Source organism: Nannobrachium achirus (assembly GCF_963921795.1).
Source record: "Nannobrachium achirus genome assembly, chromosome: 5".
In the NCBI taxonomy this organism is placed as follows: domain Eukaryota; kingdom Metazoa; phylum Chordata; class Actinopteri; order Myctophiformes; family Myctophidae; genus Nannobrachium; species Nannobrachium achirus.
Genome location: NC_137814.1, coordinates 19711284 through 19783372, shown reverse-complemented (window position 1 = coordinate 19783372; position 72089 = coordinate 19711284). Strand labels below are relative to the sequence as shown.

The 72089-nt window shown below is 42.7% G+C and overlaps 3 protein-coding genes across 4 annotated transcripts in view; 2 read left to right on the top strand and 1 right to left on the bottom strand.

Moving 5' to 3' along the window:
- Nucleotides 1–14300: 14300 nt before the first annotated feature.
- LOC308284665 (glutamate decarboxylase 1-like) lies at nucleotides 14301–47362 on the top strand (the record flags this gene model as incomplete). Its single annotated transcript, XM_080725364.1, has 16 exons — nucleotides 14301–14379; nucleotides 17133–17189; nucleotides 19447–19584; nucleotides 21136–21378; nucleotides 24318–24408; nucleotides 31195–31307; nucleotides 32019–32134; nucleotides 33545–33624; nucleotides 38664–38718; nucleotides 39219–39335; nucleotides 39810–39874; nucleotides 41473–41551; nucleotides 42211–42360; nucleotides 43301–43408; nucleotides 44085–44174; nucleotides 47189–47362. 16 exons carry the CDS (start codon nucleotides 14301–14303, stop codon nucleotides 47360–47362), a joined length of 1755 nt encoding a protein of 584 aa, XP_080581490.1.
- A 4505-nt stretch (nucleotides 47363–51867) lies between these two features.
- Nucleotides 51868–66470, top strand: LOC308285819 (Golgi reassembly-stacking protein 2-like). Of its 2 annotated transcripts, none has more exons than XM_080726703.1 (10): nucleotides 51868–52060; nucleotides 52751–52831; nucleotides 52940–53143; nucleotides 54444–54530; nucleotides 57316–57446; nucleotides 58429–58561; nucleotides 60515–60641; nucleotides 62218–62304; nucleotides 62998–63120; nucleotides 65014–66470. In XM_080726703.1, the coding sequence occupies exons 1-10, from the start codon at nucleotides 51998–52000 to the stop codon at nucleotides 65313–65315; spliced, it is 1338 nt and encodes a 445-aa protein (XP_080582829.1). In that variant the 5' UTR covers nucleotides 51868–51997; the 3' UTR covers nucleotides 65316–66470. The 2 variants fall into 2 exon arrangements, with proteins under 2 accessions (XP_080582829.1, XP_080582830.1); XM_080726704.1 differs by having other exon boundaries at nucleotides 62998–63127; nucleotides 65014–65306.
- A 3994-nt stretch (nucleotides 66471–70464) lies between these two features.
- LOC308285755 (serine/threonine-protein kinase tousled-like 1-B) overlaps nucleotides 70465–72089 on the bottom strand; it is a 26538-nt gene continuing 24913 nt past the window's right edge. The window contains exon 22 of the mRNA XM_080726612.1: nucleotides 70465–72089. This exon is cut by the window's right edge and continues 845 nt beyond it. The gene's annotated coding sequence lies outside the window, so the exon portion shown is untranslated.

Here is a 72089-nt window from a genome sequence, read left to right as displayed (position 1 = left end):
ACTGCAGGGCAAAAACCCATCACCAATAAACGGCGGTAAGGAGTCAAGCAAATATAAATAATATTACACAAAGAGTGATTGCATAATAGATCAGGGTTCCCACGGTCATGAAATTCCTGGAAATATTTTGAAATTAGAAAAGTATTTTTCCAGTACTGGAAAAGTTTTGGAATTGATCAAGGGTCCTGGAAGGTCCTGGAAAAAATAGCTATGCATTGTCTTTGGTTATTGATTTTGTTAATACCTCTGAAATGACAAATTAAACATTGGCGAAATTGTCAAATATTAGAGGCAGAATTTGTGAAAATAGCCGATCTACATGCTCACAACGCCTTGCGTTGCGAGGCGTTGTGAGCATGTAGATCTGCTATTTTCACAATAGAACTGTGTTATACAAAATTCCTTAACTCTTAGTAGCTCGTCAGGGTGCCGGGTCCCCAGTTAAAACATGATTATTTTGGGGGTCACAGCCTGAAAAGGTTGAGAACCACTGGCATACACTACCTGTCTTTGGGCATTGTGCATAGGAGTAAGCGACCTGTTATTGAGCTGAATTATTGTTATATAGTCCTGGAAATTGGGTTAAATATTCTGGAAAAGTTTTGGAAATTAATTGGTAAAAATGTGTGGGAACCCTGATAATAGAATTATCATAACGATCCTCTTCGTTCCCACAGGAGTCTTCCTGTCCGTGCACCGTTGCATTCTGTTCAGGTTGGTGATTTAGATCCGATTAAAGTTATTTTATTGAATAAAACTTTATTTTGACAAATATGTATAGTATTTAATAGTATGTAATACAATATAACTAGTAGATCTGCAGTGGTTGGAGGTAGTCTTCCTTCTCTTCCATTGAAATGTAGGCCCTGGTGTTGGGTAGGACACCTGCTCTACACTTACTATTATTAGACCCTCCAGAAAAATGCACATAAAATCACATAAAACCCTGCATATTTCATCGCATAATCAAAGATTTTTGCCCGCGTTTTTCTGGAGGGTCTATATTATGTTGACAACTAGTTTGGATATCTTCCCTATTCAAATGAGGATGCCTTGTTGGCAGAGTGCTAGAAATTTGTGTTGTATGTTAAAAGTTTTCCATTATATTCTTAGTGGATCAAGGTGAATTCAAGGGGTTCAAGTTTGGGTCCCTTCACTTACTATACAAGAAAAAAATACCCCCCAAAAAAACTTCTTTAAGTAGCATGTGAAGGGTCTAACTAGGGTTTTTCATGATTCTGAATCCATTGCAGGCATTTGTTTTGCATGAAAAACATTCCTCGGGCAAAAAACGGGCCCCAAAAAAACTGAACTGACCCCAGAAAAGTGATGACTCATCACTAAACCATAGTTTGTGGCTCCATTCTTTGCCCGAGGAATGTTTTTTTGTGCTAAACAAATGCTTGCAATGGATTCAGAATCATTAATAAACTTGACCTTTCACTCTGTACTTAGTCTGCTCTTTTTCCCCGCTACACCAAACCTCTTTGCCGAAAATAGCCGATCTACAAGCTCACAACGCCTAGCAGCACGAGGCGTTGTGAGCTTGTAGATCGGTTATTTTTGGCTAAAGTTCTCAGAATAAGGACACTAGGGTTCAACTGGTTAATATTAAAAAAAAGAAGAAAACAAGTTTCTATCACACAAAGATTTGGAGGACCCCCTGTAGTAACTCTGAGGACCCCCTAGGGGTCCCGGACCCCCTGTTGAAGACCTCTGCTCTAGCCTAAATTGTAACTCGTCTGATGTAAGGACTTGCTCCTAGTTTGTACCACTCAAATTGGCTAATGTCTTTCTTCAGGGTTCTGTGTCTGTGACAGTTGAAGAACAGTGTGCAGGAGGTATGAACACAGCAATGCCTATTCTGAAATATTCTGCAAGTCCTTCAGGACATTGTGGATGTAAGGTTGTCATTGGAATCATCTCTGTGGAATTACAGAGGTTTGCAGGAGGGCTGAAACTATCAATTATTTGTGTGTGTGTGTGTGTGTGTGTGTGTGTGTGTGTGTGTGTGTGTGTGTGTGTGTGTGTGTGCGTGTGTGCGTGCGTGCGTGCGTGCGTGCGTGCGTGCGTGCGTGCGTGCGTGGAAAACAGATATTTAACATAAACCCAATACCATTTATTGCAAAGTCAAATGAATGACCTTTATGTTTCTGGGCCGAGGTATTTTTCTCACATGCATTCATTCTGCCCTTCGGCCACAGAGCCTGCTGCAACAGATCAGACCCTCGACATCACAGAAGGGTTTGTATATGAGTGTGTCACATTTTGATAGGCCACAACAGTTAGAGAGAGCTATTAATTACATGAACGCCCTATCCAGTCTCACAACCACAAATCTGATTACAGGGTTGAAGAAACAGCAGCACCTGTTCAAGACCTGAACATGAAAAGCCCCCAAAAGCCACAGCGGCCATCAGACTTAACTCTGACAGGTATATACGGAGCAGAGAACACTTTAACCTTTATTTAACCAGGCAAGTCATTAATTCTTATTTAATTAGAATCACCTGGCAAGGGGAAAGCCTCTTGAGGTAGAGGAGGGCGGAGAATTAGTTTATAAATAGATGAACTTTCAAGTTGAAAGCAAACAAATTTAAAGTTTTTTATTTTTTTATTTTTTTTAATGAAACCTCAAATTGCAAACAAGCAGTGCAAACAACAAAACCATTTTAACCCATTTAGGCCTGAACACATTATTACGCAATATTTTATGCTTTGAATATTAAAAAATAGCAGATGGTGCCGCGCTGTGAGCTTGTAGATCTGCTATTTTTGAAAAATCTTGAAAATGTGTGCAAATATTTGAATATTTTGACCCGATTCTATAAGTGCGTTGACCCGATTCTATAAGTGTTTTTTTTTTCTTTTTTTTTCTTTTTTTTTAACTATGTTTCTGTCAGTGGTTCTCAAAATGTTTCATGCCAAGGACCCCCAAAACTACATGTATTTGGCCACGGACCCCCATCTCAAAATATGTTGTTCCAGGGACCCCCCCCCCCCATCTCAAAATATTGTATCAGGGACCCCCCCAGAAGAAAATATTTGAGTTACAAATGTTCACTTTCAAAAAGATATATTCAAAGAAAAAAAGGAAATATATATATATATATATATATATATATATATATCACGTTTTTTCAAAAATAGCAGATCTACAAGCTCGCAGCGCGGCACTCGGTGCAGCGCTGTGAGCTTGTATATCTGCTATTTTTAAGGCATTCAATAATTCTAGGCCTAAAATTGATTTAAAAAGAATGACCATTTCATTCCTGGAAACTCGACAACCTAAAAACCTAAAACTCGACAACTCAGCTGCTGGGATTGCTACTAAAACTCGACTACTCAGCTGCAGACCAAGAGTGTGACTCCGGACCGGGCCTCCATGAAGCACGCCTGTGGACCTGCCTGGATCTCCCTGTGTCTGATCTCTTGCTCTCTCTTTGTTCCTTACTGTCCCCCCTACTCGGTCGAGGCAGCACGGCTGTTCACCCCAGAGTCAGGATCTGCCTGACGTTTCCTCCTCCTTAAGAGGGGGTTTTTCGTTACCATTGTCGCAAATTGCTTGCTCAGGGTGGGGGCCTCGGGCCTGTGAGGTATCCGCTCGAGTTCTCTCGAGGGGGTACCTCACAGGTACAGGTTCTGCTCGGGTTCTCTCTCTCCTCCCCCCACCCCCCCTACCCTTACCTCCCCTTCCCCTCCCCTACACACGCATGCGCATGCAGCGCCTGTGTGTGTGTGTGTGTGTGCGCGTTCGTTCGTTCGTTCGTTCTTGTACATACGCATGCAGGACCTGTGTATGTGTGTGCGTGTGCCCCTTGTTGTCTTTCCCTTGTCTCTCCCTTGTTTCTCCCTCTCTCCTCTCTCTCTCTCTCTCTCATGGCTCTTTAGCCTTTGTAAAGTGTCTTGAGATAACTTGTTATGATTTGACACTTTAATAAAATTTAATTGAATTAAATTTAATTGAATTCCAGGAGAGAAAGTATATGCTCCCCCGCCCGTTGAGCCCCTTCCCCTCCCCGGACCCGAGCCACGTGAAGAGGAGGAGGAACAGAGTGAGGAAGAGGACGACGATGATGAATACGAAGCCCACAGGGCTCCACTGGAGCTCATGGCTGAGGTGAACCAACTATTGATCCATATCAGTGGTTATAGATCATTATTAGATATAGTTATAGATGCAGTCTCAACCTTTTCAGACCGTGACGCCCAAAATAATCATATTTTAACTGGGGACCCCCACACCCACCCTTACGAGCACTAAGAGTTGAGGCATTACATTTTGTGTAACACGGTTCTATTGTGAAAATAGACGATCTATTCTACATGCTCACAACGCCTCTAATATTTGACAATATGGCTAATGTAATAAAAAAAGATATTACTGGTATTAAAAGGGTCTTAAAAGTCCTTAAATTGTCACTTTAGAAATGTGCAGATACCCTCTATGCACGTATACTGTATGCTGGTTTGTTACTGTTGAGTGAGAAAACAATGTTTCGCATTAAGCTAATCGTCTGGGGACCCCCCAAAATAATGTGGGTCCCGGGGGGGCAATCGTCTAATCTCTCTTTTGGGTCCCTACCTGAAAGGTTTGGGAACCACTGATCTATAGCACTGGTTCTCAGCATGGGATCCTTGAGGGGGGCTCCAGGAGGTCCCCAGATATTAGAAACCAAAGGGACCCCAAATGAACAGAAGTGAATGGGTCTATTAGGCTCCAAGAGATAGAAGTTATACAAAATGGGGGCCGATGGCCTAATGCATATGGAACTGGGGGTCCTTGAAATCAAAAAGGTTGAGAATCACCTACATTACATGATTCTGCATCGCGGGGTGTGCTGGGAGAAATCAAAGCTCACGTGTTCTTTCAGTTCCTCCAAGCGGTGATGGCGAGAGACTTTCAGCTGGCGAGCAAACTGTGTCAGATGAGTATGTGGTTTTGCATCAGTGTCCTGTCAGTCAATAACACTCCACCTGTTACACACTCCAATGTTATGAGTAATGTCTGTTTCCTCTGCTCGTTCCAGTCCTCGTCTATGAGCCTGAGAATCCTGAGGCCAAGCAGTTCCTCCCGCTGATCCAAGAGAAGCTGTTGGAAGGTGAGACTTTGATATTTTCACATGCATACACGCTAGGGATGGGACGATACGCGATGTTATCGTTTATCGCGACACTCACGATAATCGTATCGTGGAGATTTCATTTATCGTGATATCGTCCTCCGTCATGCACTGGGATCAATTCACCTTTTATTTGCCGAGCTGCATATCTGGTACCACTTAAACGCTCTATAATTGGAAAAAGGTACTATAATATACGTACTTGATACAGTCTTTTTTTCCCAGTCCCACTCTCTATCAAATGTCTTGTTATCAAATGTTCCGCCCCAGGATGATAATGGATGTTGGGGATATTTTGATTATCGCGATAATATTGTAAATCGCGCAATTTCTTTGGTCACAATAATCGTGATATGAAATGTTCATGTCGTCCCATCCCTAATACATGCTATATAAATGCCTGCACCACTATGAATAAGTAAAGAAAACGCTAGCCTTCAAAGTCCTGCATGGCACCTTTCCATTCCTGAGACATGGCTGATAAGATTGAGTTTTTACCTTGACATTTCATCTTATTTACCCAAAAGGTAAGGCAACCCTACTCATCGTTGCCACCAGTTATGCACGTTCTGGATTTAGATCTTTCCCTTGATTCTGACCTTGACTTTTGACCTTTTCAGCCCCATACTTTATAGTTCATTCGGGGAACACAGACAGGACCAATTACAATACCCTGCCACATGTGCATGCTGACAGATTCTATGGCTTCAATTCAGACGACTCCATTGACAACAAAAAGGGAAATTAACCACTTAAGTCCTATTTTATATTTCATAATAAATCAAGCAAAAACATATAGACAGCATATTATGGAACAAAACGATAAAATAAAATGTTATTATAGTTAATAAAAACAGAGTTTAAGGAATGTAGCAGGGATTTTAAATGACCACACCTTTTATCGCCATTAAGCAGTAGCGGCTTGTTCTCCTAAGAGGCACATTAAAGCCGTCCTGAGGGCGTACAGTGAATTCACTGGACGGAACATGGCCAGACTGGCTAATGATTCCTTTTGCTTTGTGGGACACCTGTTTCTCCCAAAGGGAGAAAAGAGCCCAGCCTCTTTGCTGGGATCCCATTATTTTAGAGCAACGCTCTCTATTCACACTTCACAGTAACATCTAGGCTATTCCTGTCCTTCACAGACAACAATTCTTACCGTTTGTCGTATAAATCATCGATGGTGTTGGCCTGGGGCTGTGCGGGCATTTCTAAATCTAAATTTATTCGGGAGAATTGCTTTGGACCAATCCTGATACCGTCCCAATGTAAATTACCGCCCTAGTCTTTGCTTTGGTTATGTAATGCAGTACTTTTTTATTGCTATAAATTGTTTCCACTTGGTTTTAGCTGACACACTGAATTTAGGGGCCACCTAGATCACTGTTTCCCAAACGGTGGGCCGGGCCCTATTTGTGGGTCGTGGACCAATTGTTATGGGTCGCGAGTGAATTAATACCTCTTAATTTTTTGGTTTCCTATATTTTGTTCTTAATTATTCTTTTATTTCTCATGGTATTTTGTAAGTCATTTCTCGAATAAATAATAATGACAAAATCCATAAAAAAAACATTATAAAAAACATGTTTAGGAAGTAGTGAAAATAGCAGATCTACAAGCTCTTAATGCGGCGCAAAGCGATGCGTTATGAGCTTGTAGATCTACTATATTCACTAGTTTGTGTCCCGTGAAAACGTCTCATTTCTCTTTTGGGTCTTGAGCTAAAAAGGTTTGGGAACCAGTGCACTAGACGTATGGGTAGGTGGAGATCTCAGATCATCTAATTTACATGGAGTTGTGAGAGGTTTCTTTTTTACTCCCAGTCCATTCTCCAGCTCTCTTGCCCAGCTGGAGTTCACTTCCCCAGAAAGACGTCCGCTCCACAGCAACTGCTTTCTTGCAATAGGTGGTTAGTAGGGGTGTAGCGATATAGTAACTGAATCGAAAAATCGATTTTAATTTGCATAATTACTACTATATCATTTGCAAAAGCTAAATATTGTACAGTTTTGGCTTTGTATCGTATCGTATCGTTTTAAAATGCGGTAATCGGTATTGAATCGTTTTGCAATGCAAATAATTGATTGTATGGAAACTAAGTATTCGTGCCTTGTATTTAGTAATTTTAAGAGGGAAAATGAAAAAGAGGAGTCTAATTACCTTTCCATTCCGTATAGCTACTCTTGGTCTATCGGTAAATGTGTGTAATCTCTGTGTTCATGTCAAGGTGGGTTTGTCCATATGTGTTGAAATATAACATCCATGTATTTGCTAGGTAATCACAGCGTTTACTTCCATAATAATAGATTTTTTTACATGTTTTACACAGATTTCATTTATTTGCTAAATTGTTACTATATCGTTTTTAAATCATCGAATCGAATCATATCGTATCGCCATGAATGAACCAATATCGTCCATGTATCGTATCGTTAACCATGTATCGTGATGCGTATCGTATCGCTGTTAAAATGTATCGTTACACGATAGTGGTGACTGGTGAGCAATCACATTGATGCAGCTTACTTGTGGCTTCCTACCCAGATGATTGGGATGGACGCTGTCCATGGTGCTGAACGTGACACTGTAATAGTGAGCTCTCACGGCTGCTATGGAAGCAACTTGAGACTCATATATTCTTCCTTGTAGCTTGCCGACCACTCAGAGCCGTCCCCCATCTGTCGGTGCAGCTACGGAATTAAGTTTTTAGCCAAGCTTGAAGTTAAACACAATATCCAAACTCACTAATTGTGAGGTTACTCATTACGGCAGCCCGATTCACCACTCAGTTGTGAATTCTAAACTCTGTATGTACTTATTGTCATACCGGTATATGCATTGCACACGCCCATATTATATTACAGGCCTATGTGGGAGTTTTTCTTCTCACTTGTGTGTTAAAGGACAACTTTGGTTTTTTTACAACAAGGGTTCATATTTTAGATTGTAATTAGCGAAAAGAAAAGATGAGTGTTAACATGTTTTCATTTACTTCTTTCTATAGTTTTATCGATTTTAATTACCTTGATTTCAGTGGCTGGGGGCATGCGTATGTGTGGCTAAATATGTATTTTTAGACACAATAAGCTGGCGATTTCTTTACAGTAACACTACTAGCCCCAATAAGTCACATCTACCCATGAAAGATTGTGGTGCATCTTGGAAATGGGCTTATTGTGTCTAAAAAGACATATTTAGCCACTTGCACGCATGCCCCCAACCACTGAAATCAAGTCATTAAAATCGCTAAAACAATAGAAAGGGGTAAATGAAAACATTTTAACGCTCATCTTTTCTTTTTTTCTAATTACAATCTAAAATATGAACCCTTGTTGTAAAAAAACAAAGTTGTCCTTTAACAATAGCTTACGCAACACTGTTTCAGAGAACTAGTGGGAAAAGGTTACATACTATTTGCTGTACTTAACCATATTCTGCCCATACTACAATGATATCAATACAACGTATAAACCATATTGAAGTCAGTTCACTGTGTGCTAACCATTGTCTTATAGACTGAACAAGGAGAATGTCTTGGCATGCAATGTACTTGAAAAATAACAGCCTTTAGGAATTTGTTATATGGATTCATTAACCTGTTCTGTATGATGGTGAGACTGCGGACAATGAGGAAGTTGCAGTTGTTTGGAACAAGATAGAGAAATTAAAGCCTAATCACGCAGCAGTGGCTTGCTGAAAATTCATTCTTTTCGAGCTAACAACGTGACACAATGCATCATGCTTGAAAGTTAGTTTGTGAATAAACGCTGCACCTTCCTAAGCGCCTTTACTTTATTGTGTTCTCATTCAACAGAGCAAGAGCAGGAACAAAGTAAGGGAGATGACGACGACGATGACGACGACGACGATGATGATGATGATGATGATGATGATGACGAAGATGATGACGACGACTCAGATTCACAAGATGAAGATGATTCAGAGGAGTCCAGTAGTGATGGCGAGTCAAGCATGAGCTCAGGCAGCTCTTCTTCCTCCTCCTCATCAGAGGATGATGAAGAGCGGGTGAAGCAGGGGATCAGACATAAACTGTGTCCTCCCTCCCACCTATCCCTGTAACTCTACTGCTGCTGCCTATATAGGTCCTTTTTTCTGTTACTGACTCTGCCACAGTCTTCAAATTCAGACATATTATGTATACCGGTAGGTTTCATATACTGTAGTGTAGACCATGGGTCTTGGTCACTATATCCACAATACATCTATTGACCACAAATAAAGTATTTATTCATTACACGGATGCTGCCCTTTGATTCCTGCAGACGTATAAGAGCAAACCTGTGAGCAAAGTTGAGATGGCAGTTGTACAGTTAATCTTTATAGATTTAGCATCTACAGCTGCTAGTTTTAATCTTTGGTTATAAAATTCTCTACTTCCATACTATGAGTCAGATTCTTTACCTAGTAGACCCACATGTTGACACAGTGTGTTCTAATCTCACCAGCAGACTTTACACATGGGAGACATCAATGAGAAGATCAAAATACATACAGTATATAATACAGTAATGTAGCATTTGTCTGTGCTTGGAGGTGGGTGCTTGGTGCTTCACTGACAAACAAATTGCAGTCTAATTGAACCGATTTCTAACACGAGCAATTAGGCACACGGAAGACATCCAAAGATCCTTATAAAACAGAGTCTGGCCATAGCAACCACGACTCGCCTACTGAAATCTTTCCCGGGTGAAGTTGTTGCTCTGTGTTCTGTGATGACACATGGATTCTCTGACCAATCAGTAGTCGGCAGCATTACACGTCACCCTTTTGGCTTGTCTTATAGCCCTGTTCAGCCTCCCTGAAACTCCACCAGAAAGGGGGGGGGGGGACTCCAGGCACCTCGATTGACGCAATACCTGACTATATGGAAAGAAATAATCTGCACTGACGTGGCGGTGCCATTTCATAGTTCCGACCTCCCATTTTTTCCGACCTCCCATTATTCCGACCCGACCACTAAATGGTAAATGATGCATTTATATGCAGTAGCGCCTTTATCCAAGGCGCTTTACAATGTGCATTAGATTCACCCATTCACACACACATTCATACACTGATGGCGGTGGAAACCATGCAAGGGCAGCAAGGCACAAACCAGCTCACCGGGAGCAACTAGGGGTTCAGTGTCTTGCCCAAGGACACTTTGACTTGTAGACAGGAGGAGCCGGGATTTGAGCCGCCGACCTATGGGTGATTGGCCAAACCTGCTCTACCTCCTGAGCTACAGCCGACTTTAACCTCAGTAAAACTAACGCTGGTGAATGCTAACCAGGTGAAAAGCTAACCTGCCGACACTGGTGAATGCTAACCTGGTGAATCTTAACCTGGTCGGAGTATTGAGAGGTCGGAATCATGATCAGTCCCCGATGTGGCATGTTGAGTAGGTACTATCCTATTGAAACCTGGCATTTAGTAGAGGGTAAGTTTAGGTTTTGGGGTACCAGAATCCATCCACATGCATTTGTCCAGTCATGTGTTTGCCATTATGTGTGGAAAGATAGGAATTCACAGACCAGGACCACCCATTACACCCCCAGAGAGATGTGCAGTAAGCGTGATGGCACTCGACCGATACAGGTTTGTGATAATTATCGTTTATCGTGATAAAAAACATTGTCCTCCGTCACTGGGATCAATTCACCTTTTATTTGCCGAGCTGCATATTCAGTACCACTTAAACCCTCTATAATTGGTAAAAGGTACTTATAATATGTGTGGTTGATAGTCTTTTGTTCACTATATCAAATGTCTTTGCCAAAAAATTACAACGTGTCACGTTGTGAGCTTGTAGGTCGCCAATTTTTTGGCAAATGTTCTGCCCCAGGAAAATGGATTTTGACTATCGCGATAATATCGTAAATCGCGATTTATTTTGTCACAATAATCGTGATATTTAATTTTCATATCGTCCCATCCCTAGTATAATATAATATCACTGAATGACAATCAGAGAATCAGAGCCTTACAGAAGCCATGGTCAATGAGAATGTGATTCCTTGTGTTTATTGTTCCTTTATTTATGGATTATTATACGTGAATGGGATTGTGGGGGCGTGAGGGGACATTAACATATTCATGAATCCTGGCATACTAAATGAGGGCAAAGATAGAGGTTTTGGGGAGAGAAAAGTACATGTCATGTGCATTTATTAAACATTTCTTATTTTAAACACACCAGGGGACATGGGGAAGGGCACTTTAAAGCAAGTGTGGACAGGCCTTACAGCAGGGACGTGCAGAGAATGTTCGAGAGGCAGGGGCTGATTTCCAAAAGGGCCTTTTGGTGGAAGTATCGAAAATAGCAGACCTCCAAGGTCGGCTATTTTCAGTGCTTCATACCACACTAAACTATAAGCATACTCAAGTCAATACTGGAGATGTGGCGTGAAGGCATGGATTTCTACTCAGAGAGGGCAATTCTTTCTTTTTTTTTTTAACTAATATTTTTATCCCACGATTTTGCAACCCTTTTTCACCCAGTGCCAATTGCCTATGTAATCCTGGGCTCTGCTCTCCCCCTGCCACGCCTGGGGAGACAACGGACTGACCTCATGCTTCCTTCAATGCATGAGTAGTCTTAGTTGTTTCAAGTTGTTTCTTTACACCTGACAGGGGGGATTTCCCCGGGATGGACGTAGCGCGTGGAAGGAACACGTTATTCCAACCAGTTCCTTTACCCTCCATCAAGCACCCCGGCTGGCCAGGGGGAGGCATTATTGAGACCAGGATTACTGCATGTTTTTGTGAGGGTATCAACCCTAGGAGACACGGGGAGAATATGCAAACTCCACACAGAAAGGCCCTATCGCCGACCCCACCTAGGGTGTGGGCGCTGATGACGCGGAGGGAGAAGCACGCCCCCAGCACCTACAGCGTCCCCCGGCGGGAATCGAACCCAGGTCCTTCTAGCTGTGAGGCGAAGCGCTAACCACTGCGCCACCGTGCCCCCTATAGGCAATTCTTTCAACATGATGCTGCATTCAAGTTCAGGAGAGTTTGGACAAGGCAATTCTCTTGAATGCTGCCTTCGGGTATGGCATAGAAATAGAAAGACAGCATTTGTATTTCTTCACCATAGTAAAAACTGCATTCATGGTCTGGAGAGGGCACTTTTTACAGACGGGTAAAAGGGCAGGGGCTCAAGCCCCATTTGATGTCTATGTGTGCACGTGCTTGCCTTACAGTATGTTCCAACTCTAATAGCATGACCTAATTTACCATCCATAAAATAGAAAGATGGCATTGGACAGTACAATACAGGACCTATAAGACAGATATTTATGAAATGTGTCTAAATTCTGTACTCATTTGTAAACCCATATAGACAATTGTGCCAGTCTTTGTTAATTGTCGTTGTCAAGGTTATTTTATGCATCCTCTTAACACTCAGGTCTCCTCTCACGCACGCGTGCTCGTGCGCACGCACACGAACACACGCACGCACACGCCTTACCCATCTCTTTTGTACTTGACGTGGTTTCTGGCTGTCAGTGGCAGTCAGGGAGGCATCATTGCGCGCCAGAGGGAGGTAATGCTGTGACTCATGCGTGCTTGCGTTTGAAAAGCGAGGATTGAGGCTCAAATATAAAGGGGGAAAAATATTCTTGAGGGGAAAAAAAGGGTCAGTGCGCTCCGCTGGATGGACATTTTTCCACGCTCTATTGGTATTCCGCTGTCGTTGCCACTGGACTGCTTCTTGTCGTGGCTTGCGTGGATATATTTGGTTGTTCCCCTATAGTTTGTCTGGACTCGGCAACCTGTGTGCCTGCTACCGGTAAGATGATGTCTTTTTTTTCTCTCTCTCTTGTTATCGCACATAATTGCAAGCGCATCCAGAATATAGGCTCTCGCACGTGCATGAATGGAAAAGATTTTCAACCGTTCAAATTATTTCTGAATACATGCAAGCTGTAGCCTAATTTTGTCTCAGAAATAGACAAATAGTATACGATTGAACGCGCGAATATAGGCTACGAATATTAAGTTACAACAATGTTTGGCAAACGTGGATAAACAAAGTTAATGGTTTGTTTTCCATTCTCTTGGTATTTGAATTATTCCCAAATGAGTGACAGATCGAATTCATTAGTAACGACCTTATTACTCATCCTCCGGTGACATTGACTGATGATGACAGACAGTGGTTATGCTTATTCAAAAGATCCACTTAATTGAATTGTCTGTTGCGGCAGTCAATACATTGCTCCGTCCGTGCCATAGTTATTTTGTGCATATTTTAAGTAAATTACGCAATTGTAATTTGAATATAGCCTATTAGGCTACATTAATAACCCAATACCTGTTGCGACTTGCGAGTCTTGCGACCGTGTTTATGGCTCGGTAATAACGCCACATTAATTGTTTTCCCTCCAATTTGTCTTTGTCGCCAGATGAACAGAGACGCGGTGTTTCACCTGCTCTGTGTTGGTAGCCTACTTAACGGTCTGGTGCCCTTCAGCTCGCCCGCCCAACAGTGAGGGACAGACAGGGATAATTCTGGCTCTAACGAGCCATATACAAACTTAACTGGAAGATCGGTCTTATATGGACAATGTACACGGCTGCAACTTTTTTTATTCGTTCGTCTTAAGTGGCTCCTCTGTATTGTGGACACCTTAGTTTGCAGATGATTTGTAGCTTATGTGTGTGCGATTCTAATTGAGCGCACGTTATCTTGTCTCTCCAACCGTTTTCGCTGAGCATTCGGGACAGAAGACCTTTAAGTCATTGTTGGAAGATTCATGTCCAAATGGCTCCCAAACAATAAAGTAGGCCTAATAACAATAGCCTATTAATACTAGTCTAAACGAGTATAGCCTACAGCCTGGCCCTAGATGGTAATGGAATTATGTATTCGGTGTATCATGATTCATGCATATCATGATTCATGCATGACCAAATCAAACCAGCCAAACGCGGTGTGTAGGCAGGTATAGGCTATAGGCCTATAACAGGTAGTAACCAACCAAACCAACCAACCCTATTAAGAAGAAATGTGTGTATAGTGTAGCCATATTTGATGCGAGGTTGGACGAGCATAGGCTATTACCGTGACCTACCCATAATAACCCTGGGCCGTTTGTTTGCAGTTTATAGCGGGCAGTTAGTTCCCGTTGCGCATCCTTATCCGTCCCGAAGGAGACCAACAGAAGACTGATGGCCTCGTCTGAGCCCACCGCCACCGGCGGGGACCACCAGGACCCCAACACTGCCAATTTACAACCTCTGTCCACAAGTAGGTCCGCGCACATCACACACACACACACACACACACACACACGCGCACGCACGCACGCACGCACGCACACACACACACACACACACACACACACACACACACACACACACACACACACACACGCACACGCACACACGCACGCACGCACGCACGCACGCACACACACTCCTCCCCTTTCTCCTCAACTCTATCTACAACTCTCTCCTCTCCCCTCCTTCCTTCGCTGTCTGATAAAAAAAAAGAAAAGCCGAGTCTCAACCCGGACCATTTACTGAGCAGACCGTGTCGTTAATCATCCCGGTTAAAAACAGAGCTATCACCGCCTGTCTAATGGATCAGCGGCGGACCCTCCCGGCTGTAAGCGAGCAGAAATAATGCGCCGTTAAGTCTCCTCCAGATGGAGCGATGGCTCTGGAACGCTGTTTAGGCTATCGATTGTGGAATTTGTTCAGAAAAAAAACAAACAAACGTGCAGGTTATTTTATGGATTATTGGGCTAATATGCCAGAACACGTATTATTTGGCTGGTTTTAGGCCATGAATGATCGTGGGTTGTTGTGAAGATCAAGCCATTTAAAGCATGATATGATCGGACTTTGGATAGCACAAATTTTTGCGACAAATCGTGCTTACCTTCTGAATGATCCACGTTTTTATTCATTTTTGTAGTCATGTTTTTATTGACAGGTTTGTGAATTGTGCTAAGGGCCTTCACGGTAGACTGGACCTAGCTATAGGCCTATAGGTGGCCAAAGGAAATGTTTCGCTGGACATTTTTAGATTATAATATCATCATAAATATTTAGATGAGTTAATTCATTAGGCTGCTATATTTCCAGCACTATAGACTATCGCCCAAATACAGTCTGTTCCACTATACACAGTCACACACCTTGCTGTCATCTGACGTAATTCTACGCAATCACGCGGAACAATAATTGATCGTTTCAGCAATTGGGTTTAGGCCTAAGCATGTTATTCGTTTTTGCAGACGAAAAAAAGAGCAAACGAATGCACATTTCTATAGCATTGTTTATTATACAATTATTATGATAAAAATATATCATATTTGAATTCTCAGCAGTATGCACTGTCCTATATAGCATGGTTCCCAAACGACTTTTAGCCTGACATGTGACCCAAAAGAGAAATGAGACATTTAAACATTTGTTTTCTAATTTATGGAATGTCTTTCTTCGTGAAATTGCTGACAAAAATCAATTACAATTATTTTTAATTCATGAAAGAAATTGTTTTATTGGGCATGTTTTTTGAAAATATTTTGAATAATAATTAAAAAAACAAAATGTAGAAAACAAAAAAAAAACAATAAGGGACCCATGCATATACAAATCTGTCTTGCGACCCCCACAAATGGGTCCCTAGTACAGCCTAACACAGTGTTTTGGATCCAGTGCTATCTCATATCTCACAATTGCTCCTGACATTGTTTCGTCTTTGGGAGGGTTGTTTTTTTGTGACTTGCTGCTTGCTTGTGCTGTTGTGCCATTATCTGTGTCTGCCACCACGCTCCATCTCATGCCTGGCGGCTTGTGCTGTCTCCGTGTCACCGTCTCTGCTGGCCTCCTGCCGCCCCCAGCGACAGCCCCCCGCCCGGGCCCGGGGGCCAGTTTATAGCCTTTACGGGTTTCTTAGCCTGATATTGGGTTGTTGTTTTTTTTAGGTTCAGCCCAGTTCTCCCTCAGTTCTCCTCACATTCTCCCGTTCCCTGGCTGTCTGTGTATGTTTCTTACTTCACCGGATGGCTTTGTGCTCTGCTCTGCGCCTGTTCGTTATATTCCACCGTGCCGCATGTTCAAATGCAATTTGATTGTGTGTTGTGTGCATTGTGTGTGTGTGTGTGTGTGTGTGTGTGTGTGTGTGTGTGTGTGTGTGTGTGTGTGTGTGTGTGTGTGTGTGTGTGTGTGTGTGTGTGCGCGTGCGTGCGTGCGTGCGTGTGCGCGTGCGCGCGTGTGTGTGAGAGAGAGAGAGAGAGAGAGAGAGAGAGAGAGAGAGAGAGAGAGAGAGAGAGAGAGATTATTTTATTCTTCTGCTTGCATCAAGCCTGCTAGATTTCCCGCCGCAGACAGACTATATGACTATAGCCAGCTCGCTCCAGTCACATACTGTGTTTCACTCAATTAATTTCTGCCCTCCTCCGCGAGCTCATTTCACGGGTGTTAAGCCCAGGCCGCCCGGGTGTGTGTGTGTGTGTGTGTGTGTGTGTGTGTGTGTGTGTGTGTGTGTGTGTGTGTGTGTGTGTGTGTGTGTGTGTGTGTGTGTGTGTGTGTGTGTGTGTGTGTGTGTGCCGCCCGTCAGTGTGCCAGCAATGCATTGCATGCATGGGATCTGAGGGGTCTGCCGCGCCGGTGTTTTAGGCCTGCATTGTTGTCGTCCTCACTGGGCCTTTGGAAAAAATATACACACGCGCGCGCACACACACACACACACACACACACACACACACACACACACACACACACACACACACACACACACACACACACACACACACACACACACACACACACACACACACCCTTGATTGTGAAAGTGCACCCTGCCGCCGCCGTTTGCTTCATGCCCCCCTGCTTAACTGTGCAAAATGCTCATCGCCAGCTTTCTTCATAAACATGCGCAAATCGATGCATAGGCCTATAGCTATACCTTACCGCACCAATAAAGGCTTATTATAGGCTATATATTTGAGAAATTCAATCGTTCTCCCCCGACCATATTTCTGTTTTAAGCCTACGATCAGGCGTGGATGCACGGATGCACGCGGAAACTCGGGATGAAGATTTGTGGTAAGTTGGCCCGTTATAAACCGTTATGAAATATCACGCCATTCGTTTTTTCAGCCTTAGTTTGTACAGATGCTGCCCATAACCATGTCCTTTTACAATTGAATTTATATGAGCTCCCGTGCTATGAACCTATGATGAAGGCTATTATACCAGGGCCATCCATGACTGTCACTCCGCGTTCTTGTCTCTCCCCAAAAGGTCACTGGCGATTAGCCCGTGGGTCTGTGGAGGCGCCCCCGCTGTTCATGCCACGACCACCCATCAAACGCCCCGCGTCCCTTTTATTTAGAATGAAGATTTCCCAGACATTATTGGGCAGTCCCCATCGTCGCTTTAAAGCATTAAATACACGGACATATAAAAATAAAATCACCATTTTTATTCCAGTCTGAGATTTCTGGCTCTGAATGTCCTTCGTTTTTCAGCATATAGTTGTTAATGGTGACGGCATTGACGTCAACAGAGGGGTAGATATGATTACCCCCCCCCCCCCCCCCATCCTCCACAGGGAACTCGTTTCTATTTGTGTTTTTCTGCCAGTGATGGCAATATAGGCCTTCACTCTTATAAGCAGCCATTTGTTTTAATATAGAGGCAAATTTGGCAAAGCTATATGTCAGTATATAGGTTTTATGCTAAATTAAGATAAGAATATAATGTAACATATTTTGATATTTTGTAAGGAGGAGAAGCAAATATCCTATAGTAGCCTATAGGCTTATGGGTCTAAATGGCCTACAATAAAGCAATTACATATTACAAACGTGCATGGAGAATTTTCCTTTTTTAGTGGTAGTTTTTTTTGCAGTATACTCTAAGCAATAAATGAAACGATTATTCAGTAAAAGATGTTACAGAGGTTTGTGTTTTTATATTATGCCTATTTATACCTTTACTATTTCCCTTGATAGAATGGCTGTTTGACAAACCTTTATTTTGTGTTAACAGTTATAGACCTACTGCACAAATATGAGCTTATAGCAAGTGCACAAATTGATAGGCTATACTTTATATAATCTAAACGAGAAACAAACAAGGTAGGCCTATAGCAGTCTTCTATGCTCCTTACAAGAATCCCATGCATCTCAGACTAGGCCTGCCCTCATATCAGTACGTCACAGTGGTGAAAAGTAACTAATTACATTTACTTAAGTACTGTGCCTTTTTAGGTATTTTGAGGTATTGTACTTTACTTGAGTATTTCAAATTTCCAATAGCCTATACTTTTATTTCTCCACTACATTTGCGATCCAGATAGCCTATATTTATTTGAAAACTTAGTTACTTTTGATTGGATTATTATTACAAAACATACATAAACCACTTCAGCCCTATAGTCCCATATTCATTTCGGCCATTTGAAAATAGCCGATCAACAAAGCTCACAATGCTTCGCATCGCGACGCATTGTAGGTCTGCTATTTAAACGATTTAAACACGTGAAACCAATTGAAATGGGACATTCTTCATAACCAGTATTAGCCTACTTTTACTTTTGGTACTTTGAGTATACATGTTGATGTCAATAATTTTGTACTTTTACTCAAGTAGAGAGAGTATTTCTATGGACGGGTTTCTGGTCCACGTTACACTGACAAGAACTAGATGCGTGCGCAGGGTCGGTACCAAAATTAGCCAATGAAACCAGCGCTCCCCAAAACAACAGGTTTTGGGATTGGACGGAATTGATTACATGATACAGTCACCTGTGCATTTAGTCTCAATGTTTGTAAACAAGAAACCCGTCTATAAATATGGCAGTATTGCTACTTTTACTTATAGAAATGTGAGTACTTTTTCCACCACTGGCACGTGGTTCAGGCGTTATTCTATATCAGCCGGGGTCAACTCCTGCATCATGAGAGGACTGCATGTCTGCAGACGCCATCGCGGGTTCAACTTGGGTGTCTCCCTCTCTCGCATCACTGGCTTCATGCGGTTCTGATGTCACGAGGCGGGGGCGGGCAGGACATGTTGTTAGAGTACAAACAACACGCAGTGCACGTTATTCTCATTCATATTGATCGACCCATGCATTTATAGCTCCACCGCCATCACAACGATTCCACAGAGTTGGTAGTCTATATCCTACTTCTGCAGAGACCTGCACAACCATTTCATACACGCACTTTTCTTTTAAAGAACATTCCAGATTTATTTAGTATTTTATTTTTAATTTTTTTACATTGTCTGTTTTGTGGAGTAAAGATGTTGAGTAGTAACTCGTCCTGTGACGCTGTGTCGTGCGCGGCTCTAGGGTTCCTTCAGAAGAACAACAGCCTGGAGGAGAAGGCCATGGCCGCGCAGAAGAACATCATCTCCTGCGACAACAGCGACGGCAGGGACGCGCGCTTCCGACGCACGGAGACAGACTTCTCCAATCTATACGCCAGGGGTGAGGATCACATAGAACCACCTTAGATCCTCTACAAAACAGTGGTTCTGCCAAGGACCCCTTCAAAATGTATATATATTTGGCCGAGAACCCCCATATGAACATATTTTGTTCCCCCAGTGTTAAAAAAAAAAAAAGAAAAAAGAAAAAAAGATGTTCAAAAATAGCGCTTCATATTTCAGCACCAGGGACAGCTCATAGCCTATTTCGACACCAAGGACAGCTCCCTATGAGATGTTGTTGTGAGCTTGATCTGTTATTTTCATGCAAATGTCAGTCACAAAACAGGCTTTGACGTTAGCGGGGGAGCTGTCCCCGCTAGCTAGGTAGTGAAATATGAACATGTCATGAGCATTGTGATCTCATAGATTGGGTATTTTAGGGGGGCGAATGTTTTACCCAGAGTAGGCATGCTGGGGTTCAAGAGTGTATAAGTAAGTACATTTTATTTATATAGCACCTTTCAAAACAAAGTTACAAAGTTCTATAGCCTACAGTGTACAGTACAATATAGACTTAAAACAAGTTAAACAAGGTCAATCTAAAACAAAAGGGTAAAAATACAAAACAACAGAAAATAGGGCAAAAAAACAATGACGTGAGCAGATAAGAGGACAGTCAAAACTTCATGAAATAAAATGTATTTGAAAGAGGCTAAGAAACATAAACCAAGGGTTCCCAAACTTTTCAGGCCGTGACCCCCAAAAATACTCATATATGAACTTGGGGACCCCCACCCTGACAAGCACTTGGAATTGTAGACATTTAGTTTTACTCCCCCCTGGGTGTCCTGTCCTCCAGATTGGGAATCACTGGCCTAAACAAATGTTTGTTGTAGTGCAATTGTAGTATTTATCAACCAAGCATGTGCTATTTAGTCTATGAATGTCAAACTTGCAACCAAATATCTGCACGATTCTTCCAAATACTCAATTGGGTCACGTCATTTGGGTTGGGTATGGCAAGGTATGGCATGACTGGTGTCGCATGCATGCAAGACACCAGTCATGTTGCCATACCTTAGTCTTAGCTTTTGCTGAACTGACGCCACTGCCAATACTCCTCCATACGAGGATATGATATTTTACGACATTCATGACATTTCACGATATGACATACATTTTATGACGATTAATTCTCACTCAAATAATTGCGATTAACAATTTAATTGTGTTCTTGTCGTTGATAACTACATTTCTGTTTGGCCTTTAGGCTTTGAAGTTGCCCATGGCAGATATGACACGTAATCTAAATATACAAAGAAATTACTGACATATTTGACAACTTTCTACTTTAAAAATATCATTGATAGTGGAAATAGCCGATCGCGATGCAACGCGTTGTGAGCTTGTAGATCGGCTATTTCCACTATATTTTACTTAAAACAATATATATGAACATTTTTCAACATGGAAACGATTATGACGATTATGAAAAATAATCGCGATTATGTCAAATAAAAAGATTAGACGATTGTGTAATAATTGTGACAGCCCTATACTCCTCCACGCCCTTAACATGTCCACGCGCTTCACGTTCGTCTCCACACAGACTTGCTTCCGGCCAAGAATGGCGAGGAGCCGACCATGCAGTTCCTGCTGGAGCTGACGGACATCCTGACCAACTACGTGAAGAAGACCTTCGACCGCTCCACCAAGGTGCTGGACTTCCACCACCCCCACCAGCTGCTGGAGGGCATGGAGGGCTTCAACCTGGAGCTCAGCGACCAGCCAGAGTCCCTGGAGCAGATCCTGGTGGACTGCAGAGACACGCTCAAATATGGAGTCCGGACAGGTATAAGATATACTGTATAGCCTATATAGGCCTGATAATAGAAGCAGGCGAGAGCAGGGGTCTTCAACAGGGGGTCCGGGACCCCTAGGGGGTCCTCAGAGTTACTACAGGTGGTCCTCCAAAATCTTTGTGTGATAGAAACCTTTTTCTCCTTTTTTATATTAACCACTTGAACCCTATAGCATCCATATTCTGAGAACTTTAGCCAAAAATAGCAGATCCCTACAAGCTCACAACGCCACACGCTGCGAGGCGTTGTGAGCTTGTAGATCGGCTATTTCCGGCAAAGAGGTTTGGTGTAGAGGGGAACAAGAGCAGACTAATTACAGAATGAAAGGTCAAGTTTATTATTGACAGTTCAAGTGGTTAAATATCTGAAAACACACATTGATATGAAACCCAAACAAATTGTGCTTTCAAAAGATGAAACTACAGTAGGCCTACATGGAATCTATGAAAGGGTTGTGGGGATCCTAGCTTCTCTCAACTATCTCTCTCTCAACTAAGGTGTCCTTGGCCTGAAAACGTTGAAGACCCCTGGGCTAGAGGGAGGGAGGGAGAGAGAGAGAGAGAGAGAGAGAGAGAGAGAGAGAGAGAGAGAGAGGTGTGTGTGTGTGTGTGTGTGTGTGTGTGTGTGTGTGTGTGTGTGTGTGTGTGTGTGTGCGCGCGTGCGTGCGCGCGCGCGCGCGCGCGCGTGTGTGTGTGTGTGTGTTAGTGTGTGTGTGTGTGTGTGTGTGTGTGTGTGTGTGTGTGTGTGTGTGTGTGTGTGTGTGTGTGTGTGAGAGAGAGAGAGAGATTACAGATACTCAATACATTTCATTTAGAAGAGAAGATGCATGTGCAAAAGGTGATCTTAACTGAAATGGTGGAATGGTGTTTTTAATTAAAAAACAACATCAGTAATTAACAATTAACCTCCCAGGGCCCTTTTTGCAACACCGTTTAGCAGCCCATCACTACAGAAGAAGTATTGTAGCTACATAAAGCTACGGTAGTGGGGATTGTCCAGATTTAAACGTCTATAGGACTTTTCTTTTTTTAATTATTTTTTAATTTCATCCCTTCACCATTTTTAGGCCAGTCTTGGCCTAATCAGCACTGCCTACAGTCTAGAGCAGTGGTTCCCAAACGCCTCATGACCCAAAACAGAAATCAGACGTTTTACCCACTAGTTTTACCCACTAGTAACTAGTGAAGATATGCAGATCTACTTCTTAAAGATTTGTTTTATGTAATTTCTTAGATTTATTTTGGAAATTAGCTACGTAAAAAAAAAAACAAAAAAAAAAACACATTTTAGGTAATTGAAGTAATAATAATTAAAAAATTAAATGAAAATAATTTTTTTAAGGGACCCATAAAAATGGGTCCGTGACCCACAAATGGGTCTCGACCCAGAGTTTGGGAACCATTGGTCTCGCGTTAAGCTGAACGATACACAAACCATTTAATCAGTCTGCTCCCCTGATAGTCTACAGCCTATTCCAATGACTGCCTTATCGCCCCCCTGGTAATTCACTTGACATCCTCCTCTGCTTGCCTCGACTTATTAAAGCAAGTGTCGCCTGCGGGGCTCGCAGTGTGTGCGCGGCTGTTTCAAGCTGTTAGAGCCAACGTCGGCCAAACGCTCCCTTGGGTTTTATAAGCAGTAGCAGTGTATTCCACCACTTAATTCACCGGCCATTTGCACTCATAAATTATGTGCGCGCGCCTATAGTTCTGAACACACAGAGAGTTTAGAACGCATGATTTATAACCTACTAATTGCCGTAGCTACACACCGCGCCGAAAAAAGCCAATCTACGAGCTCCCAATCGCATCGGGATATGTTGTGCAGCTTGTAGATCTGCTATTTTCGGCCAAAGGAAAATGGGACAAAAGCAATGCCTTGTCAGGCTTTGACATGAGCGGAGAGCTGTCCCTGGTTTTGAAAAATGAGCTGTCCGTGGTGCTGAAACATGAAGCACAAAAGGAAATCGCTCGTTTGTTTTCCCCTCCAGCTATTTATTCGTGTGCAATTATGTTAGAATGATCTGTTAGGGTTATTTATTCATTCGTTTATTTTACAAACGCTTTATTTATAATCGTTTTTTATTTAAAATACAATTAGCCTAGTAGATCATTTGAATCGTCTTATTTCTTTCTTTGCATATCTTCATTGTCGGGTGGAAACCTATGTCCAAAACCGTTTGTTTTGTATTTATCATTTTAAAAATGATTTAAACTAGTGAAAACAGCCGATCTACAAGCACACAACGCCTCGCACCGCGAGGCGTTGTGTGCTTGTAGATCTGCTGTTTTCACTACTTTTGTGCGACGGCCTTGTATGGTGAAGCAGAGCTTTGCTTTGCGAAAAAAATGTACAAATGTGAAACTTGGAGATACGAGGTTTCTGCCCGACAGTGGCGATATATGGATAACATTAACATGGCTCAATTCTCTCTAAGCCACTGGCCAAAGGCAGATTGCTCCGTGAATGTAGGCTGCCTACCTTAGAATCTGTCATATTCTCTTGTTAGTGGTGGAATTACCCAGACTCAACAATGCATCTTTGACGTGCAAAACCAAAATGGAGGGAGAGCCATATTTTGAGTGCATATATGAACAGTGAAGGGAGGAACTGGCATTTCTATGACCGTTTGTTTCATAAGAATGCTTTTGCCTGCAGGGAAGAGAAGCCATTACATGTCCTTTTATATAGCTCTCTCAACTACAGGAAGGACTTCTTTTTTTCCCCCTTTCCCATTTATATAAAACAGGGTGACCTAATTTTCATAGCAATAAAGCTCTCTCAAAATATGCAGTAAAATATGCAGTACAGTGATTAAACCCATAAATGTTGAAAACATTCATGCATCTGGAAAATGGTCAAAGATAAACCAAAATGACCACGCTTTATATCCACAGTATTGGTTTTAACGTGTCTTATCTCCTCACAGGCCACCCACGCTTTTTTAACCAGTTATCCACTGGTCTGGACATCATTGGACTGGCTGGCGAGTGGCTCACATCCACAGCCAACACCAACATGTGAGTCATCCGCAGGCACATGCACACATAGACACCAAAGGGGGCTTGAGACCCTGCCCTTTTACCCGTCTGTAAAAAGTGCCCCTCTCCAGACCATGAATGCAGTTTTTACTATGGTTAAGAAATGCAAAATCCAAACGGTCCTGAACTCGAATGCAGCATTTTATGTTGAAAGAATTGTGTAGAAATCCATGCCGTTACATCACATCTCCAGTATTCACTCGATTATGCTTAGCTCAGAGTGATATCAAGCACTGAAAATAGCAGACCTCCAAGCTCACAACGCGTCGCAGCGCGACGCGTTGTGAGCTTGGAGGTCAATTATTTTTGATATTTTCACCAAAAGGCCCCTTTAGAAATTTCAGCCCCTGCCTCTCTAACATTCTCTGCACGTCCCTGGTTACTTGTTGTCATCTTACGGTGTATGCATGCTTGTATGCGTGACACGTTTCCATGCCAGGGGAATACCTCTAGTCTACACTAAATCAGAGAGTGTACGAATAAAAGAACAAACATTGATTGATTGAATACTTTATTAGACAGAAATGCAAACAACACGATGCAGTCAGACATTTGAGCTAAAAGGATAACAGAAAATGCAGATTTGTTTTCCAGTGTGGTCTGACATGTCATGTCACGTCAGTGGTGGGATTTCCCATTTGCAGCCCCTGTCGCAGATCATTAACTCCTGAAAGCATAACAAAAGATGAGCTGGTTGTTTTTGGCCGCGGTGTGTTCCCCTCAGTTCTGTCGTATACGTAACAGGTCAAAAATGGCCTCAGAGGGCAGTTATGTAAATGGTTTGTGCGGGTCGGGTCCTGTGGAGGCCTGTATTGACCTGGTTCTGTACTTATATTGTATGTATCAGACTCTGCACAGACCTCCGCCTCAGGGCTGCATGCTGTGATTACATATTGATCTGAGTTCACAGTTACACGGCGCTCCACTATGATATGAACACTCTGTAACAAAACATAATACAAACTCCATACACATGGTGAAATAACCTAGAGGTTTGTGGTATGGTACGGTACGGCACGGCACGGCACATGCACACACATGTTGTTCAATCTTAGCTCGATGGTTCAATCAGAGAGATGTTGCTTTGAAAGCAGTTACAGGCAGTGGTGTGTTCTAGGATTTTTTTGAGGGCATACTATAATCTACGATCCTTGGCTATTCCTGGGGCCATGGCATACGCCAATGCATAATGCCTATCAGATACTTTGAGAGGTTCACAAGGGCATGCGCTTTTTCTTTTTTTTTTTTTTTTTGGCTTTTATGCCTTTATTGGATAGTACAGTAGTCTGACAGGAAACGGGGGGAGAGATGGGGAGAGACATGCGGCAAAGGTCGTCCGGATCGGGAATCGAACCGGCGACGCCGCCAGGCATCAATGCCTATATGGTATGCGCATAGACCAGTAGGCCACCGGGCGCCCCGGGCATGCGCTTTTTCAAATTATTTTCGTCACAGCATACAGCGTAGACCCAAGTATCAGGTAGAACACAGCACTGGTTACAGGCCTACATTCCTATACATAACGTCATTTTCATCTGATGCACAGTTTCATGCTCCATCTTAACAGAAAATGTGCAGAAGCTTTTATGTACATGAGGCTGGATCATGTACTGCATGAGAACAAACTGTAGACATCAATGAACCGTCAATACAGTATTAGCTATTATGCTGTCTTCAGTCTGGAATCAGAGCAGAAGCGAGCTGAGGACCAGATCATTGTATAAAACCATGCATGCTGGAGGAAAATTCGATAAATCGAGGCACTTCATTTGGCCGTTTCTTAAACATTAGGTTAAGAAACCGCCCTCTTATGGAGAACTTGTTCTATGTCATCTCCCGGTTGGAAGAATGCCCTGGGAGAGACGTGAACGCAAGCATTTGTGAACACGCCTGTGCGCGCGTGCACACACACACACACACACACAAATGCACGCATGTACGCACGCACGCACACTCGCACACACGCACACACACACACATCACCCTCTCTTTTCCCGCACCAGCTCTGGCTGTCCCAGATAGAGCAGCGAGGGTTTTCCAGACCATTGACTGCGGGCTCATTGTGAGCTGGTCTTAGCAGATAGGCCAGCTGGGACCCACACTGACACACAATGTCCCCCAGCTGCACAGCAAGCCCTGTCACACTGTGGCAACTGGCTGCAGCGCGCTCCCCGCGGAGAGCGCTCATTCCCACTCCATTGTCCCCATGGATACAGACAGACTCAATGGCCCTTTGAGGTTCTAAGAGCTGGGGGGTGGGTGGGTGTCAGGGGTTTGGTGAGACACGCGTGCGCGCACGCACGCAAACACACCCTCAGTGCCCTTGATGAGGATAATAAGGGCATTTAGGGGCCGTCCCCGGAGAGGGGCAGGTGACTGAGGGGTAATTTTCACCCTCAAAAGACCAATGATTGGCTCTGATTGTGATAATGATCTCCATTATTGTCTTTATAGCGTGAAATGACTGTCAGAAAGGGAGGGAGAATTGTAAAGAGGTGCACCATGTCCGTCCCTTGTATAATGCGATTTTGTTCTATTTGAAGAAAAAGACACAATATGGTGCAATATTAAAGTTATGAGATTAGGTTCCACATAATCTTTTCCTTTCTATATTCTTTTTTGAAGCTGACACTTCCACATCGGTCCCATCAGTCATAATTGGGCTCTGCTTGAGGAGGAATTATAGTAGATTAATTCCATATATTGTTATTCTGTTGTTCACCCTTTCCCTTAAGATATGACATTATTGTTCTAGCATATTGTTCTGACCATCTCATATTATAGATAGAGTCAAGATGACATAGCACAGGTTTGGTATCTTATTGTTTAGATACCAGATTTTTTTAATAAATAATGCTCTCTTTTTTTCTGCATTAGACTCAGATTTTTCTTCTTTACACTCTGACCTCAATTATACATCATCTTATTGTCTACTTCTATACAATACACTACACACAATGTTCGGTTGTTGCACACACTTCTCAAGTAAAAGCTCAAAGTATCAACCTACAACACACAACTATTCAAAATTCTACACATTCAAGTCTGATGTCAATTAGGCTACACACCACATTGTTGTCTAAACACTACACACAATGTTCAGTTGTTGCACAACTGAACATTGAAACAGGAACCGGAGGCTGAGATGCGCACAAAATACAAAAAATGATTTGAAATACAAAGATACAAATACCAGGATATTGTCACCAGGATTGTATCTTGGTGACAGTATCCTGGTCAGTATTAGACCAAGTACTGACCAAGTATTTTGAAAGAATGTATTTTGTGCACATCTCTGACCGGAGGCATGATGCCTAAATCGACTGTAAATCATGTACCAAAATAAAACTTTTTGGATGCATATTTGTGTGCTGTTTTATGTTTGACTATAAAAAAGTAGGCCTACACTGAGTCATTTTACAAAAGGAGAAATAGCTCTTACTCCAGAGTCATTGTCATTCATATGGTGTGTTCCATTTTGACGATTGTGTTTTCAATTTTGCACTGCAGTGTGTAAATGATTGGTAGTGCGCAGCAAATGCTTAGTTGTGTGCAGCAAATGCTTAGTTGTGTATGCATAGACTGGTATGTGTCATTCCATTTTGTGAACACAGTTAAGTGATTTGATGGCAAGGAGTCATCGATTTGATGGCAAAGAGTCTTCTTGGGAAGGGAGTGTGAGGTTTAGCATTTTGTGTGTGATGTTTTAAATTTTGTGTGTGCAGTTTTGAGAAAGCTAGTTATTGTATTGAGAAACGTGTGTTAACAATCGTGAAAAACTGTAAATTAACATTCAGCATGTTCTCTCTCTCTCCGATAGTCTTCCCCGACCCTCATTTTCTCTCCTTTACATCCATGCTATAGGTTCTCAGCCCCTGCCATTCACTGCCTTTCTCTTTCTCCCTTTCTTTTACACGTCACATCCCTTTTCTCGCCTCTGTTCTTTTCTCTCGTTACTTTCGTGTCATCTCCTCCTATACTTCCTTTGTTGGTCTCTGTCACGCTTTGAGCATCCTCTCCCCCCTCTTCCCCACAGCCATTCACACACTGTATCCTTTATCTCTGTTTCTGGCTCCATCTCTCTCTCTCTCTCTCAACCGCAGCATTTTTTCCCTCATCATCACCGTCCTTGGTGTACCGACTGTCTGACCCTGTCCTACTTAAGCTCGATTTAGACACTGTTGTTGTTCGATGCCAGTGTCGCTTGCCGCAAAGAACTGGTCTTTCAAACTCAATGTCGTTCACAAGAGATGTTGTTGTCGGCAAGCGACACTTTCACGCGAGGGCGTATGAATTATAGGTCTTATGAAGAGCAAAGAAACAGGGAACGAACAGGCGGATGAGAGACAGACAGAGCTGTGTTGTTTTAGATGGCAGTGTAGGGTGTTGCGTTCATGTTGGGTGGGGGTGTTGTGTAACTGGCCTCATTAAAGTACAGGGCACTTAGTCCTCTGTGTGTGTGTGTGTGTGTGTGTGTGTGTGTGTGTGCGTGTGTGCGTGCGTGCGTGCGTGCGTGCGTGCGTGCGTGCGTGCCTGCGTGCGTGCGTGCCTGCGTGCCTGCGTGTGTGTTTGTGAGTGGGTGGGATGGCTTGTCAGCCAGTGAGGAGAGGGAGAAGGGACAAGGAATTGCGACTTGACTCGGCTGTAAATGCAAATAATAAAATTCTCAGTGTTTAAAGGATATATTTGCAGCAGATTTTAGTTTTGTCTCTAATAAATGTATGAAATTAACAGCGCACTCCCCTCATCAATGCCCCTCCCTCACGTCATGTAATGTTGGGGTTCAGGGGCGTCACAAGGGGGGGGGAAAGTGGGACTGAGTTACCAGGGCCAAAGGTGGAGGGGCCTTAATTATTTTATACTTTAGCTATTGAAAAATAGCAGATATACAAGCTCACAGCACGGCACCGAGTGCCACGCTGCGAGGTTGTAGATCTGCTATTTTTGAAAAGTCGTGAAAATGTGTGCAAATCTTTCAATATTATGTATTTTTAAGCGAATGGGGGTCCGTGGCCAAATACATATAATTTTGGGGGTCCTTCACAGGAAAAAGTTTGAGGGCGACTGACATAGAAATATAGTTTTTTCAAAAAACCTTAGAAGGATTTGAAATGTTTTCACGATTTTTCAAAAATAGCAGATCTACAAGCTTGCAGCGCGGCACTCGGTGCCGCGCTGTGAGCTTATATATCTGCTATTTTTCAATAGAAGCACAAAATAATGCAACATAATGCGTCTAAATGGGTTAAACCCCCTCCATTCGTGGGGGGCCTGCAGTGAATCCTTGTACCCAAGAGCCCAGAATTTGGTGCGACGCCCCTGCCAATGAATGGCACGCTCCCCTCATCATTGCCCCTCCCTCACGTCACGTAGGGGTTAAAAGAAACCCGCTATCTCCCTCAAACACGGATTCCAGCTCCTTTCCGCCGTGTTCTCACTCGCTCACCACACACAATGCTCTCTGAGCTGTCAATCGCTGGGATTGGCAGGCATTGACAGATAGTGATCAGCGCTTTGTGTGCTTTTAATTAAACCCGTTGAGTGTTGCTCTGGTGGATTTGAATATGAATGTTTGCTATCAGAGCCTTTTTTTAATGAGCTCATACCCCCCCTAGTCAGCACGAGCTCTAGTTGGTGCTACACATGCTGATGGAAATGTATAGCAAGGCTAATGGAAAGCCAGCACGTGTAGGATATAGTATATATCAGGGGTCTTCAATGTTTTCAGGCCAAGGACCCCTTAGCCAAGAGAGAGAGAAAGCATGGACCCCCACTACGTATTGCATTAAATTGTGTTGCAGATTTCTGAGACAGCTTAGACTTATTTGACAGAAATATCATCAGGTTGTTGGTTTAATGTGTATTTTTAGATGTTGAACGATGTTGAACCGACAATACTTAGTCTGCTTTTCTTTTACCAAACATCTTTGCCAAGAATAGCAGATCTACAAGCTCACTTGTAGATCTACTATTCTTGGCTAATGTTCCACAGAATAGGGATACTAGGGTTCAAGTGGTTAGTGTAGAAAAAATAAAGTTCTTATCACACAAAGACCCCCTGTAGTAACTCTGAGGACCCCCTAGGCCAGGGGTCCCGGACCCCTGGTATATATGTATGCAGTTGTGTAATAACTTTGCACTTTTACTCAAGTAAACATTTTGAATGCAGGCCCTTTAGTCGTCACAGAGTATTTCTACATTGTTTTATTGCTTTTACTGAAGTAAAAAAAATTGAGTTACGTCTTCCACAGCTGAATGCCACGTGTCGTCGTTGTCGGGCCAAAACCTTGTATCTCCAAGTATCAAATGTGTAAGTTTTTCTGCGAAGTAATGCCCTGCTTCATCATACAAGGCCGTCGCACACAAAAGTATTGAAAACAGCAGATCGACAAGCACACAACGCCTCGCGGTGCGAGGCGTTGTGTGCTTGTAGATCGGCTGTTTTCACTAGTTTAAATCATTTTAAAAATGATAAATACAAAACAAACGGTTTTGGACATACAAGGTTTTCACCTGACAACGACGATATACAATATGTGTGCTGTGCACGTGTGGGTGTGGGTGTGTGTGTGTGTGTGCATTATGCATTTTCGCGCGCTCATGCACTTGTGGTCTGCAGCTGTATGCTAATGCAAGTATGCATACAGGTCCACGGGAAGAAAAAAAAACAGCCTTTTGATGACAGGAACACAAATGATTATTGATTGAACAGGGCAGACGGAGACAGTGAGTGATGTTTGTGAACGGATGCTCTCTGCCTGACAGGTTCACCTACGAGATCGCTCCCGTGTTTGTGTTGATGGAACAGCTCACTCTGAAGAAGATGAGAGAGATGATTGGATGGCCTGGCGGGGAGGGGGACGGCATATTCTCACCAGGTCAGCACTTTAAGTATATATGCAAGTGTGTGTGCGTGTGTGTGCGTGCGTGCGCGTGCATGTACGTTTGCGTGTGTGTGTTTGTCCAATCCATACACTCCTTGGATATACTGTATATGCCAGGGGTCTTGAACGTTTTCAGACCCCTTTTCATAGATTCCATATAGTTTCATTGATTGACAGCACAATCATCAGTGTATTTTGGATTCATGTCAATTTGTGTTACTGTACTTGAACCGTCAATACTTAATAAACTTGACCTTTCTGTGAAATTCACTCTGTACTTAGTCTGTTCTTTTGTTCTTTTTCCCCTCAACACCAAACCTCTTAGCCAAAAATAGCCGATCTACAAGCTCACAACTCCTCGCAGCGCGAGGCGTTGTGAGCTTTTAGATCTGCTATTTTTGGCTAAAGTTCTCAGAATATGGACGCTAGGGTTCAAATGGTTAATATAAAGAAGGAGAAAAAAGTTTCTATCACACACAGATTTGGCGGCCCCCCTGTAGAATCTCTGAGGACCCCACCCTTTCTCTAGGCCTATGTTACTTGTTTCTTGTTTCTTAGTATGATATGAACACATACGCAGTATACACGCTATACTCGTGTAGGTGTGTGTGTGTGTGTCTCAGCCAACATGAATATGATAATTATAATTTACTATGTACTGTATACAGTATGCTAAGATTGTGTGTGTGTGTATCTGCTCAACAGGGGGCGCCATCTCTAACATGTACAGTGTGATGATCGCACGCTACCATTACTTCCCCGAGGTGAAGACCAAGGGCATGTCTGCCGCTCCGCGCCTCGTCCTCTTCACGTCGGAACACGTACGTGACCGCGCACCACACATACACACACACACACATACTGTATGCAGGGGCGTCGCACCAAATTCAAGGATTCACTGCGGGCCCCCCATGAATGTTCTTCATAGGGGGAAGGGGTTTAACCCATTTAGACTGGGAACGCATGATTAGCGTTATTTAGTGCTTTGAATATTGAAAAATAGCAGATATACAAGCTCACAGCGCGGCACCGAGTGCCGCGCTGTGAGCTTGTAGATCTGCTATTTTTATTTTTTTTTATCGTGAAAAGTCTTTGAAATTTTCAAATCCTTCTGAAGCTTTTTGAAAAACCTATGTTTCAATGTCAGTGGTGCTCAAACGTTTTCATGTCAAGGACCCCCGAAATGATATGTATTTGGCCACGGACCCCCATCTCAAAATATTTTGTTCCAGGGACCCCCCCAGAAGCCAAATTTGAGTTACAAATGTTCGCTTGAAAACTACATATATTCAAAGATTTGCACACATTTTCACGACTTTTCAAAAATAGCAGATCTACAAGCAGCTAAAGCATAAAATAATTAAGGCCCCTCTATCTTGGACCCTCGTAACTCAGTCCCACTTTCCACCCCCCTTGTGACGCCCCTGCACACACACATACTGTATGGACACATGCACATGTAACGCCCGGGAATCAAACCCGGGTCTTCTGCATGGAAAGCCAACATCACATCTTAACCACTAGCCTTGAGGGGAATTCCCTCTTGACCAGGGGAGATATTAGGCTTTTGGTCATCAGGCAGAGGCACACTTATACTCACGTGCACGCACGCGCGCACACACACACACACACACAAACATACAGACACACACACACACACAAACATACAGACACAAACATACAGACACACACAATACACATGGTCAAACACACACACACACACACACACACACACACACACACACACACACACACACACACACACACACACACACACACACACACACACACACACACACTCTCTCTCTCTCTCTCTCATCATTACATGTAATGGAATGAGGGCTATGCTTCGATGACTGTAGATTGAGGCCATTGCAAAAGTCCCACAGAATCATTAGGCCTCAGCACCCTGTTCCAATCAAGCCAATGGCTATTTTAATGGAACTTCTACCTTGTGTCACATCTTATTTTTGTATTCAGTGACATATTATGCCATCTAGCCACATCTTCATTTTCAATTAGTACACACACGCACACATTCACGAGCGAGTGCACACACACACACACACACACACACACACACACACACACACACACACACACACACACACACACACACACACACACACACACACACACACACACACGCGCACACACACACACACACACACTGCTTGTTGTAGTTTTACGTTGTGTGAGTGAGTTGCTTGTGTTGTTGTGTGTTCCAACAGAGCCACTATTCCATTAAGAAGGCCGGTGCTGCTCTGGGCTTTGGCAGTGAGAACGTCATTCTGCTCAGTACTGATGAGAGGTACGTGTTAAAGCTCTAATACTAAAGTTTGATGTCCTGAAGTCATTGTATTATCATTGTAACCCGGATCTCCCACACGGCATATGTGAGATCATCATTGTTTTAGATAATTGAATGACTGACTTCAAGATTAAGTTCATTGTCCCACAATCTGGAAAATGTGGGATTTCACGCATGTTGCAACCGTAAAATACAAACATTCTGCATACACCATACAAAGATGTTAGTAAATAAAAACGTACAGCAAGTTTCCTAAAAGCACCTAGACAAACACATCAATCAATAAAAGCAATAATGTACACAAATATATCTTTAATAAAAAAATGATCCCCCAGGGCATACATGGGCAACTGGCGGCCCGGGGGCCACATGCGGCCCCCACCTTCACTTAATGTGGCCCGCAGGTTAATACTGGAATACTGATGTATTATTGATTTCAGCTGTTACAATTCCAAACATGACCTGTTTTAATTCATTCTATATTAGCAGCTTAATGACTAGTATAGTAGTATTAAAATGTATTTTTTTTTGTCCAATGTATTTGTATTTAAGTTCATAAAGTTAACATGAGTATATAACTAAATGCCTTTCAAATGAAATCAAAATGTTACATTTCAGGATTCCAATTCAAAAATAACAAAAAATAGCCGATCTACAAGCTCAAAACGCATCGCAGGCTATTTTTGCTTCTTTTGTATGAGATACTAGAATGACAAAGTAGGACGTAGCAATATGCAATGTGGCCCTCTGGAGTGAAGGTGGAAATATAGTGGCCCTCGCCATCATCAAAGTTGCCCACCCCTGCCCCAGGGTCTATCCTGGCCTCATCCTTTTCTTATATTCTGGTATTTAAAGATTTTATTGACCCAGAGATAAATACATTTTTATAGCTATTTAAATGTGCGACAAGGGACTCTAGAGGGCAGTAGCTGATAGAGCGTGTATACTGTAACATGGGATGGGTCAGTAAGTATTCTATTGGCTTGCCTTGGGGCAGTCGTTTGTTGGTAGACTTCCAGAATGATCGCACCCATATAAGGATGGTCTCACAAGAATCTTTGAGTATCCAGAAAACCGCTATGTCTGATATACTGTTAATAATAATAATAAATTATTATTATTACCCCTAGAAGCTGGGCCGCCCGTCTAGTCGGCGACCTGGCTAACTCGGAACAATGTAAATAGGGAATGAATGCCCCGCCCTTTAATGCAAACCCCATTATACTGTTGTCATAGGACCAGTTTTGACCATCTGTTTGCCTGTGTCCATTTATGCCCATATATGGAGATATCTGTATCTGTCTGTCTGTTGGTATCCATTTTATGTCCATATATGGAGATCACTGCAGATATAGTTCTGGGTCCATTTTATGCCCATATATGGAGATATCTGTCTATCTGCGTCCATTTTACGCGCGTGCCGAATTTGAAATAGGGAATGAATGCTTTAATGCAAACCCCAATATACCTGTTGTCATAGGACCCGTTTTGACCATCTGTTTGTCTTTGTCCACTTATGCCCATATATGAAGATCTCTGCACACACAGTACCGGTTGCGGAAAACTCTGATGTCAGACATCAGCTCTGCATACGGGCATTCATTTTATGCCCATATATGGAGAACGTGCGTGCCGGTGGAACGAACGGTTCTCGAGATACATGGATTACATACATACACACTCACAGAGATTTTTTGTTGACTCATGTGGCGTACGTGATGTCAGAGCCTTTTATGAAGTGATGTCACAATGAGTCAGCGCTTGCGCCGATTTCCTCCAGAACAGCCTGATGTCAACAATCAGCCCCGCATAAGGAGATTCCGAACGTTTCGCGCCCGTTCGGGAAAACCGCGCGTCGGGTCGGGTCGAGGCCCGGCACTGCACTGAACGCGCGTGCCGAATCTGAAGCCGGTGGGACGAACGGTTCTCGAGATACGCGGATTACAGACAGACACGCAGAGACTTCTCGCATTTATAGATAGATGACCACCTCTATCATCGTCCATGCTGTCCAGTGCTGTGTTCTACCTGTAAAGCACGTATACGGCGTCTGCTGTCGGAAATAAAAATACGGTATGAATAGCGTCTGCCCTCGTGAACCTTTCAAAGTAGCGTATTTGATAGGCATTATACACTGGCGTCTGCCCTGGCCACACGAATAGCTGCGGATCATAGATTATAGTATGCCCTCAAAAAAAGTCTAGAACACACCACTGATGCTGTCTGCCTCAGTCAGACCAGTTTGTTCTTCAGTTGTATGTAGACCAAACAAGGCAGTGATGCCTTATCTGAGGTTCTCTGAGATAAAACATCTCCACAATTAAATGACATGTCATGTTTCGTGTTAAGAGTAGTACCAGCTGTTCCATAGTAAATGTCAAAGAATGCTAAACATCTTGGATGCTAAACCACTGGAGCTTTAACACTAGAATAAACACTGGACGATAAACTTACATTTAATCACCAGTAAGACTCCCTAATCGGGAGATAAGCGACCGTCAGGTCACAGCGTGATTTTAGGCCAAAATGTGTAGGAGCAGTGTCCAAAATGTCTTTGAAAGAATCGGCCTGATGGTGGCGCTATATGGGACAGATCCATGTTCATGAGATGAGTGTAGACATACTCTGTACCGATTTGCGTGATTTAGGGCAAAATCTGTAGGAGCAGTGTCCAAAAATGTGTTTTGCAAGAATCGGCCTCATGGTGGCGCTAGAAGAGGGGCATGTGACAATTGGCATGGATCGGGGCAACGGTTGCGGAGATATGAGCAGGGTAAAAGTGTGATGTGTGACAGACTGACAGACTGACAGACTGACGGACAGAACTTAATACTAAACTAAGACAGAAAATTGGCTTTCTATATAGAAATAAAGTCAACTTCCCAATGATCTGCAGGAAAAGGATTGTGGAAGCTGTCTTTATGTCAGTATTAGATTATGGGGATGTAATCTAGAAATGTTGCCCCTACTACCCTTTTACCCCTTGATACAGTTTACCACTCAGCACTTAGATTTATCACTGGTGAAGGCTACTATACCCACCACTGAACCCTCTATGAGAGAGTAGGCTGGCCATCCCTTGCTGAGAGAAGAACAAGGCACTGGCACCAGTTTATTTTTAAAGCTATCGATGGGAGGTTACCACCCTATATCACTCTACTACTTGACTGGAAGAAAATTACTTACCAGACTCGCTCAAGTGACTGGCTTTCACTTAAGGTTCCACCTGTTCAGTCCGAACTAGGGAAACTGCTTTTTGCGTTGATGCTCCCGTTTCATGGAACAATCTACAATGCATTCTAAAAATTAATGCTCCAATATCCTATGGTCAATTTAATAACATGCTCTTAAATCTCTCTACCTCAGTATGCAATTGTTTTTAATCTACTATTTCCCTATGATGTTTCTTTTATTTCTTGTTGTTGTTGTATATTTGTATGTCTTAATTGTTGATCTTTGTGTTTGTAATCTCGTCAGCATTGCAAATGAGGGTGAACCTCAATGCTCTTTTCGAGAATAAATAAAGGTTTCAATCAATCAATCAATCAGAATTTGGGACTTAAAGGACAACTCCTCCCTAAATCACTTCTAGGCTAATTTTCCTACTTATATTGATCCATAAAGACTGTCCATGGGGTCTATTAGGCAGAAATGCCCCTGTTGTCCAGTTTCCCCAGCAGAACCCAGCATATCTCATAGCATAGAGTGGAGCCTATAAGCCTATCGCTTTTACACTATTTGTTGCGGTCAAAAGTGATTTATTTTTTTCATGAATCTGTTACTATTTGTCACTACAAACACATCCAGGGATTGGTTGTCCCACAAAAGGCACCACAATCTCATAAATAATGTTTTGGGGTGAGCAGATCAGCACAACTGCCAATCAAAGTGACTGTACTGGCCAATCACAGGGCATCTTTTACGGGACTTGGTAAAACATATAAAAGCATAACATCTGTTTAGCAGAGTGTGGTGGCTTTTGTGGGACAATGATGGAATGGATGTGTTTGTAATGACAACTAGTACCACATTCATGAAAAATAAAAACACTTTTGACCACAACAAATACTGTAAAAGCAATAGGGCTTATAGGCTCCACTCTATGCCATGAGAGCTGCTGGGTTCTGCTGGGGAAACTGGACAACAGGGGCTTTTCTGCCTAATAGACCCCATGGACAGTCTTTTTGGATCAATATAAGTAGGGAAAATGAGCCTAGAAGTGACTTAGGGAGGAGTTGTCCTTTAAGACCTGGAAAGTGCTTCAACCACTATCTTATACTTTAGCTATTCAAAAATAGCAGATATACAAGCTCATAGCGCTATGTGCTTGTAAATCTGCTATTTTTGAATAGTGTGTACATTTTTGAATATATATTTTTTTGGCCAAATACTTGAAAAGGTTTGAGCACCACTGATATAAAAACAGATTTTTCAGAAAACAGTTTTTTTTTAAGAGTGGTTCCTCTGACATCACAGTGACATCAGAGCATGATGTCAGAGCGACAAACCCATAGAACCACAGACAAACCCATATAACCATGCACAGACAAACCCATAGAACCACAGTGTCAGGCGTGACAGACAGACAGAGATACACACATACGGACAAGCTGTGACCGTTTACATACTAATCTGCGACCTACGGTCGCAATAAGAACATCAGCAGTGGTTGGAGGCTCTTCCATTGAGACATTTAGACGCTGGTGTCGGTTAGGACACCTACTGTACTAATTGAAAATGTAAATAAATGTATTTCAACAAGACCAGATGCATACCGGTACATACATACCGGTATATATTTTTTAATTGTTTTTATAAATGTGCTGAATAAAATCAAATCAACACACACGCCTATAAACTATAGGTTTTGGATCTCATTCTCCACAGTCAAAAAACGTCTAAACGAACAAAACGTTGCACTGTATCAATAATAAACAATCAATCAATCAAATTCCTTTTTTTGCCCACCGTTCTCCACAGTGAAAATTCATGTCAGGTTTGTGAGTGTGACGATGACCTTTCTGTCCTTTCTCTCTCAGGGGCAGAGTCATTCCTGCTGACCTGGAGGCCAAGATTATTGATGCAAAACAGAAGGTCAGTCCCTTCTTTCTTTCTTTCTTTCTTTCTTTTCTTTGTGTATAATTATTTTATGCTTTAACTATTGAAAAATAGCAGATAAGCTCACAGCGCGGCACCGAGTGCCGCGCTGCGAGCTTGTAGATCTGCTATTTTTGAAAAAAATTGAAAATTAGAATCCTTCTAAGGTTTTTTGAAAAACCTATGCTATGTCAGCAATCTGGCTCGCCATCGTCAAAGAAAAGGACCTTTTCACCTAACTGGAGCTCAGTTAGTCTGTTCTTGAGTTCAGTGGTTCTCAAACCTTTTCATGTGAAGGACCCCCAAACTGATATTTATTTGGCCACGGAGGCTAAGATTATTGATGCAAAACAGAAGGTCAGTCCCTTCTTTCTTTCTTTCTTTCTTTCTTTCTTTCTTTCTTTCTTTCTTTCTTTCTTTCCTGTCTCACACACCTACAGTACTATATTGACAGGATGCTTTGGTCTCTTATCCACTCTGCTGTCTCCACACTGCAGGGTTACGTGCCACTGTTTGTGAACGCCACTGGCGGTTCCACGGTCTACGGAGCCTTCGACCCCATCAATGAGATCGCTGACATCTGTGAGAAGTACAACCTGTGGCTCCACGTTGACGTGAGTAATGTGCATGCTCACTCCTGTGTGTGTGTGTGTGTGTGTGTGTGTGTGTGTGTGTGCGTGTGCGTGTGCGTGTGCGTGTGCGTGTGCGTGTGTGTGCACCTCGCGTGTGTGTGTGTTTGTGCGAGTGTGTGTGTAAGTATGGGTGTGTGTCAATGCGTGCGTATATTAGTGTTGTGAAAAATATTGATTTATCGAAAAGTATCGATTTTGAATTTAGTATCGATTTTCAATATGACTTCTCCATAGTATCGATAATATCAATACTCAGTTTTTACCTCTCTCGTTGGTTCACACCAAAGAATTGCACTAAAATTGCAGTGGTTGCGTGGTATCGAAAATGGTATCAAGATTTTAAAAATATCATATTAAAGTTAGATATATCGTGACAAGCCTAGCGTAGGTGCGTGCTTGTGCGTGCTTGTGCGTGCGTGCACCCACACTTGTTAAAGTTGCGTGTTCCTTCAACAGGGAGCATGGGGAGGTGGCCTGCTCATGTCCAGGAAACATCGCCATAAGCTCAACGGGATCGAAAGGTGATTGAAATGTCATTCAGTTATAATTTAACCCATTTAGAACGGGTACACAGAACGGGTACGCAGATATACAAGCTCACAGCGCAGCACCGAGTGCCGCGCTGCAAGCTTGTAGATCTGCTATTTTTAAAAAATCGTGAAAATTAGAATTTTGACCCGATTCTATAAGTGTCTTTTGAATCCTTCTAAGACTTTTTGAAAAACCTATGTTTCTGTGTCAGCAATCTGGCTAGCCATCGTCAAAGAAAAGGTCCTTTTCACTTAACTGGAGCTCAGTTAGTCTGTTCTTGAGAGACTACTGTGTCAGTGGTTCTCAAACCTTTTCATGTGAAGGACCCCCAAAATTATATTTATTTGGCCACGGACAGTCGGACACCCATCTCAAAATATTTAGTTCCAGGGACCACCCAGAAGCAAAATTTTAGTTACAAACGTTAGCTTTGAAATTACATATATTCAAAGATTTGCACACACTTTTTCCAAAAATAGCAGATCTACTTGTATATCTGCTATTTTTCACTGGGTAAATAATTCTAGGCCTATGCAGAGCAGTCAAAGTGTCATGAATATTTCTTACAGGATTAAATGGTCTTGGGATTAAGAGCGCTAAGAATAGAACAAGGTTATGTTACAAACTGGGATAAACAACAGTAGCTGAGTGGGAATCGGAAGGTCACCATTAGGGATGGGACGATGCGCTATATTATCGTTTATCGTGATAAAAAACACTCACGATAATCGTATCGTGGAGATTTAATTTATCGTGATATCGTCCTCCGTCATGCACTGGGATCAATTCAGCTTTTATTTGCCAGGCTGCATATCTGGTACCACTTAAACCCCCTATAATTGGTAAAAGGTACTTATAATATACTTACTTGATACAGTCTTTTTTTCACTCTCTATCAAATTTCTTTGCCAAAAAATAGCCGATCTGCAAGCTCACAATGCGTCGTTTGTAGATCTGCTATTTTTTGGCAAATGTTCCGCCCCCAGGATAATGGATTTTGATTATCGCGATAAATATCATAAATCGCGATTTATTTTGTCACAATAATCGTGATATGAAATTTTCATATCGTCCCATCCCTATTCACCGTTTTGTCTCCCGGTTCACTCAGTCCAGTCCAGGCGCGTGCACACATAGACATCGGAGGGGGCTTGAGACCCTGCCCTTTTACCTGTCTGTAAAAAACTGCCCTCTTCAAACCGTGAATGCAGCATTTACTATGGTGAAAAAAATGCAAATGCCCCCCTTTCCATGCCATACCCGAAGGCAGCATTCAGGAAAATTGCCGTTGTCCGAACTCTCCTGAGCTTGAACGCAGTATTTTTACATTGAAAGAATTTGTCCTTTGTGTAGAAATCCATGTGGTAAGCCGCATATCCAGTAGCAAAAGGGTGCGCCCCGAAAATAGCTGATCTACAAGCTGTCGGCGCCTTGCAGCTCTGCGCGTTGTGAGCTTGTAGATTCGCTAGGCCAAAAGTGCACTTTGAGGGAATTTCAGCCCCTGCCTCTAACATTCTCTGCACGTCCCTGATTTAGGTGTACCCAGAGCCATGAGAAATGATCATAACCTCGACTGTTATCTTCTCAGGGCCAATTCTGTCACATGGAACCCTCATAAAATGATGGGCGTGCCTCTACAGTGTTCTGCCATCCTGGTCAGAGAGAAGGTAATCCAACACACACACATTTGAAATGTTTATTTACGTCCACAGTGCATAGAAGTGCATAGAAGGCAGAACATTGTTACATACAGCATAGTTGACATACTTGTCAGACACAGTGGACATAAATCATGGGTAAAGGAAATGACTTCTCCAAACACGCACGCACGCACGCGTGCATACATACACACACACACACACACACACACACACACACACACACACACACACACACACACACACACACACACAGGGCGGCATAGCTCAGGGGTAGAGAAACCGTTATTAGAGCACGGAGGGTTCCCGAATAGTCCTTGGGCAAGACTCTGAACCCCTAATTGCTCCCGGTGAGTAGGTTGGTGCCTTGCATGGTTTCCTCCGCCACCGGTGTATGAATGTGTGCGTGAATGGGTGAATGTAATGCACCATCTATGTAAAGCGCTTTGGATAAAAGCGCTATGCACCATTTACCATTTTACACACACACACACACACACACACACACACACACACACACACACACACACACACACACACACACACACACACACACACACACACACGTGCACACACACATGCATACAGTATGTGCACACAAAGAAAACAAAGACTGCTACACCGTAAATGTTTTAACCGTGTGTGTACCTGTACGTGTGCATCTTCAGGGCATCCTGGCAGGCTGTAACTCCATGTGTGCTGGCTACCTGTTCCAACCAGACAAGCAGTATGATGTCACCTATGACACAGGGGACAAGGCCATCCAGTGTGGCCGCCATGTGGACATCTTCAAGTTCTGGCTCATGTGGAAGGCCAAGGTGAAGCACAGCGCCGACAGGGAGACGCACATAGACACGTGCACAATAGGGGTGTAACGATGCATTTTAAAAACGATACGATACGCATCACAATACATGGTTGACGATACGATACATGGCGATGCGATAATGATTCGATTCAATGATTTAAAATCGATATAGTAATTATTTAGCAAAGAAATAAAGAATATATTTATATATATTATATTATAATATATCTTTTATCAAAGAATGTAATTCACTGTAATTCTCTAGCAAATACATGGACATTATATTTCAAGACATATGGACAAACCTGCACCTTGACATGAACACAGAGATTACACACATTTATCGATAGACCAAGAGTAGCTATATGGAATGGAAAAGTAAACCCCTCTTTTTCATTTTCCTTCTTAAAATTGCTAAATACAAAGCACAAATACTTAGTTTCCATATCAATTATTTGCACTGCAAAACGATTCGATGCCGATTATCTGCATTGTAAAGCAATACCGATACGATACAAAGCCAAAACTGTACAATATATGCGTTTTCATATCGACATAGTAGATCATTGCAAATTAAAATTTATTTTTCTATTCAGTTACTATATCGTTACACCCCTAGTGCAAAACATACGTACACAAACACAGTAGCCTGTACACACGCATACACTCATAATTGCACATAGAGTACACATCCACATTCTCAAATATTACCACACAGAAATACATCAATCAATCAATCAATCAATCAAAGAATCCATGCAAACTCACAATTTTACATGCATAATACACATGCACACATATACACACAGATACATATATAGATACAGACAAACATGCAGAATCACATATCTACAACCACACAATCACACACAGACACAAGAATGTACAGTAATGATGTTTGTAATAATGGTTGGCAAAAGTTGAATTGGATTGAATTGTCTTCGCTACAGGGCACCGTAGGGTTTGAGCAGCACATTGACAAGTGTTTGGACCTGTCTCAGTACCTGTACAACAAGATCAAGAACAGAGAGGGATACCAGATGGTGTTTGATGGAGTGGTGAGCTACTCTCCTCTGTCTCTATCACAATGCAAAATACTGTACTGTTACCTTTGAGTACTGTACACAACAATAACAATCAGTTCATTTAACTAAATCACACATTACCAGTACATAGTCACATTGTCAGTGTTATTTTTACTCTGATGGTGTGATCACACTGGCAGCTACAAAGCTGTAGGCTACCATTCTTTCAGATGTAGTGCTAGGAAAAGGAACAATACAGAGAAAGTGCTGTTTTTCCCTTTTCCTAATGGCTAGCCAGATTGTTTCGATGGAAGCCAGTGACATGAAGACACAAAGCGACACCCGGTGATTGTAGCCATGACAAACTCTACAAAGCTATAATCCAAGTTGAATTGGCCTCAAATGCAGCTACAAAAACGACCAAGAGGTGTTTAACCACTTCCAGTCACCTTCTCTCTTCACACAATTTCTGCTTGTAATGGTGGGAAACAAATTGTTTGCGTCAGCCAGTTCTTGCAGTTCCTTATACCCCCAGGCTAAAAATGTCAAAAACATGGAGATGGAGACGAATTATATATTTAGATATATTTAGAATATTCGACGGCTGCATGATCATAATTTGACCAATATGGTGGTTCTCTGAGCTTCAAACATTACTTTGGTTTGTGTTTGTTTGTGATGATAGCCAGTGTTTATTGTCTGTCCACAGCCCCAGCACACAAACGTTTGTTTCTGGTACATTCCACCCAGTCTCAGAGGCATGCCCGAGGGCGAGGAGAGAAGAGAGAAGCTGCACAGGGTAAGACATCTGTCAGTCCGTCAGCCTGGGACCCATCTCCTCAATTTACAGTCCATTTCCAACAGGCATTCAGCACACACTCTTATCCAGATCCACTTACAAATCGTCGTTGTCGGGTGAAAACCTTGTATGTCCAAAACCGTTTGTTTTGTATTTATCATCTATCTATAAATGCGAGAAGTCTCTGCGTGTCTGTCTGTCTGTCTGTGTGTCTGTAATCCGCGTATCTCGAGAACCGTTCGTCCCACCGGCTTCAGATTCGGCACGCGCGTTCCCCGCCGCGGCACGGAGTGCAGTGCCGGGTCTCGACCCGACCCGACGCGCGGTTTTCCCGAACCGGCGCGAAACGTTCGGAATCTCCTTATGCGGGGTTGATTGTTGACATCAGGCTGTTCCGGAGGAAATCGGCGCAAGCGCTGACTCATTGTGACATCACTCATAAAAGGCTCTGACATCACGTACGCCACATGAGTCAACAAAAAATCTCTGAATATCTCCATATATAGCAGATATGGGCATAAAATGGACGCAGAATCACAAAGATCTCCATATACGGGCATAAAGGGACACAGACAGACGGATACAGAGATCTCCATAAATGGGCATAAAATGGACGCAAATGGCATACCGGTATATGGGCATAAAATTTACGCAGAATCACAAAGATCTCCATATACGGGCATAAAGGGACACAGACAGACAGATACAGAGATCTCCATATATGGGCATGAAATGGACGCAAATAGACAGATATCTCCATATATGGGCATATATGGGCATAAAATGGACCCAGAACTATATCTGCAGTGATCTCCATATATGGACATAAAATGGACGCTGACAGACAGACAGATAACAGATATCTCCATATATGGGCATAAATGGACACAGGCAAACAGATGGTCAAAACGGGTCCTATGACAACAGGTATAATAGGGTTTGCATTAAAGGGCGGGGCATTCATTCCCTATTTACATCGTTCCCGAGTTGGCCAGGTCGCCGACTAGACGCTCAGCTTCTAGTTTTTAAAATGATTTAAACTAGTGAAAACAGCCGATCTACAAGCACACAACGCCTCGCATCGTGAGGCGTTGTGTGCTTGTAGATTTGCTGTTTTCACTACTTTTGTGCGACAGCCTTGTCTGATGAAGCAGGGCTTTACTTCGCGGAAAAGAATATACATTTGAAACTTGGAGATACGAGGTTTTGGTCCGACAGTGACGAAATGCAAGATCAGAGTAATAGAACAAGGTGAGCCGAGTGCTTCAGAGGGTTGTCAGCAGGGTGATGACTCCAGTCCGGTGTTGGAGGTGCTCAAAGTTAATAGAAGGTTAAATCGACGAGGGGTCCTGTCAAGGGAAGGTCTTCAAGCACACTCATGAGGCAAGGAACAGCTAAAAAGCCTTTATTAACATAGGGCTTTTACATATTAAAAAACAATAAAAAAAAAGCCACTAACACCGACCGGTTTCAACAGTCTTTCTTCTTCAGGGCTTGGCTATAAGGCAATGTCACCTTAAGTGCATGTCCCCTTATACCTCCCTGTGACCAAGGGAACCAATAATCATGCAAGATCAGAGTAAATGGCATGAAGCCTATAGTCAACAAATGACAAAAGAAAAACTATTTAGTGCCTGAATGAAACTGGGATACCAGTTAAACATCAAACCTATAGCATCTGTCAAAAAAACAACAGGCTTACAAGGTCCAGGTCCAACTAGTATATATCAGCTTTCTGCTCAGGCAGTATTTTCAGAAAACTCATTAAAGAGTGATGAAATCCCTGTCTGCTTTCCACCGACATCACTAGTTTAAACAATGTGAAATGGCCGCTGAGAGGGGTAGGGGGTCAGGTCAGGCATACAGGCTGTCACCTCCTGTATAGTGGATACTGATTACGTTTCCTCTGACAAATGTTCTACCACCATTGAACCACACCTCTGTTTGTTGGAGACTTCCTTATAACTGGTCATAAGGAATGTTGTCGTGTTTCACTATATAGACATGTGATTTATTTCAGTTTCACAACTAATACATTATAAGTGTACCGGTACGTGCCGTCACAAATATACCTATCATAATCTACCCAAGGAATATGAAACTTTTCGTATTCTGGAGAATTGATTTTATTCTGCTCATATTCTGATCAGCTCAGCTCAAATTCTCGGTGCACCCGGAAAGGAGCTAACCGCTCCTGCATCTGGCTCTGTCCCTTTGTCCCAAGAAAAGGGTCGCCTAGGGTCACATTGGCCAAACTTTAATTCACCCTTTGTCAAGTCCCTCTTCGCTCCCATTGGTTGCTGTGTCTTGGTGGGACAAAAGTCCTTTCTCTCCATCCACTGCCATTGAAATTCAGTTGTTTCTTATTGTTATTTTGTGTATTCAATTCTCATTTTAAACTTGGTTTCAGTAAAAAGGAGCCTCTCAGGTGCAGTGTAGTGACTGGGCATGTTTTTAAATGTTTTTATTTATCCAAAAATTATGTTTTAGCAAATTCAACATAAAAAAGGCGGAACCAGGGAGGGACAAGTCAGAAAGAGCCTGCTGGTTGGACAGTCAGGGACCAATCAGAAAGCTGACAAATGGTGAATTGCGGTACGCTTAATCAAACTGTTTTCAGCGAGCCCATGCAGTTTCTCTAGTAGAGAAACTGCATGGGCTCGCTGAAAACACGCACAAAGTATGTACTAGTTGCCAAAAAATTTGGATTGCAGTAATATAAATGGTAAGACAAAATGCATTTCCCATAGGAATTCACTGGGAAACCGTGTTTTCCAAAATCTCAAAAAGTATAACAATTGGTAATGAGAAAAATACAAGCAACAATGTGTAAAGCTGAACAAGTTGAAGCTTGAACGAAATTTGTAGCTCAAAAACAAAAAAATAGTTTTAGGTGCCAGACAATGTGAATGGGTGCTAAAGCGAGCCTACAATTAACGTAATAATACATAAATAGCACCAGCGCTCACTTCACACTCGGTGTGATCTTTTTCTTTAACCCTCCGCTCCTGCAGGTGGCGCCAAAGATCAAGGCCATGATGATGGAGTCAGGGACCACCATGGTGGGCTACCAGCCTCAGGGTCAGAAGGTCAACTTCTTCCGCATGGTCATCTCCAACCCCGCCGCCACCCAGTCGGACATCGACTTCCTCATAGATGAGATCGAGAGGATGGGCCATGACCTGTAGGCAGCCCCCCCCCGGTGGCAGGAGGCCGAACTACACAGAGGAAGCTCACAGTGCTACAGATATATAATCATACCTGCAGCATCCTGAACAGACCTTTTTGCCACAAGCAAGACTTTTAAGTGTGTTAACTTTGTCTGTCCCAGACAGTTCATCCTCTAGGCAGGATGTATACGGTATATACACCAGTGTCTGAAGGCCCTGGCTCATACTCTGACTAGTTAATGTATCGTATGTGTGTATGTGTGTATTATGTATGTACAGTATGTGTGTGCTGTAGAGTCCTGTACACGTGTGTATTTAATCTAGTGTTATCCTCCAGTTGGTCAACAGTTTCTCCATCACTGTATAGGTGTGTGTGTGTGTGTGTGTGTGTGTGTGTGTGTGTGTGTGTGTGTGTGTGTGTGTGTGTGTGTGTGTGTGTGTGTGTGTGCGTGCATGTGCGTGCGTGCGTGTGCGCGTGACAGGTGTGTCTGAACATATACAAAGTAAGGAAAGCACAGATTCTAATATTACTTTGTGTATCATTTGCCAATTCTATTACGTATTGAATTATTGGTGCTGACAACGGCACACGAATTGAAATCCTAATGCACCAATAATTCCCCTTGTCCTAAACTGCATCCAGTGTGGAAGCAGGTGTGTGAATATGCAGTATGTTGCAGTCGTTTGTATTGTGCGGTGTACTCTTGTGCTAGCACTGTGTTTAAAGAATATATATAAGCTTAACCTGGGGTTAACACCATATAGGGTTTAATGGTGGAGTCACGCACCAAAATCGCAGATCTACAAGCTTACAAGGCATGCATCTGCTGTGCGTTCTGATCACGTAGATCAGCTATTTTAAGCGATTTACGACAAAGTTTGAATCTGGCTTAAAACGGTTTTGTCTTGTCGTGGGTCTTTGGTCTGTAAGCTTAAGTTTGGTATCTGAAGTCGTTGAGTTGATCCTAAATCCATACTTTTGAATGGGAGATGTAAAACGCTGGCTCGTTGTCTGTTTCCATGCAAGCACATGATACCTGTATGTGTTTCTAACTATGTTAACATATGAATATGAATATTTAGTTATATACAAAATATAGTATTTCTTTATTGCATTACCACTGGTTGCAAAGTCAGGTATTTTATTGTAACGGTATCTTTATGTATATTACATGGTAATACATTTGTAAATGTAAGTTAATCAATCAGAACTTTAGTAGTTTATCTGTAGTGAATTAGTCAGCCAAAGAATGAGAGAATCGGGAACTCAGCAATCCATCCGCCTCCTTTCGTGTATAGGTGCAAACGTCCTCATAAGTTGTCAGTGTTTGTAAGACGTTGCCTAATATTGACTCCTGCCTAATATTGACGCAATTTGTAGGATCGCATCTCCTTCTGTGTTTGCGTGACTCTTTGACTGAATGTTTCTTCGAGATGAATGACCGGCCTTCCAACGAGATTATGATGAAACGAGGGGTGTACAGTATACTGTAATAGGTGTATAAATGAGGGGTGATTAGGATCATCTGGCAATCCTGTCAGCAGAAGCTCTAGGATGCCAATGGCGTCTGACAGAATAGTGCGCTCTCTTAGCGTCAAGTAAGAGATGATTGCTTTTCCCCTCGTCTCAATCCTCATAGATTTACTGTAATATAGTACAGTGGTTCTCAACCTGTGGGTCGGAACCCTCAGGAGGGTCCCCAGATGATAAACTTAATGTACAACATTGTTTTCCCTCAACAGTAAACAAACCAACATAAAGGTTTAAGTGTGTAGAGGGTATCTGCACATTTCTAAAGTGACAATTTAAGGACTTTTTAATACCTTTAAAATTAAACAACAAATTAACATTGGCCAAATTGTCAAATATTAGCATATCTACATGCTCACAACGAGGACGTTGTGAGCATGTACAGTAGATCTGCTATTTTCACAAAAGAAACGTGTTATACAAAATGTAACTCCTCAACTCTTAGTGCTGGTCAGGGTGGGGGGGGGGGGGGGGGGGGGTAAAATATGGTTATTTTGGGGGGTCGTGGCCTGAAAAGGTTGAGAACCACTGATATAGTATATATTCCTTGTAATACATGTATACTCAGTGTTTCAGGGACTCTGCGTAAATTGTACAAAAGGGTTTCTGGTAGATGTATTTGCACAATGTCCACCTTTATTTCTTCCATTGTAAATGGATGTGTACTATAGCAGTAATATAATATGAGAGTTTACGTTCATATAAGTATTAATGGTATCTAGGGACCACATATGTGTACTGCACAACGGCATAAATCATAATGATAATATGTGTACTATGTGACCAATGAATCCTATATTATGAGAGCTGTCTTCATGATAAGACCAGTTGTGATGGAGGGGAGACGTACTGTACGTCTCCCTGGATGTTTCATTGCAGTATATAGGCACTTTAACAGAACCATATACATAATAAAGTCTATAATAAAGTCTATTGAAGTCGACCACATGTGAGTCTGTGTCTTACATTGATGAACAGGGGCATCACAAGGGGGGGGGGTGGGGGGTGGGGAGTGGGACTGAGTTACTAGGGCCCTTCATTATTTTATACTTTAGCCATTGAAAAATAGTAGATATACAAGCTCACATCGCGGCACTCTGTGAGCTTGTAGATCTGCTATTTTTGAAAAGTCGTGAAAATGTGTGCAGATCTTTGAATATATGTATTTTTTTAACGAACATCCCTGGAACTATAAATATTTTGAGATTTATAAAAAAAACCTTGGAAGGATTTTAAATATTCAAAGACTTGCACAAATGTTCACAATCTTTCAAAAATAGCAGATCTACAAGCTCGCAACGCAGCACTCGGTGCCGCGCTGTGAGCTTGTATATCTGCTATTTTTCAATAGTTAAAGCACAAAATAATGCATAATAATGCGTTCCCAATCTAAATAGGTTAATCATTGTACCCAGGGCCCAAAATTTGGTGTGACACCCCTGTTGATGAAGCATGCAGACAAAAGCTGTCTCTGTCTCGCCCTGACATATACATATACATGGAGACAAGCTGATTGTATTACATTGACATACACATAGGGACATGCTGTCTTCAACACTGTTTACACTTGCAGTTTACTGAAACATTGAGACTCTGATGTCTCTGCTTCAATGTAAAATATAGATAGAGACAAGCTTGTGTCTCTTATGTTGAGGCAAACATAAAGATAGGAAAACGGATGTCTATGGTTCTACAGATTACATTCTGCAGGAGGTTCCCTCAGCCTCTCTTCTACACGTTCTGTCATTAGATTCAGACACACACACACACACACACACACACACACACACACACACACACACACACACACACACACACACACACACACACACACACACACATTATTGCCTCTGCCTAATCATCCGAAAGGAGGCTTTGTTTGGCCCCCAGCTGTGTGTGTCTTCTGTCCAATTCGCTGTGATGTTACTACATGCTCTCTTTCTTCTCCTGTCGCCTCTTGCTCCATCTTCTCATCTCAACACCTTTCCTCTCCTGTCCTCCTTTCCTATTTTTTCTCTTCCTCTTCCTATTTCTCTTCCTTTCCCCTCCTTTCCTTTCCTTTCCTTTCCTCTCTTCCTCTCCTGTGAAATGTAGATCATGTGCCTGCTATAGCAGTGCTGCCACAACGTGTGACACAGCTTCCAAAGCCAGTGTTTCTGAAAGAGAATTACCTCTGGAGGTTTTACACAATGCCATTTCATGTCATTTACATAAACATTCATATGCACATCATCAAATTGGAGATGTGAGTGGAGCTTGCTTCTCAGCACTGAGGGAAGTCCAATGCTTTGATCTACTGTCTGTCACTGCCCTCTGTCGGTTGCTTTCTGTCTTGACAATATCGGAAAGCAATGATGAGAACACTTAAATATATTTAATATCGCCTATATTGTGATTAATATATAATAGGCCCAAACTTAAATGTATAGTTTTAAAACATTGCCTCTTGATAATATCAAGTGACCTCCTGGTCTGGGTGCCTAGACAAATCACTGGTACAAGGTCAACTAAACGAAGATCCTAGTAAGCTTTTCGACTTATTTATCAGGAACCACTTTATGTATCTCAAACATTGAAAGACAGGTGGATAGAACACAGTAGGCCTACTTTGCATAGGGAATTGTCAGTAACAAAAGGGGACAAAAAAATAAAAACAAGAGAAAAAGAAATAATAGGCTAGTAATAAAGTGAAGTAGGAGATATTTACAAAGGAAAATTTAACCACAACAAAGCTTTTGGGCTTGTTTCAATTGGGGTACCTGGCATATCTTTTGAAATGGGGGTCCGTGGGCTAATAATAAGTGTCAATTTGGGGGTCTTTGACATGAAAAAGTTTGAGAAGAACCACTGACTGGTCCTAGGCTCATAGCCTACAAACACTGACCATCAAAAAAACTACACATACCCGCTTCCCTTGCGGGGTTGTTGTTTTGCTTCCTGCCACGTAACAGCGCATGCGCAGACCGCTCAGCTCTTCAGTTGGCGACGTGTACCGGGTGGGTAGAACTCGAACTGCATATTATTGGAGCCTGTGTGTGTGTGTGTGTGATCTGACCTTACCTGAGCGTTTAAACACAAGAAGTGGCTCAACAAACAGCACAGTAGCAGCCCACCGCAGAGCCATGGGGGGATCTCAGAGCGTGGAGATACCTGGAGGTGGTTCTGAAGGCTACCATGTTCTTCGGGTGAGTGCAGGGCATTCACTCAGCCTGCAGCAGGCAGCAGCTAGCTGGTAGCTTTTAGCTCAGTCTGTTGACTACAGGCCTGGGATGATCATTGACTGACTGTGTGTATGGATTGACTAGTCTATGTGACTGACTTTAAGTCGGATCACTCTTCTTAAGTCATGCTGGTTCACCCTTGATTTGATTCATGTCACACTGCGTTAATGTGATTTCCTGCACACACAGACAGAGTGTGCTGTGTTTATGTTTTCTCGTTCTGCTTGGAGACTGTATGCATCGCGGCTGCTACTAATAGCCGCCAGGCAGCTATGATATTACAGCTGAAAGCTGACTTAAGGTGCCATACCAGCGAGATTGCTTGTCATCGGGAGAGAAAGAAACACGATGACAGATTATACCTCCTACTACAAGTGATTTGCGTTTCTACAGAAGCTAACCACTATAGTCCCCCTCCCCCTATTGTGTGCAGTGTTTTTAAGTCCGGGTCTGATATCACTTTATTCCTAAAAGCCAAGGCTATGTATGGGATGGGCAGTAGACACCGTGCATTGCAACTCTTGCAAGAACAGCCATGCAACTGAAAAGACCTCTTGCAGCAGCAACCATCCGCATGCATAAAATACTGTAGCTCAAGGTGTGTGTGTGTGTGTGTGTGTGTGTGTGTGTGTGTGTGTGTGTGTGTGTGTGCAGGTCCAGGAGAACTCACCGGGCCACCGGGCGGGTCTGGAACCTTTCTTTGACTTCATCGTCTCCATCAATAACACCAGACTGGTAAGTGCTGTCAATAGCTGGCATTATAGAAGAAAAAAGAAAAAAAGGCTCCAGCACTGCATTGTATTCATATTATAATGCTTCCTTTCCGATGCCCAATGGATCCAGGACAAGGACAACGACACCCTGAAGGACCTGCTGAAGGCCAGCGTGGAGAAGCCTGTGAAGATGCTGGTCTACTCCTCCAAGACCCTGGAGCTCCGAGAGTCCACGGTCACCCCCAGCACCATGTGGGGAGGACAGGGCCTGCTCGGAGTCTCCATTCGCTTCTGTAGCTTCGAGGGAGCGAACGAGAACGTTTGGCACGTGCTGGTCAGTAGTCAAGGTTTTGAGTGTTTTTTATTTTTACAGTACCGGTATATAGAGCTAGGGGTAACATGTCCTTGGTTCGAACTCCCTTTTGGTCCGACCACCTAAACCTAACCTTAACCCTAACCTGGTGAGTAGCTAACCTGCCGACGCTGGTGAGTAGCTAACCTGCCGACTGTGTTCGGACCAACGGGAGTTTGAACCATGGGGCAATTCCCAAACTGGTTCCTAAACACTGGGTCGGGACCAATTTGTGGTTTCCTAATTTTTTGTTTCCTACACTTAGTTTTTTTATTATAAAAAAAAAAAAAGCAATGATTTTACTGAGTAATTTCATTAATAAATCAAAGAAAAGATCGGGGGCGCCTACTGGTCCAGGCGCATACTACTTAGGCATTGCCACATAGGCATGGATGCCTGCTGGTGTCGCGACCTTTGCCGCATGTCACTCCCCGCCTCTCCCCCCATTTCCTGTCAGTCTACTGTCCTATCAATAAATGCATACATCCCAAAAACAAATCTTAAAATATATACAGTAATTATATATAATTTGTCTTTTAAAAAGTTTGGGAACCACAGGAGAGACAAGAAAGAGGGCAGAGAGAGTGTTAGTGTTTCTGTGGAGTGTGGACAACACACTAGCTGGTGTACCAGTAGCCAATAAGAGTGTGTGTGTTGGGTGTCCAGGTGGAACACAGGTAAAGGTCCTGACTGTCCTGCCCATCACCATGAACACTGGTGTTGGATTCCTCCATGGTGCGTCCGGTGTGCCGGTTGCTCCATGGATTCCTCCATGGTGCGTCCGGTGTGCCGGTTGCTCCAATGAACACAATTGGCTGGGTTTGCAAGTGGGAATCCGGCAGGGCAGGACATTCTGTCGCCCGTCTGGAATTGGGAGGGATAACCTGTTTGTCTTCATGGGTTACGCCAGTGGTTCTCATCCTGTGGGTCGGGACCCCCCACATTATTTTGGGGGGGGTCCCCAGATGATTGACGTAATGTGCAACATTGTTTTCTCACTCAACAGTAAATAAACCAACATACAGTTTATAAAGGGTATATCCACATTTCTAAAGTGACAATTTAAGGACTTTTTAATACCTCTAAAATGACAAATTAAACATTGTCCAAATTGTCAAATATTAGACGCTGAAATTGTGAAAATAGCTGATCTACATGCTCTCAACGCCAACACCATCTTTTGTGTGTGTGTGTGTGTGTGTGTGTGTGTGTGTGTGTGTGTGTTTGTTTGTTGTTTTGAATAAGAGCTGCTTTCCTCATCTTTCTTCTCGTCATTTCATAGGAAGTGGAGCCTAATTCTCCAGCAGCCCTGGCTGGTTTGCGACCGCACACAGATTACATCATAGGAGCTGACACCGTCATGAATGAGGTATGTTGGATAGTCTTTTGAACGAGGCATCAGGCATGTTGGGCAGTGTTATGAATTGGGTATGTTGGACAATGCTTTTATCAATGATAATCGTTGATAAAAGCACTGTCCAATGCTGGACAGTGTTGTTGTGAAAGAGGCATGTTGGGCAGTGTTATGAAAGAGGCATACTGTATAGGGCAAGGGTCTTCAACAGGGGGTCCGGGACCCCCAGGGGGTCCTCAGAGTTACTCCAAATCTTTGTGTGATAGAAACTTTTATTCCCTCCTTTTTTATATTGACCACTTGAACCCTAGTGTCCATATTCTGAGAACTTTAGCCAAAAATAGCAGATCTACAAGCTCACAACGCCTCGCGCTGCGAGGCGTTGTGAGATTGTAGATCGGCTATTTTTGGCAAAGAGCTTGGTGTAGGGGGGGAAAGAGCAGACTAAGTACAGAGTGAAAGGTCAAGTTTATTAAGTATGACGGTCCAAAATACACTGATGATTGGGCTGTCAAACAATGAAACTATATGGAATCTATGAACATGTTGTGGGGGTTCCTGCTTCATCTCTCTCTCAACTAAGGGGTCCTTGGCCTGAAAACGTTGAAGACCCCTGGTATAGGGCATAACAGTGGCTGTGGTTTACTGGTGCCACAAAAAAATCGTCCATGAATTTTTCCTATAGACTTTTACAAATATATTTATATCAATTATTTTAAGCCTAGAAACAAGCCATCCAGGATCCTGGTGAATTATGACCACCGATTCTGTGAAAAGAAACATTTGAAACCCGCTAAAAAAATGGTATTTATTAACTCACTTACTGCCAATTTAAAATGCCCCTCGAGTGGCACTAGTGCCAGAAGCCTCCATAGACTCCCATGTAATTTATAGTGCACAGATCATGCACGCCCATGCACAGATCATGCACCATGTTTGTGCAGGCTGTTCACAGCTTTCAAACAAAAAAAAAAGATTGGAAATCCGTTCAGGCATTCATGATTTATCAGCCATAATGTTTTCTTCAGATGTAAACAAAAATGGCTGCCATGTTTGAAAGATGGGGTTGTATGGGGGGTGGAACATGCAAAATCGCGATTGAAATCATGTTTACTAGATTTAATTGGGTCCAAAAAAAAAAAAAAAAAACTTTTTTTTTTTTTTTTCTAAGTAAAAGTTGCCCGAAGTCGCTTGGCAGGGAACTCCATAGTGAGAAAGTTGCTCTAAAAGTCGCCTGGCACTGTATGAGTTAAATGTAGTATCATCTATACTATAATTTTGCGAATGTCTGTCTGTCTGTCTGTCTGTCTGTCTGTCTGAAACAGCGTTTCTCATCAGTGGCTGGAGCAATTGATCTGAAATCGCATCACCATTAGCATATGAACACACCTAACATAACTGTGAAGCCCGTTTGTTACTTTCACAAATCATATGCTGTATATTAGCATTTTTATGGTGTATCTACTATCTATTCTGCATCTAGCATGAGGCACATCTATTCTGCATCTAGCATGAGGCAACATGTTTAACCAGCTCTCTCTCTCTGTGTGTGTGTGTGTGTGTGTGTGTGTGTGTGTGTGTGTGTGTGTGTGTGTGTGTGTGTGTGTGTGTGTGTGTGTGTGTGTGTGTGTGTGTGTGTGTGTGTGTGTGTGTGTGTGTGTGTGTGTGTGTGTGTGTGTGTGTGTGTGCAGGCGGGGTGGGCGGGCTGGGGGGGGGGGGGGGGGGGTAGCCATTAAACGAAACAGGTATTTCTTACATTGATGCTCCTACATATTATCATGCAAGCACCAGTTAAAGTTACTTTCCATCCCTCATATACTGTATGCACAGTGCACATCCCATAACCCACACACTGCACATCATTTTGGAGCTCATATCTTTGAACGGGTAAGGGCTAGTTATAATTAAACATTCAAATATCCTTTTTTCACAGAATCAAAGGTTTTTTAGTCGTCAGGATCCTGGATGGCCTGATTCTATGCTTAAAAAGATTGATATAAATATTTTTGTAAAAGTCTATGGGAAAAATGAATGGCAGAGATTTTATTTTTTGATTTCTTTAGTGGCACCAGTAAACCACGCCCACTGGTGTGCCCTATAGCACAGTGTTGTTATGATTGAGTCATGTTGGACAGTGCTTTTATCAATGAGGTGTGATGGACAGTGTTATGAATGAGGTATGTCATCACAGATGGTCTTGAATTGATATCGTATGTCAAAGTAGAACATGGTGCACTCTAGGCGACAAGTCGACTCAGTAGACCAGGGAAAGTCAAAAGTTGAAATAAATAAATAAAATGTCTCCACTCTGTCACATTGACAGGCTGGACAGACGGTTCAGTAACCGTAGTCAAGAAGTCATAACAGTAGCCACTAACTTTATCCTGTAGCATCCAACATTGTATAGGAATTAGGATTATTATTATTATTCAGTGATGCTGGTTGCAGTGGAATCTTATCATATTAACATCAAAACAAAAGCCTTATTTAGGGAGAAAGGATTGCTTTAGGCTATTCTATGGGGAGTCATTTTGGGTTCACGCCATCAAACGATAATGTCGACTTCAACTCAACTTTTTACTGAGTCGAGTCGACTCAGTAAAACAAATCACAAGTTGTTAATGCCTTAGTGCACTCACTGCCCACTGTCATGAGTCATGACCTCTACTGCAGTCGATGCCTTAAACTTTGTTACAGTGAGGTGATCATTTGCTTTAAATGTTAGAGTTATATTATGTTGTTTTTTTTTGTGTGTGTGTAAACATCCTGTTCCGCTCTGTCTTCATGTGTCTCTCCGTAGTCAGAGGACCTGTTCTCTCTGATAGAAACCCATGAGGGGAAGGGCTTGAAACTCTACGTGTACAACACTGACACAGACAACTGTAGAGAGGTGGTCATCACACCAAACAGTGCCTGGGGAGGAGAGGGCAGGTAATAACACACACACAATGGTGTCGCACCAAATTCTGGGCCCTGAGTGGGTACAAGGATTCACGGCGGGCCCCCTATGAATGTTCTTCATAGGGGGAGAGGGTTTAACCCATTTAGACTGGGAACACATTATTACGCATTATTTTGTGCTTTAACTATTGAAAAATAGCAGATATCACAGCGCGGCACTCAGTGCTGCGCTGCGAGCTTGGAATATTTCAAATCTGCAAGTCTTTGAATATTTCAAATCTTTCTAAGGTTTTTTGAAAAACCTATATTTCTATGTTGGTGGTGCTCAAACCTTTTCATGTCAAGGACCCCCAAAATGATATGAATTCCAGGGACCGCCCAGAAGCAAAATTTGAGTTACAAATGTTCGCTTAAAAAATACATATTCAAAGATTTGCACACATTTTCACGACTCTTAAAAAATAGCAGATCTACAAGCTCGCAGCGTGATCTTGTAGATCTGCTATTTTTCAATAGTTAAAGTATAAAATAATTCCAGGCCCCTCCACCTTGGGTGGAGTAACACTTTTCCACCCCCTTGTTACGCCCCTGCACGCACACACATGCACAATCACAGAGTACATGCAGTACCTACCCTGTCATCTGTCTCATGCTCTGCCAGTAGATCTCAACATGCAGAGCCTCGTTCTGGGAGGCAGGTGTAACGCATGCTCTCTTACATCTTCAATTGATGTACGCACACGCTCACACACAAATGTGCATGCTGTGTACACACTACACACTAATCCATCTGCATGCATCGTTACATTCTAATTGATGTCATATTGGCTTCACACACACACACACACACACGCATGCACACACACTTCACTTTCGAATGTCCAAGCTATATTCTTACTCTTATGCAAGTACAGGATTCAGCCTGTAATTGTCTAAACATGGCCATGGCAGTATTCCTGCCTTATAGTCAGACAGACAACTCAACAGTCTTTTTCTCTTCCCCGTGCTGCAGCCTGGGTTGTGGAATCGGGTACGGGTACCTCCACAGGATCCCCACGCGGCCGTTTGAAGAGGGCAAGAAGATCAGTTTCCCAGCAAACGTTCCCAGCGAGCCCGGCAGTCCACTGAAAGATGGCTTCACTGAGGTCAGACTGCATCTCTTCTACATTACATTACAATACTCCAGCACAGTGGTTCACTGAGGTCAGACTGCATCTCTTCTACATTACATTACATTACTCCAGCACAGTACTGAGGTCAGACTGCATCTCTTCTACATTACATTACAATACTCCTAGCACAGTACTGAGGTCAGACTGCATCTCTTCTACATTACATTACAATACTCCAGCACAGTACTGAGGTCAGACTGCATCTCTTCTACATTACATTACAATACTCCAGCACAGTGGTTCAGACTGCATCTCTTCTACATTACATTACATTACTCCAGCACAGTGGTTCACTGAGGTCAGACTGCATCTCTTCTACATTACATTACATTACTCCAGCACAGTACTGAGGTCAGACTGCATCTCTTCTACATTACATTACAATACTCCTAGCACAGTACTGAGGTCAGACTGCATCTCTTCTACATTACATTACAATACTCCAGCACAGTACTGAGGTCAGACTGCATCTCTTCTACATTACATTACAATACTCCAGCACAGTACTGAGGTCAGACTGCATCTCTTCTACATTACATTACAATACTCCAGCACAGTACTGAGGTCAGACTGCATCTCTTCTACATTACATTACAATACTCCAGCACAGTGGTTCAGACTGCATCTCTTCTACATTACATTACATTACTCCAGCACAGTACTGAGGTCAGACTGCATCTCTTCTACATTACATTACAATACTCCAGCACAGTACTGAGGTCAGACTGCATCTCTTCTACATTACATTACAATACTCCAGCACAGTGGTTCCCAAACCTTTTAGCTCAAGACCCAAAAGAGAAATGTGGTGTTTGCCCGGGACCCAAAGTAGTGAAAACAGCAGATCAACAAGCTTACAACGGGTCGCTTCACGCTGCATTGTGAGCTTAGATCGGCTATTTGCACTACTTCTTATGCATTTGTTTTCTAATTTATGGAATTTCTTTGATTAAAAAAAGAATTGTATTCATGAAATTATTTTGAAAAATCACCGCTCCAAAACAAAATTTAGGAAACAAAAAAATAAAGGGATATATACTTGTGACCCATAAAAGTGTATTTACGACTCACAAATAGGTCTTGACCCAGTGTTTGGGAAACACTGCGCTGTCGAGCAAATTTAAGCCCTGTTTTTGAAGTGACAGTAATACAACAAGACAAATATGTGTCTTTCTTGGGCACATCTCCATCAGTCTATGACGTATATCTTAGGACTCCAAATCAGCGTGATTAGAGAGTGATGAAAGTTAAATATTTCCAAAAGTTGAAAAGTTGAAAAGCTATACTTCAGATACTTCTGTAGCCTACTGGCAGCATGTATACAAAGTGTGGTGCTGATCGGTCCAGCAGTCTGCGAGAGTATCTCCAGACAGACAGTCAGAGGCACGCTGTAAAAGGTTTCTATGGAGACATGGCTAGAGTATGAACTTGATTTAATTGATCTGAGATGTATTCCTGCAACGTCGCAGGGAATGTTTTCATCCATCATCCACAGCACTTGATTAATTCCAACATTCACTTGTCACTTGGTATTTGACCAGCCGAATGTACTTGATTAATTGAGGTTTATCTGGCGGAGTGGCACGTACAACAAACCAACCAGTCTGCGTAAAAATGTTCATGGGCAATTGGACTGTGGCCAGCGTGTCCCACCCTAATGTCTAATCGTATTCAATACAATATTCTGTAACCTCATGGCAACATTGGGATTTTCATTGTTAGGCTTCATGTTGAAGCACTTGGGGAAACAGTATATATGTATGTATTCAGGAAGGTAGGTGGGTGGGTGGGTGGGTGAGGCAGAGAAGAATGTTAGTTAATAACATGTTTGAATGAAGTTCACCATACCTGTACAACGGCAGGTTTCATTCCATGCTGTCTCTCCTCCTACTCCTCTCCTCACGTTATCTTCACTCTGTCCCCCAGGTGCAGCTCTCAGCGGTGACTCCCTCCCCCATCCTAGCATCCGTCCCCTCTGGGCTGGAGGAGTCCCTCTCTGCCCTGTCAGTCAGCAGCACAGCCCCGCCCACCATGCCCAGTGAGCTTCAGACAGGTGAAGCTCCTTTCTCTCTCTCTTTGTCTCTGTTCACTTGTTATTCAGTTCATTCTCTTTTTTAGGGTCACTTAAACTTTTCTTGGTGTTTGGAAAGCAGTGTTGTTGTGGTCAGTGGGTCTGAGATCAGACAGTCTTAAGTCCCGTTTATACTTCGTTCAGAACGGATGCATAATGCAGCCATGCAGGAGTGGATTGGGCATCTGGAATACCGGCCATATGCCCGGTGGGCCGACCATTAGTGGGGCAGTGGGGGGAAAAAAATGAACCAAATTACTTTTACCCCGTTTTAGGATAGTTACAGTAATCTTTGGGCTTTGTGGCCACTAAGTGGAGACTATCATCTGAATACCGGCCTAGGCTACTGTGGCCCAGGAGTCCCACCCAAACATATAGATGCCCACAATGTGTCGCTGCCTCGACACGTTGTGGGCTTGTAGATCTTCTATCTTCGGTTTGCGCCAGTTGTGGTGGACCGGCCTGGGCCAAGATGCCTGGGCCGAATTTATGTCCCAGTCCAGCACTTGGCATTATGTGCACATACGTTCTGAACATAATCGTATTTGTTCACATACTCTGCTTAATTTTGTTTTTCATGCACATATTTAGCCTATTATGTCCTCAAACTTGACACTGCTGGCTTAGCCTTGCACTGTCTCTAACCCAGAGCCATTGAGAAATCATGATTTTCCAAAGCTCAATAATGGGCGGAGCATGGACGGAGAGGCCCTTTCCGTATCCGTACTTGATGTCAAGTATAAATGGGCGTTAAGTCTCAGGCTCTCAGCACCAACTGACCTAAGGTCGTTTTTGTTTCTCGTCTCTCTGTGTGGCTATATCCCTTGGACTTTTCTACTCTTGTTACTCTTACTCCTCTTGCACAGTGCACACGCACGCACATTCTCTCTCTCTGGATGAAAGCACACAATCTTAATATGAATTCAGAATCTGGTTGTTGTTGTAACCCAATAACCACACCTCATTAAGCACAAATATTGAGCATTTTCCAATTCTCAAGATTGCATTAATCGCACAGTTGTTTTGTAGATTCTGCTTTAAGCCATTTAGGCCTAGAATTATTGAATGCTTTAACTATTGAAAAATAGCAGATATACAAGCTCACAGCGCGGCACCAAGTGCCGCGCTGCTTGCTTGCAGATCTGCTATTTTTGAAAAGTCATGAGAATTTGTGCAAATCTTTGAATATATATATATTTTTAAAGCGAACATTTGTAACTCAAATATTTGCTTCTGGGGAGTCTCTGATACAATACTTTGCGATGGGGGGGGTCCATGGCAAATACATTTCATTTTGGGGGTCCTTCACATGAAAAAATTTGAGGACCGCCGCCATAGAAACATATCTTTTTCAAAAAACCTTAGAAGGATTCAGAAAACCCTTATAGAATCGGGTCAAAATATTCAAAGAATTGCACAAATTTTCAAGATTTTTCAAAAATAGATCTACAAGCTCTGTATATCTGCTATTTTTCAATAGTTAAAGCACAAAATAATGAGTAATAATGCGTTCCCAGTTTAAATGCCTTAATACATCATTTTGTTCTCTCCCTCTCAGGTCTGCCCACAGTTCCATTGTTACCCAACCCCCTCACTCCTCTCAACCCTGCTGCCACCAACTTCACTCCTGCCACAACGCTACCAGGTGGTGTGATTGTTTCATCAACACGTCTTCCATCACAATGTTTATTGCCTAAACATTGACTGTAGTTCCTACAGTTAGTTCCGTCCTCTCCGCCAGTGCTTCCTAGTAGAGCTCTTCATTGGCCCCCCGATTCCCATCCGGGTTTGATCCGTGTTTTGTCATAATACCCTCGGGCTGGGTCTGAAATCATCCACATTAGCTCTGAACTCGGGTCTGTCTATCATTATGTGTAACACCCGAGTGGATCCGAGAAGACCCGTACTACTACTGTGTGTGCGGCGCATTGCACTGATGAGGAGAGAAATGCAATGAAGTGCTGTTAAATGTATGCGATATTTTAGGGTGGTTTAGGATCAGATTACTGCATCGCAACAAAAAAACACTTTGGTATCATGGATTTGCTTTTTTGAAGGGGTGTTTACTGGGTCAGGTCTCTCTGAATCTCGGAAATAATCAGATTTCTGAAAAAATGTCATGCGTATGGTACGAAGCCGTAAAAAACGGAATTGTTACGGGGCGACCGGGATTTGGTTTTGTCATTCGATAATTTTTTCGGAACGGAGCGGAATCGGGAATTAATTTGACAGGTCCATTTAGATTTCTGTACATTTTTTGGGGACCCGTGAAGAGCTCTACTTCCTAGCACGGTGCTGCTGTGCGGTCGGCATGACGTTGTTCTCCCTGTGCTGGTAGGTCTGATGCCGCTCCCGGCCGGCCTGCCCCTTCTCCCCAACCTCAACCTGTCAGCACTACCGGACCTCAGTGGCGTGTCGCTAGCCGCCCTCAGAAACCTGCCGCCACCGGCAGGAACCACAGGTAGATGGTCTGTCTGCATGCATGGGTTAAAGGGGCCACACCATGCTTTTAAAAATATATATTTGATATAAATATTGGTCCATAATACAGTTTTATACAGGTTTTAGCCTAAACAGCCACTCAGATATTGAAATTTCATGTTCTGTCTGTCTCTAATTCCAAGCCATTTCAGATGCAATAGAGGGTATGCACCTCCACTGGGACCCGCCCCCCTAATCTAGACTGAGTGGCATGGAGCATTGGAGTTTGGAAGTGCTAGTTGCAAATCACTCAACAGCCCTGCATACCACCTGTTTCTAAATTGCACATAATGCAGGAGGCAGCAGGATGTTGTGTTGTTGAAAACGAGTGCTTCCAAACTCTGACACTTGGAAAAATAAAAACCTGCACAGAATGTCTTGACAGAAAGTAGCTCATAACATGCCTATGGTGGATTTTTATGAAACAAAAACTTTGCTGATAGAAAGAGGATAATTCAAGCCTTCAGTACAGCCACTGTTGGTGAGTTTAACTTTGTTTAATACAATCAGATAGGACTTTTCTGTTTGGATGTATGGGATGTCAATGGCAGAAATCAGTTTTTTGCCACTCAGTAAGCGTTTCCACATAGCTTCCAGCAACAGATGATGTCACGCGCATACCCCACCTGGTTCGAATGATATCAACGCACTTAATGCGAAATATTCACGTGCTTTCAGACTCTTCAATGCAGAAAGTATCCAGGATACTTGGATATCCAGTATCCAAATGCAGAGATATTAGTAGTAAAATGTCGACATCTAGTGGTCAACCTCAGAGGAGCGCAAAAATAAAACCTGAGGTGAATCCCAGCCTCGAACCAGATGCCAAGTATGCTCTGTTCCCCGGTGTAACGGCCCACGCCACAGACCCCGACGGAGCGGCGCGGTATTGGGCGCCGATGACCCCCGTGAGTCGCCACCGAGGCGAGCGCTAGCGACGAGCGGTGGGAACGGCGCCCAATCCCACTCAGCCGCGTTACCGAGTTATGTGCCGTTATGGACAGAATAGTAAATATTCAGTCCCTCACTATCCACGCCTACCCCACTATCCACGTCAAAGATAAATGCACAAAAAAGGAGTCACATCATCCGTTCATTAGCTCAGTCAGTAGAGCACGGATGCAACAAACCCACGGTTTGGGTTCGATTCCCCTGAGGGGAATAATATTCAAGGCGAGAGATATCGGCGCATGCGTACTTCAAAGTGCACGGAGAACAGGATACCGTGGATACTCCTCCGTGGATACCCAGTGCATACTCTCTGCATTCAAACGTCTGAGAAATGGTGAAAAAGTCGGATTGAATGCGAAGAGAGCAGTCGAAGCCGGTGCATACCCTCTATACCAAAATGCCCTTTGTTGGCAATGGGGTGCTGTCTTTGGGTTAAAATTGGAATGATACAGAGAAGAAACCATGGCACCATGCTATTCTTTTCTGTATTGTTCGTATTTTCGCACCACTTTACCTCATTGTTCCACCTCATATATAATATATATATATATATATATATATATATATATATATATATATATATATATATATATATATTCATTCATTCTCAATAGAATATAGCCTCCCAAAAAGTACCGCCCCCTTCTCGAGGGGGCCCAATAGGAAATGAGCCCCCTGTGACATAGCATGGGGCCAATTTCAAAAGAGTGCCGTTCAGACACGCCCATTCAGAAAATCACTGAAATGAAAGGCAAGGCTTAGAGTTAATGAATTGTTGTTTTTTGGGCTGGAAGAGACACTGGGAAGAAAAAAGAAAAACTGTAAAATGTGAAATTCATGGTGTAATCCCTTTAATCCATGTGTCTGTCTCTCTCTCCCTTCCTCTTCACACTATTTATCATTCACTTCTGTTTCTCTGCAGCATTCCCTCCTCTGGCTGCTCTCCCGCCCCTCAACCCACCTGGCCTGGGCCCCCTGCCCCCTCTGCTGCCCACCACCCTGTCCTCCCAGCTGCCTCCTCTCCAGTTGCCCCCCTCTGCGGTCACCCTGCCCGGGGCCGACACCGCCCCTGAGGTCCCTCTTACAGCCGTCACGGCGCCTTCTTCCGCCTCGGACGTGGCCGCGGAGCCTGCGCACGTCGCCACGGAGAGCATCGTCACCACGGAATCGCAGCCGCCCACGGAAACGCCGCCACCGACCGCCACGACGACGGAATCGTCGTAACGCAGGAATGGAGTGACACGCTTATCGTTCGACCAAAACACACACTCGCATACACACAAACAAGAGTGGTTACGCTCTCTCTCTTTCCCCGTCAGTCACTTTCTTTCACTTTTTCCTTTTTTTGTTTGGTTTGGCGCTCTAATTTATTTCACCAAGGGGGGTGGACCGCATGTTTGCAGATGTACAAAACATGTCGGCATGTCCAAGTAGCGGTTTGGGAGGATTTGCGTGGAGTTATGAAGGAAGCATGGATGGATAGTTGAGAACCAGTGGTAGAAATTAAATATCAATAATAGTGAAAATAGCACATCTACAAGCACACAACGCATCGTGATGCTTTGTGAGCTTGGAGATGGGCTATTGTCACTATAATGTACTTTCCCCTTCCTCAAATGTAGTGGAGTCAAAAGTACAATATTTGTCTTTGAATTGTCATAACTCAAAAAATACAATTCTCAAGTAAAGTACAGATACTCAAAATGTACTCAAGTACATTACTCAAGTCAAGTAAATGTACTTTGTCCACCCCAGGTTAAACCAGCGGACAAATGGAAATGAGCCCTTAAGACCCTTTCTGTGTCATCCAGTTTGAATCTAAAGCAGACATTGTTGGGCTCAGTGTCTGTTTACCACCTCTGCAGATACTGTTAGGAAATCCTGTTTATGCATTTTTTTCTTTTGTCCATCGCTTTTTTTTTAATATACTATATATATATAAAGGTTATATATAATATCCCTATTAGATTGTATATTTTATTCCATCATGTTTCTTTTTTTCTGTTTAATTTGAATGAATCAGCATTATTTTGCACCGCGTCATGTTTAGAAATGATTAGGCACATTTTGTCCCCTTTGTATGTCTGTACAGTGTGCACAGCTCTTAATATACCGCCTGTAACCGATCCCCTCTGAAGGTGGTGACTGCCACGCGGTCATACTGGTAGAAGGGACTATAGAGGTTACGTTTGGTTGAACTACTGAATGGATTATGGTGGGTGTGGGTGTGTGTGTGGTGGGGGTTAGGTATGGCTTCATATGGGCGCGTGACTGTGGAGTTGCTAAGAAGTACTTGGGCCCTCCTTGCAGGGCCCCTGAGTGACAACTGGAAAGCAGAGTTGCAGTGACGCTGCTTATCCACCAGGTGTCACAGACGAGTTTGTGGAAACACCATGTTATGTACAGTGCGAGCAATAAAGCCAATGGAATTTTACATGATGTATCATGTTTGTGTCAGTTCTTTCAGATATTTTTCACTTTTAATTAATATTTATTTGAAACTATTGTTATATTGAATATTAAGCCTTGGTTAGAAGCAGGCTTTCGGTCTTAAATGAAACCAATGCAAGCTTCTGGTTCTACTGTCAATCACTGACAGACACATCTTACAAGTTCAAACGGCTCATATATACATATGGGTTTGGCAAGATGATAAGATCAGATGACCAATTGAAGTCTTATTTTAGGTTTGTTAAAATGTAATTGTTTATTCCTGTTGGTTTCATGTCATTTGAAAAGACATTTGAAACATTTTTTCATGAAAATCAGAACGCGCATGAAAATGTCAAATATTTTATCCACTTGAAGTGAATGAAAGTTGTTTTCTTTTTTAGTTTTTACAATGAAAATAGATGGTTTTGATAGTTTTTTAGATTGCCGTTGTAACATTGAGTGGGTCTCACTTGGACCTCATTTGCATGAGTTTTTTTTCCTCCGGGTGTTTCGCCTTGATGGGACTCACTTTTCTCCGGGTGTTTCGCCTTGATGGGACTCACTTTTCTCTGGGTGTTTCGCCTTGATGGGACTCACTTTTCTCCGGGTGTTTTGCCTTGATGGGACTCACTTTTCTCCGGGTGTTTCGTCTTGATGGGACTCACCTTTTTCCAGGTGTTTTGCCTTGATTTTGGGATTCACTTTTTGGTATTTTGGGACTCACTTTTCTCTGGGTGTTTCGCCTTGATGGGACTCACTTTTTTTCCAGGTGTTCCGCCTTGATTTTGGGACTCACTTTTTGGGGAGTTTTTTGTATTTTGGGGGACTCACTTTCTCCGGGTGTTTCGCCTTGATGGGACTCACTTTTTCCCAGGTGTTTCGCCATGATTTTGGGACTCACTTTTTTGGGGATTTTGGGACTCACTTTTCTCCGGGTGTTTCACCTTGATGGGACTCACTTTTCTCTGGGTGTTTCGCCTTGATGGGACTCACTTTTCTCCGGGTGTTTCGTCTTGATGGGACTCACCTTTTTCCAGGTGTTTCGCCTTGATTTTGGGACTCACTTTTCTCCGGGTGTTTCGCTTGATGGGACTCACTTTTTTCCAGGTGTTTCGCCCTGATTTTGTGACTCACTTTTCTCCGGGTGTTTCGCCTTGATGGGACTCACTTTTTTGGGTCGGTGGGGTGCAAGGAAATCCACAGCGAGGGTCTGGGGTTCCCCCCAAAAATTCTTAACAGAAATATAATATTTCCCTGTGTTCTGTTACATTTTTTTTACATGTTTGATACTTTTATCAGGCTTGTTTTAGCGTGGGTACAATTTCAGCCTTAAAATGCCAAATGGTGTACACTGTACAGATTTGATGCAAAGTAAGACATCTTGACTTATCTGTATGATCTTGCATGCATTGCCCACACACCCCGCCTCGACCATGGCCAGATTTGAACAAACCTATTAAAGGTATTCTACTTCACAGACCTCATTACTAGTCTGCTGCGCCAGCACGGCGAGGTCATCTCACAATGCTTTCTGAACTGGTTTTGAAGTTATTCTGCTGGAAATCAGTCTTTAAAAAGTAAGATCTTCAGTGGGGCTTGAACCCACAGCCTCTGTATCATTAGCTCAGTATCCTAACTCATTAAGCTATACTTGCTGCTTGAAACAAAATTTTCTTTTTTCTTATTAGACAAACAACAAATTGTGGGAATCTCTCAATTGTGGGAATTTCTCAATTTCCCAAAATTCACCAGAACACTGGAAATTACATCTACTATGTTAATTCTTTTCTGGGGGAGGACCCCCAGACCCCCCCCTTAAAGGGTGGGGCCATTGCATGCCGTCATACACAGATATTCATTTAAGTCATGACTGCATTATTATTAAAGATGGGTCTTACATTGCTTAAGTCATCAAATCAATTTCTGTGCGCCTACTTTTTGCAGTCATGACACCCCCCCCTCCCTCAAGAAATCTCCTGTTTTCTGACGGGCTGAGGTTGGCAGGTATGCTCTCTGTCACTCACAGAAGCAGTAGTGGAAAGTTAATTTACTTAGGTAGTTCTTAACTACAATGATGAGGTATTTATACTTTTACTCAGGATTTTCTTTTTTAGTTTAGCAGTTAAGGAAAAGTATCAATACCACTATGTAGAAATAGGCTACTCTAAAAGTTACTCACGACTCATCTATGTCAGGATAAAGTGATTTGTCTGAAAAAAGATACTGCCATGTCAAAGTGTAAAAAGATTTTGTTCTTTTAGGACACTACTAGCCTGGATGATGAGGTTCATACAAGTGCTTATTCCGATCTCACACTTAAAGAGTCTACTCCTAAAGATTATCCTTTAAAATGTCTAAATTGTACTGAACTGAACAGTCCAACAATTACCCCCCCCCCCCACCTCACCTACTCAAAAAAGAATGGGAAAAAAAAAAGACCACCACATTGTTTCCATACTCATCCTGCAGAGTACCAAACAAGGGTGTCGCACCAAATTCTGGGCCCTGGGTACAAGGATTGACTGCGTTATTTTGTGCTTTAACTATTGGAAAAATAGCAGATATACAAGCTCACAGCGCCGAGTGCCACGCTGTGAGCTTGTAGATCTGCTATTTTTGTTAGCCTCGGAAACCCAGACTTTTATACATTTTTGTTAAATCATTTAAGTCTTTGAAGTTTTTTTGAAAAACCTATGTCAGTGCCAGTGGTGCTCACACCTTTTCTGTGAAGGACCCCCAAAATGATATTTGGCCACGGACCCCCATCTAAAAAAAATCATTCCAGGAACCCCCCAGAAGAGTTACAAATGTTCGCTTAAAAAGAATCCATATACTGTATTCAAAGATTTGCATACATTTTCACGACTCTTTAAAAATAGCAGATCTGCTATGAGCTTGTATATCTGCTATTTTTCAATAGCTAAAGTATAAAACTATTAAGGCCCCCCCACCTTGGGCCCTGGTAACTCTCCCCCCTTGTGACGCCACTGGTACCAAATAATTAAATATGAACCACACCTCTGTGGGTAGGAACTTGTAAGGCAATCTTTATTGCATGTGAATGACATGACCTGGCATTGCTCCTCCTTGGTGATGTCAGCCGACATATCTAAGCAGCTCAGTGATGGCTGCACCTCAACCTGTCCACATTGTGATCAGCAGCGGCTGCCCCATCCCTTCTCGTATGCATGTTCAGCGTTTTATGGTCCACAGGTAGCCCGTTTCATTGTGCCGCCACAGTCAGTCATCTTAAGGTGGGAACAGTATGACTCGTCCACAGGCCTTTCCTTCCTCTTGATTGGACCATCATGTTCTCGAAACAAGATCTAAGCTCATCTTAGAAGGTGTCCTCCCAATTTGGCTCACACAAAGAAAGCACTTAAGACTTCATGCTTGTAGTGTCAGCAGACCAGATTATAGAGGGGAGCGATAACTACCATTTTCTATTAGCTTCTCTTATCTTACCAGTGAACAATCCTGGTCTACCCTGCAACATTCATCAGTTACGTTTCAGGTTGCCTGCATGTGGGAGGGTGTTGGATGCCACAAACAAGCTTAGATAAGCAAGATATACACACACACAACTCATTTTAAAACATTCACTTGATATCTGGCTGCAGTCTATCATGTTGCAATGTACTGTAATGAAAATGTACTTTGCTTCCTGGACCTTGCATGGACAGGCACAGCAAATCCTCTTGTTTTTAGCATTCAACATATGGTACACAACAGGGGTTTCGCTCCATACGGTCTACTGAACTTTTATGACAGAAAGAGATCGGAGATCTGCTTGAACACTGATGCTTAGAATTAGTCAAATCACTTTCAGACAGCACAATGTACATTTGCAGAGAGCGAGCCCCACCTAGAGAGCATTTCTCTCAACACAGATCAAGTATACATACACATCCCAGGAAAGACCATTCACTCTGTACAAACTAAAAGCTACGTTTATAGCAGCAAAAATAACAGCTTTCAGGAGAACACAAATAAAGCAAGCGACAGAGGTGTCGGGAAGCAAGGGGATAAAATTCATTATTGTTTAACTGCGAGCCAATGTTTGCTTCTGCACATGAAATGTACACTAGGAAGATTCCCAAATTCCATACAAATAATGGTACTGTAACAATACAACAGTTTTGTGTGTGATACAGTAACAGTTGATCTGATCCTTCACATAATGTTCATAGTTACTAAGACGGTCAGTGAGAGAGAGAAAAAAAATAAAGATTTTACTCAATGGCATGGTAAATATCAGCTCTGCCACAAAAGGCCATGCTCGCAAAACTGACAGAATCGGACACCTGGTGTCTGAACAACAAAAGAGGATTTAAGACAAGGTTCTCAGATCTACCTTCCAGAATAGATCCCTGGAGTTGATCAGACAACTGAACTCAACATAATGCTGATCAACCATAACTTATAACTCCTATAGTACTCTGTGCCTCATCAGCGAGAACAGATGAGTGTGATCTTGATTCTGAAGTGCAATTCAGTCCCAGAAGCCTCATTCTGGGTTAGTTTCTTTATTAAGTAATGTCAGAACTTAACTGCCCATCCTCTAGCCCAGTGTTTCTCAAATGGGGGTACGTGTACCCCTAGGGGTACACGGAGATACTGCAGGGGGTACTAAAATCCCCCCCCCCCAAAAAAATAATAATAAATAAATAATAGAAGTAGGCCTATAAATCACTGTTATGTTTAATGATGACACTTGGAGAAACGTGTTGTGAGCCTGATAGTTGCTAACCCAAATTATGGTACCAGGCAACTGCATGTGTTTGAATGATGTTTGAATGTAAGTTATTGACATGAAAACTGGACTGAAATGTCATGGCCACAGTGTTGAAAATAAATCTGTTCAGGAGGCACTGTTTGAAACTCTCACTCCCTTTCTTATTTGTTATGGTTTTGTGGTTTTAATAGCAGTTGTATAAGGAAAATGTTGTCGGGTAAAGGGGGTACTTAGATTCAAAAATCTGGGAAAGGGGGTACTCAAGCCAAAAAAGATTGAGAAACACTGCTCTAGCCCCATGGCTCGTGTTGTACAGTCTATTTAATTACATGACACTGTCATTTTCTGGCAAGTTACAAGTGTTATGAGGACTTCAAGGAATACTCCACTGTCGTTTGTGGATTTTTAGTTAATTTGACATTAACTGTATATCGATGCACAAACCATTTTTGATTACATGCGAGACCAGCTGAGAAAATGCTAATGTTCCGTCCCATTCTGAACATAGCGCTTTGCTTTTTGATCCCACAATACCCAGAATGCACTGCTGAAGCTTGGTTCCCGGAGCAGTTTTCGAGGCCGCTAGTGACAGAGGGGTTAAAGGTGGTCGTTTGTGATGTCCGCAAGCATGTTGCCATGCAGACAATCTGCGAGACAGAGTGTTGAGGGACGTAGCACCATGTACTGATCATTACTTCTACTGAGACAGACAAGGATGAAAAACAGTGAAGTATTCCTTTAAAATTGATAGTCCATATAATATGGCATACAGACATTTGGTTGTACATGATGCATTCCTAGCTCAACATTCTCAAGATACCCACCCCACA

What these genes read in the sequence shown, in the direction of transcription:
- LOC308285819 (XM_080726703.1), top strand. Translation starts at nt 51,998, where the DNA reads ATGGGGGGATCTCAGAGCGTGGAGATACCTGGAGGTGGTTCTGAAGGC. An exon ending in GCCCAGTGAGCTTCAGACAG is followed by an intron (nt 60,642 to 62,217) that starts GTGAAGCTCCTT and finishes TCTCCCTCTCAG; the next exon opens with GTCTGCCCACAGTTCCATTG. An exon ending in GCCACCGGCAGGAACCACAG is followed by an intron (nt 63,121 to 65,013) that starts GTAGATGGTCTG and finishes GTTTCTCTGCAG; the next exon opens with CATTCCCTCCTCTGGCTGCT.